Genomic DNA, 72,089 nt, shown 5'->3' on the forward strand with positions numbered 1-72,089 from the left:
AGGGTGGTCAACTGATCATCCTTCGCCGAAATATTATGAAAAATTACACTGTGTATATAAGTAAAATATTAATTTTAGATATATAAAACCTATATTGAACACCCTTTGTGAGAATTGTTTTTCTACTTCTTTCAAGTTTGAACACCCTTGGAAACATTTCTGGCTTCGCCACTGTTCAAAGCCCCATTTAAAGTTTTAAAGACTAAAATGCTCTCAGTCTTTAAAAATAACGTGACTTGCCCCAAAGTTACGCGAAATTTCTGCATTTTTTTTTTGAATTTCTTGCAAAATCGCGAATTCTCGCTTCTAAATCTTCATTAGGTTTCAATTTCGTTTCTCCTCCTCTAAAATTTGGCTTTGTCAAGCTTTAATTTCGAGAAAAAAATGTTGAAGTCTTATGGGTAGAAAATAAATTCTTAAGCGTGCAAGATCTTTCCATCCAATTCCACCTTCACCACAGGTTTCTAATATTGATATGGATGTCTAAAATCAGTCATTTATAATGGCCAAGTCTTATATGAAAGAGGCTCCAACCATCCATGCAAATAGAGAATCATCTTCGACAAATGGATCTCAACCAATTAGTTTGGGAAGAACGTATTCTCAAAGGGCTAAGACACGAGATATTGATGGTTCTCCAAGTTCTAAACAACAACAAATCGATGTTTCTCAAACTGATCTGAAAACCCACTTAAGTGGTCATGCAAATGGAGAATCATCTTCAACAAATGGTTCTTCAGCAAAGTCAAATGGATCTGGAGAAGATAGTTTGAGAAGAATGCGTTCTAAAAGTGCTAAGGAACGTGAAATCGGTGGTTCTCCAAGTTCTAAGCAACGAAAACTCGATGTTTCTCAAACTGATTTGAGGCCTACAAAAAAGAGGAAGGTTTTTGTGGTATTCGTCAGAAAATATGCCAAACCCCCTTCAAAGGTAAATATTTGAAGGTATTCGAAGTTTTATGTATGTTCGCGCTTACTTTTTAAGAGCTAGTTCCTCTAATATGTACCATGTGATATAATATATATGTGCGTCTATTTAAATTCAGCGTAATGCAAGCGATAAGTCGAAACTTGGTATTTATATTTGAGATTGTTAGCGATTTGAGAAGAAAATTATCAACAACACAAGTTAGGCTTTTTAGGTCAACTTGTTTTGGGTATTTGTTGGATTTGCCTAGAATAGAAATACAATAGCAGTTGATATATTCTTTGTTGACGATGGAGGTTGAAAAAGAAAATGAGGCTGAAATGCAGTTTGTTGTAAATGGAGTTAAGCGACGTTTTGATTTGTCCGAGTTTGCTTGTGTAACTTGATTAAAATGTACCTGTGATATAGGGATCCCTACTCGTCCTAAAGGAAAGAAGAACCATTTGATTGAAAAGTACTTTGCGGATTACCCTTCTCTTGCTAAGAAATACCTTTTGGATTATTTTCTTAATAAAACATTTGAGTCTGATGAAGATGTTGTGAAGGTGGCAGTGCTCTATGTGATAAACCCCTTCCTCTTATTTATTTATTTATTAAGAACACCAAATTAGTTGATATGAATTACTTTGACTTGGTTGAGAAAGGTGATTATAACAGTTATCCATGAGGAAGAGCTGTATACAAGGCTACCTTGGAATCAATATCTGGCATTTTGGATAAGCAAGGCACAATATTATCGAATTTCTGGGTTTCCTCTGGCTATTCAGATATGGTTCTATGAACGTTGGAGATATATGCATAATAGTGTCATTGTTTCAGTGTGGGAATAAATCTCCACGAATTCTTAGATGGAAGGTCACAAGGTAGCTAAAGTTTGAGGAATTATATGAGAAAGTGTATGATTTTTCTTCCGACAAGGTAAATTAGTTTCTTGTTTTTAGGTATTTCAGTTAATAGTGATATATCATGTGATGTACTCATTTATATTTATGGTATATCAAGTCACTGGTATAACTATGACTTTTTCCTATGTAAAATAGTATACCATTAGTAGATACTTCTTTTTTACTAATGTATTAAATGTTTGTTTCAGTTAATAGTGGTATACCATGTGATATACTCATTTGTATTTCTGGTATACCAAGTCACTGGTATAACTGTGACTATTTCTTATGTAAAATAGTGTATCATCAGTAAATACTTTTTCTTAAAACTAACTTATTAGATGTTTGTTTATGTAGTTGAATTTAAGGAATATATCTCTGATGACTTGGCGAATGACACGACAGATAATGTTGATCAGAAAAACCCTAGTTCAAATGATGACTTTATTGATAATCCACCTGAGAGCCCAAAAGGCAGGCAAATGGCATGTGAAAGGCAAGGGAAAACTGCAGTTAACTTGGACAATAAGATGACAGATAATGACTTTATCAATCCTCCACCTCAAACATAAAAAATGCAAAGCAAAGTTGTAAATGACTTGGAGAAGGAGGAGGTAGAGAATATTCATGACAAACGTCATAGTTCATGAAATGTCTTTGTCGACCCTCCACTTGAAAAAATAAAAAAAATAGTATTAAGTTAAAAATGTCTTGCCTGTAGGTATAATTGGGATATTCAGTTTAAGATTTTGGTAGATGTCCAAGTGGAATTGAAGAAAGAAGTATTGTCATTAAAGAAGGAATATAAAGATGAACTAGTGGTTTTAAAGAATAATCTTGCCGAAAAATTTATGGAGGTGTTCGATGCCATTGATTCGATTAAGAAGAGCAATTCAGAGGTATACTAGTATTCCTTGTTATATTGTTTTTCTATTTTTGGTAGCTCTAAAGTTAATAAGACTTTTTTGAAATTACTGATGTAGCGCCAATACAATAGAGATGCCGAAAAAGATGAAGATGGTGATACTAATCAGGATGCAGTCGATGAAAACAAAGAGAAAGAAGGTATATATGGCACACCCCAACCTTGGGAGGTGTAACCAGTACGCGACGCTCGAAGGATCATGCAAACCGACATTCATACTTAACCTTTTAAGTCATAAAAATTGGGCCAACGAGGCCTTTAAGCAGCAATACTAGAAATTAAGATGAACACAACTGACTAGGAAAGGAATGTTAATATTTATACAACTTTACAATTGTTATCAACATGGTCATAACCTACCCTTCAACACAACCAAACACTAGTCTGTAAGCCTCTAAGAGTACCAAGAGAATATACATATACACAACTTGTTTGGGCCCCACCGTATCCAAAATGATTAGAACACATGCTTTAGTACCTATCGACTTTTGTACAGCTATTGCATAGAAGTGGAGAGAGATAACCAACAACTGAAACACGACCCTATTGAGGAAGAGCATCCCAGTTGTACCTGAACTCAAGAGATCTTGGTTGTACCCGACCACAAAGAGGCTCAGTGGTGTTTTATAGCATATTATTCTGTGGTCGGCCTTACAGAAAGCTCAGTCGTATCCGGACACACAAGGGCTCAGTAGTTTATCATATTGTGTCTCCTCATACCCAAATGATCAGTGATTGTACAATAGGTGACGTACCCAGTTTCATCTATAACACTGCTCAGTACAGTAAAATAGATATATTTACATATAAGTGCAATGCAAAATCAATTCCAAGAGAACATTAAGTTTAGACTTAGAATGAATTATATGTTCTGATCTCAGAGTACCAACTGGGAACATATTAGACTTTGAGAGAAATGCTATCGACAATAATGTATAAGAACAGGGACAACGTAATTGAGAGGGGCTCAGAACAATCAAATCCTTACAATACATGAATCCTTAGAGGAAGAGAGTGAGAGAGAGATAGAGAGAGAAACTTACACCCGATCATGACAAGAAAAAAAGTTGCCTTACATACCTAGTTGCAGAACTAGCTACGCTTTTATGATGGTTACTCTGCCTCCAACAAATCTCCAGAATCAATACAACAAGATAATAAAACCTGGTTTCTGGTGTTTGACCTTAACTTGTTGGCAATTTGTACACTGAGCAACGTATTCAACAATGCTCCTCTTCATATCGTTCCACCAGTATAGTTGTCGAAGATCGTGGTACATCTTGGTTTATCCTGGATGAACAGTATATCGGGACCGATCAATCTCTTCCATGATCTACTCTCGAAGTCCTCCGACATCGGTCACTCATATTCGTTCTTTATATCTAAGGACCCTATCCTCAGATAAATCAAACACGTGTTTCCTTTAAGAGGAAATTCTTTCTCTTATTTTTACCAAGGCTGGGTCTTCGAATCCTCATGCCTTCACTTTATCTACTAATGGGGATTCAATAACATTTTGAACTATGTCTCCTTTGTTATCGGCATCGATCAATCGTACACTTAAGTTAGCCAACCGTTACAAATCTTTAGCCATTTTCAAATTAGGATTTTCCACGTGTCGTAGAATGCCCATGGATTTCCGACTTAATGCATCAGCCACGACGTTTGCCTTCCCAAGGTGGTACAAAATATCAACATCGTAATCTTTCAACAACTTGAGCCATATCCACTATCTCAGATTTAATTCTTTCTTCTTAAATCTGTACCGCAAGCGCTTGTGATCGGTGAATATGTCATCATGAACTCCATACAAATAGTGGCGCCATATTTTCAAGACAAATATAACAGTTTCTAGCTCCAAGTCATGAGTGGGGTAGTTCTACTCGTGTTTCCTTAAAGCGACAACTTTCCCGTGTTACATTAGAACGCTATCCAATCCCATTTTAGAGGCATCACAATATATAACGTACCTCTCGGGTCATTTAGGGAGAGTTAGAACTAGCGTCGAGGTCAACCTATCCTTTAGATCTTGGAAGATCTTTTCATAAATGTCGGTCCACCGAAATTTAGTTGCCTTGTGCGTCAACTTTGTTAGTGGAGCAACTATGGATGAAATTTTTTCATAAACCTTCGGTAGTAACCGGCTAAGCCCAAGAAGTTGCGTACCTCAGTAGGAGTTATAGGCCTTGTCCAATTCTTAACTACTTCAACCTTTTGATTATCAACTTTGATACCCTCACTCGACACCACATGCCCAAGAAAAACCACCAATTTCAACAAGAAACTCACACTTTGAAAGCTTGGCGTACAACTTGTGATTCCAGAGCATGTGTAGGACCTTTCATAAATGCTCTGTGTGTTTTTCTTCAGATCGAGAATATACCAAAATATCATCTATGAACATGATCACAAAGATATCCAAAAATGGCCTAAATACTCGGTTCATCAAATCCATAAAGGTAGCATGTGCAATGGTTAGGCCAAAGGACTAACAAGAAATTTATAATGGTCGTATCTGCTCTGAAAGACTATCTTCGGAACATATTCTTCCTTGATTCTTAACCGATGATACCCAAATCTGAGATCGATCTTCGAAAAATATTTGGCGTCTTGCAATTGATAGAATAAATCATCGATCCTTGGAAGAGGATACTTGTTCTTAATGGTGACCTTATTCAGCTGTCAATAATGAATGCACATTCTCAATGAACCATCTTTCTTTTGAACAAATAATACTGGGGCTCCCCACGGGGAAGTACTGGGTCAGATAGAACCCTTATCCAAAAGATCCTTTAGTTGAGCTTTCAGTTCCTTCAACTCGATAGGAGCCATCCTATATGAAGGGATAGATATCGATTGGGTATCGGGTGGCACATCAATAGAAAAATCGATTTCTCTCTTGGAGGGATACTCGGGAGCTCGTTAGGGAACACATCGGAAAACTCACTAACAACTGGAATCGACCGAAGGGTTGGAGGCTTCACCTCCGCATCCCGTACCCACACCAGATGATAAAAACATCCCTGCATGATCATCCTTCAAGCCTTAATGTAAGAGATAAACTTCCTTTTTAGCGTTGCAACATCACCCTTCCATTCGATAACGGGCCTACCTAGAAAGTTAAAGCGAACAACTTTCTTCCAACAATCTACTGTTGCATAGCAATAGGCTAGCCACTCCATGCACATCAATTTCTATCATTTCTAATTCACTAAAATTATCTAAGGTATGGTGATCATGAATTATCACATTACAACCTTGATATACCCTCTTAACTACCATGGACTCGACCATGGGCGTGGACACTTCAAATGGTTGTCGTAATAATTCAGGTTCTTTGTCATATTTTCCAGCAATAAATGGAGTAATATATGACAAGGTAGAACCTAGATCTATCAAAGCATACCCGTTAGTAGAGAATACAGATAGTATACATGTGACCATGTCTAGTGATGACTCTAGGTTCTATCACCCTAACAATGCATAAATGTGGTTCTGTTGTCCGCCTGAGCTAGTCACTCCACCTCTACCTCTTCCCATCGGTGGTTGCATACCTTGCTTACGAGGATGTACTGTTGATGAAGAAGCTGTTGTTGATCCTGTTGGCAGTATCACGCCACCCATATTTATCTCTGGGCAAAAGCGCATGATATGATCGGCCTTCTTACAAGAATAACACATATCTGAACACTGTCAGCAATGCCCAAAATGATTCCAACCATATCGGTCACAATGCAGTACTGGGGGCCTCATCTTACTAGGGTCTCTACCTTATTTGTGGGCTCTGTCCTCGAGGATACTGACCCTGATCGAAGTAGGTGATCTGATTACGACACTGAACCTGGAATGATGACGTCGCACTATCCATCAATTGAGATGGATGCCGAGGAAATAGAGGTATAAACTCACCTCGTGACTCTCCCATATCACATGTAGACTGAGCTCTCTTATACTAGCCTCGATCATGCTCTCGAGTATCTCATTGTTGCCTCTTACGATCCTTCAAGTTCTGTGCATAGGCTTATACACGCGCAATATCCATAATCGGATTGAAATAAGCTATGGTACATTCATTTATCAGATGTGGTCCCAAACTGCCCACAAATCGATGCACCTGATCTCTCATCTCAACCACCACCGAGGGAGAATACCTATTCAAGGAGTTAAATAGCATGCTATACTCCTGGACACTCATATTAACTTGCTCCAACAGTAAGATTTTATCTTATCTTGCTCGATGGATCTCAACAGGCAAATACTGCTGCAAGAATGCCTCAAAAAAGTCCCATCATCCTGCTGCTAGGGAAAGAGATCCCCTAGACTGTTCCCAAGTCTCATACCAAATCACGGTTATATCCCGCAATCTGTAAGAGGCAAGCTCTACAGACTCTGTATCAATGACATGCATAACTCGTCGGGTCCACTGCATTTGATCTAGAAAATTCTAGGGATCTTTACTTGGATTTGTTCCTGTGAATATTAGGAATCCAAATTTATGAAATCTCAAACCCTCGTACTGTCTACTCTATCTAAGGTACTGTGGTCCTCTCATTAGGCCTGAGAGGCCACTAATCGAGTCAAAAACTGTACTACAATTCTCATATCCAAATCCTGCTCAGAAAGAACCGAGGGAGGAGTATGAGGAATATTAGTTTCCCTATGCTGTTGCGGGGGTGGTGGTGTTATCCTCGAAACCTGAGTACCAGCCTCATCATGTGGTCCATGTTGATGCATAGGGGTAGGTGGCACATGACTGGTACCTTTTTCTGCTTTTTTCATTCAATCCTTGAACAATTGCATGACGTCTTGTGATAGGAATCAATATAAGCATAAACAAGATAGGATTGGAGGTGAATACTTATGACTTAGCTCTATCGCACGATCCAAATTAGAAAGAAGGGCATTCATCCTAGATATCCTATAGCCTCCTATTTATAAGTATGATGCACAACATACCTATAAAAAAGACTCTACTAGATATGGCTTGTAGACTTCCTAGGACACGACCTGCTTTGATACAAAAATTTTGACACCCCAACTTGGGAGGTGCAACCCTACACTACGCTCGAAGTCTCGTGCGAACTGACGTTCATACTTACTCTTTTTAGTCATAAAACCTGGGCCAGTGGGGCCTCTAAGAAGCAATATTGGAAATTAAGATGCACACAACTGACTGGGAAAGTACCGTTAATATTTATACAACTTTACAACTATTATCAACATGGTCATAACCCACCTTTACATACAATCAAACACTAGTCTGCAAGCCTCTAAGAGTACCGAGAGAATATACATATACACAACTTGGTCCGAACAGGGCCCCACCATACCCAAAATTATTAGAACACATGCGTCAGTACCTATCGATTTTTGAATAGCTACTCCGGAGAAGTGGATAGCGATAACCAACAGCTAATTCATGCACCTACTGGGGAGGGGCGCCACCGGGTCTATCTGTACCTGTGGGCATGAACACATCACCCAAAAGAAAGGGGCGTCAGTATGGAAAATATACTGAGTATGCAAGACTAAGGAGATATGTAATCCAAAACATAACATAAGAAACAAGATTTCATGATTTCAACCTGATTACCGAAGACCAGCCACCGATGGGTGTAAACTGTAGAAACCATCACACTTTAAGTATGCAAGTTTTATAAAGGTTAAACACTCATGGAGACTATGCATTAATTATAATATAATAATACTCCGTCACTCTTTGGGGCACATAATTCATATCATATCCGTCCTCGTAGAGGACTCGTAAAGTTTATTTCTTCTATTACATCGAACTCGGCCTCAAAGGGTACGGGTTGTACTCGAACTCAAGAGATCTTGGTTGTACCCGACCACAAAAGGGCTATGTGGTATTTTATAGCATATTATTCTGTGGCCGGCCTCATAGAGAGCTCGATCGTACCCGGCCACACAAGGGCTTAGTTGTACCCGGCCATTCAATGGCTCAGTAGTATATCATATTGTGTCTCTTCGTACCCAACTGATCAGGGATTGCACACAGGTGCCATATCGACCATCTATAATGCTGCTCGGTAAAGTAAAATAGATACATATACGTATAAGTGCAATGTAGAATCAATTTCAAGCATTAAGTTTAAACTCAGAATGAATTATACGTTCCGATCTCAAAGTACCAACTAGGAACATTTTAGACTTTGAGAGAAATATTATCGACAATAATGCACAAGAACATGGACAACGTCATCGAGAGGGACTCAAAACAACCAAATCCTTAAAATACAAGTGCAACAACCCATATTTTCATTCTACAATGAATATTAAGTGAATTGATGTAAGCTGGAGAGCTTAAGGATCTTTACAATGATGGGCTAAAACAAGTGTTAAGGAAGTACCGTGAGGGTTGGAGGTTAAACGAATTGAAGATGTTATAACCCATAATTTTGGGGTAAACAAGGTATGCTTAATATCCTAAGGAGGTAATGTTTTAATGTAATTGAATCATATAATATTTGTATGTTTAGTTTTTAAGCCAAACAAGTTGTAAAACAAAACACGGCAAAAGTTGTCGCACGTAACATTTATAATTTGACCTAAATTTGGGTCAATTTTCACTGAGCTTTTATCTAAATATACTTTGAGTTACGGGGAGATACACTTATAAAATTTAAGATCTACGAGTCTAATTTATAACTCATTAAACTATTCATCAATACGATATAGGAATAGAGAGATAATCGCATTTTTGCGAGACTACGCAAGCAGCTTCCTTTGGACCCACAAAGTCGGTTGAAGCTTACCTTGTTATATAAAGTGATAACTATCATCTATAAATATCATTTTCGACAAAATCAAACCTTCAAGCAGCTCTAAAGTTTCTCTAAGCATATCCTAAAGATTCATACACAAATCCAAGGCCAAACCACCTAAGTTCTTCATCAAAAGTGTTGTAGAAGCGGTGGAGATCACTTATATGATGTTGTTGATGTGTTGTGAGTTCTTTCAAGTTTAAGGAGAGTTGTTCTTGGAGTTTTTCTTGCTATTTAAAGGTAATCTCTTCTTCTCCTACATAAGTTTGATCATATCTAAGCCTTAGCTAATTTTTTTGAAGCTAGAAGTTATGAGTTGACGGTCAAAAGACGTAAAGAAGTTGTGATACCATGTTAGACTGTTTTGATGTGTTTTTATGATGTTGTTGTGGATGAAGTTTGGGAGATTTTGTCTATATAAATATATATATATATATATATGTGTGTGTGTGTGTGTGTGTATGTGTGTGTGTGTGTGTGTGTGAGAGAGAGAGAGAGAGGGTGTTGTTAATATGTAACTTGATGATAAGAAGAGGTGTAGATTATTGTTTTGTTGCTATTTAAGGACCGAGCTTGTCACTCAATGTATCGTAAGCTAGCTATTTCTAAGCATAATGTTGGCCTTATTGTTGTTGTTATATTATATTGTTGGGTAGTTCTCGTATTGTTAAGTTGTTGGATATATGGATTAAGGTTGGCCTGTTGTTATTAATGTTGTGACCTTGAGGGAGGTGAAAGAAACGAGGGAGATGTTGTCCGATTTGCCGTAGAACAAGCTTGTCGCGTTGTAGCTAGTTGATGTGTTACTATTGTTGATAGTAGTATTATTTTCATTGGTGTAGATTATATTGAAAAGGAGACTTTCCTACCATCTTCGCCGAATGATCGACTTAAAAGTATGTAAGGATTTCCCTTTCTTATTCCAGCATGATTCCATAACGATGTCACCCTTATAGGAAGTTCAAGGGGACGAGTCCTAGCGTATGTTCTATGTTGACGGGTTAAGAGCCTCTAATAGTTCAAAATTAAATATAGATAAGAAATGAGTTACTCGTAGTTGTAATCCATGGATGATTCCTAGAAATAAGTAGAGACCTCAAGGAACTTATGATGAGTCTACGTCGAGAAATATAGCTTTTATTTAATGGTAAATTATAAATGGCTCACAAGTAGAAATCACGTATAGAACCTACGATCTTATGAAATGTCTGAACTAGGTTTCATTGATTAGTGAAGGTAGCTATGGAAAATCCCTAATGCTAATAATAGAGATATGTAGATTAAGAGATGTGATAAGTTGCTTAACAAGAATCTCCCCGTAAATATAAAGGTTGTGAATGAGAAAACTGACGAATGAAGAATAGATCGTATGTAGAAGAACGTAAGGTTGCATAAATTATGAAATACATTGTACTACCTAACTAGAATAATCGTGCACAAAAGGAAATAGTAATGATATTCCATACATTAAAAGAAGTAGAGATTGAGTTAACGAATGCGATGAGTCGCTTGAAACAGTATGAAATACAAGCCTTACAATGTACCGAATGAATTTGTAAAGGTAAGATTATACAATCTCGAAAGCCTTTTACTAGTATGTCACGATGGATGTGTAAATCTAAGAATAGTTATGAGTTTCCTTAAAGCCAATGAGTACGGGTTACAAGTTGCCCGTTACGAAGTGAGAGTTACCGAAAGTAGTAGAAGAAGTTATACGTTATAGATATGAGTACCTAGCTTGTAAGATATTGACTGTTGCATGTTGTTGTTATGTTATTTATGCATAAGTATGTTTCCTATGAATGGTCTATTAACGCATAAGGGGATAATGAAGGTTAATATATGGATGGTCTATGAAACGTATGGGTAAGGTAAAGGTTGGCTATGGATGGTCCCATGTGTACGCATAGTTCGACCCAAATATTTTCAGTCGTACTGACGGTCTGCTTTGCTACACGTACGTACCACCCGATAGTAATGTTATAGTGTGTCTTACGGACGGTCTACCTTGCTACGAGTAAGAACCACATTGTATTCATATAATAAGTGACAACGATGATGCAACAAGAGATCACTGAGCAACTGTTGATAGAAATACTTCAGAATCTTATGATATGTTGAGTTTTTCAATCAGATTGAAGGACCAAGGGGTCCAAGTGATAGCGATCTAGTAAGTCGATCTACAGTACATGGTAAGCTTACTCTTATTCTTATCATTCAGCAAACTATTTTTGTATTCATTCATGCTTTTTAATTTTCAGAATTTATTTGTTTGTATTGCTTTCTGCCTTACATACTTGGTACATCTCATTGTACTAACATCCCATTGTTGGGGCGCTGCACTTCATGCCTACAGCTGTAAGTAATCAGTTTGACGAGCCCTCAAAGTAGACAGGATTGATATTTAGCGAGAAATCGGTAAGACTCCATTTCATCCGGAGTATAGCCGAGTCTAGAGGTCATGATATCGGATTTTGTTATAGACTTACGGGTAGGTCAGGGCCCTATCCCAATGATATTTTAATGTCAGATATTCTTAGAGGCTTTGTAGATACAGGTTCAGTATGTACAGTATGTTAGTGGCCTTGTCGGACCTCATTTATGTTTTCTTTTTGGGTTGTCCGGTATTGATACTCATAGTGGCCTCCTCGGCCCGAACATGTATTTATGTTTTGAGTATGATGGCTAGCTGATATGATGCTTGGCCGCCTACGATATATTACGAGTTGCAGCCATGTTTTCTATGTATGTTCTAGGTTACGTCTAGCATTCAAGAGTTGCAAAGTGGTTCGCTCGGGCCAGTACGACACCGAGTGCCAGCCACACCTCACTTAGGTTGGGGTGTGACAAATTGATATCAGAGCAGGTTTGTCCTAGGGAGTCTACAAAGCCACTTCTAGTAGAGTCTTGTTTATAGATGTGTTGTGCACCATATTTATAAATAGGAAGCTACAAGGCATTTAGGATTGGTTACCCATCTTTCTGATCAAGATCGTATAGTATAGATCCGAGTCACAAGGAGTCAATGTCTAACTCATATTCGATATATTGTACAGAGATACCTGATACAAGAATGGCTACAACTAGTCATAAAGGTAAAGTTGTTGAGAGGGGAGGCATTAGTAGATCGCCGGCGGTTTATGTAGATCCGTTAGAGTTTCGAGTTGATTCACCTTCCTGAGTATCCCCTACTCCACTAGCACCAGAGGAGCTTTATAGAGCACCAGTACCGCCACCAGTCCCTACTGATCAGGATCTTAGGAGTGATGCACATCTTTTGACCTAGTTAGTAGCTACACAACGACACACAAGTATCTCCAAAGTCTCTCTAACCATATCCTAAAGATTCATACACAAATTCAAAGCCAAACCACCTAAGTTCTTCATCAAAAGTGTTACAGAAGTGGCGTAGATCACTTATATGATGTTGTTGATGTGTTGTGAGTTCTTTCAAGTTTAAGGAGAGTTTTTCCTGTTGTTTAAAGGTAATCTATTCTTCTCCTACATAAGTTTGATCATATCTAAGCAGTTGTTTGAAGCTAGAAGTTATGAGTTGACGGTCAAAAGACGTATAGAAGTTGTGATACCATGTTGGACTGTTTTGAGGTGTTTTTATGATGTTGTTGTGGCTAGAGTTTTGGGAGATAATATATATATATATATATATATATATATATATATATATATATATATATATGTGTGTGTGTGTGTGTGTGTGTGTGTGTGTATGTGTGTGTGGATCGGGCTGCACGCCGTAGCGATATCAATATGTATCTTGATGAGAAGAAGAAGTGTAGATTATTATTTTGTTGCTATTTAAGGACCGAGCTTGTCGCTCAATGCATCGTATGCTAGCTATTCCTAAGCTTAATGTTTGCCCTATTGTTGTTGTTATATTGTATTATTGGGCAGCTCTCATTTTGTTAAGCTGCTGAATATATGGATTAAGAGTGGCATGTTGTTGTTAATTTTGTGACCTTGAGGGAGGTGAAAGAAATGGGGGAGATGTTGTCCGATTTGCCGTAGAACAAGCTTGTCCCGTGGTTGCAAGTTGATGTATTACTATTATTGATAGTAGTGTTATTTTCATTGGTGTAGATATATTGAAGAGGAGACTTTTCCACCATTTTCGTGGAAAGATCGACTTAAAGGTATGTAAGGCTTTCCCTTTCTTATTCTAGCATGATTCCATAACAATGTCACCCTTATAAGAGGTTCAAGGAGACGATTCCTAGCTATGTTCTATGTTGACGGGTTAAGAGCCTCTAATAGTTCAAAAGTAAATATAGATAAGAAATGAGTTACTCGTAGTTGTAATCCATGGATGATTCTTAGAAATAAGTAGAACCTCAGGGAACTTATGCTGAGTCTACTTCGAGAAATATAGCTTTTGTTTAATAGTAAATTATAAATGGCTCACGAGTAGAAATCACGTATAGAACCTATGATCTTATGAAATGTCCGAAATAGATTTCAATTGTTAGTGAAGGTAGCTACGGAAGATCCCTAATGTTAATAAGAGAGATATGTAGATTAAGAGATGTGATAGGTTGCTTAACAAGAATCTACCCGTAAATTTAAATGTTGTGAATGAGAAAACTAACAAATGAAGAATAGATCATAGGTAGAAGAACGTACGGTCACATAAATTATGAAATGCATTGTACTACCTAACTAGAATAATCGTGCGCAGGAGGAAATAGTAATGATATTCCATACATTAAAGGAAGTAGAGATTGAGTTAACGAATGCAATAAGTCGCTTGAAACAGTATGAAATATGAGCCTTACGATGTACCAAATAAATTTGTAAAGGTAAGATTATACAAATCTCGAAAGCCTTTTACTAGTATTCACGATGGATGTGTAAATCTGAGAATTGTTATGAGTTTCCTTAAAGCTAATGAGTAGGGATTACGAGTTGCCTGATACGAAGTGAGAGTTACCGAAAGTAGTAGAAGAAGTTATACGTTATAGACACGAGTACCTAGCTTGTAAGATATTGACTGTTGCATGTTGTTTTAATGTTATTTATGCATAACTATATTCCCTATGGAAGGTTTATTAACGCATAGGGGGATAACGAAGGTTAACCTATGGATGTTCTATGAAACGCATAGGTAAGGTAAAGGTTGGCTATGGGCGGTCCCATGTGTACGCATAGTCTGACCCGAATATTTTGAGCCGTACGGACGATCTGCTTTGCTACGTGTACGTGCCACCAGATAGTAATGTTATAGTGTGCCTTACGGAAGGTCTACCTTGCTACGAGTAAGAACCACATTGTATTCTTATAATAAGTGACAACGATGATGCAACAAGAGATCACCGAGCAACTGTTGATAGAAATACTTCAGAATCTTATGATATGTTGAGTTTTTCAATCAGATTGAAGGACCAAGTGATAGCGATCTAGTAAGTCGATCTACAGTACATGGTAAGCTTACTCTTATTCTTATCATTCAGCAAACTATTTTTGTATTCATTCATGCTTTTTAATTTTCAGAATTTATTTGTTTGTATTGCTTTCTGCCTTACATACTTGGTACATCTCATTGTACTAATGTCCCATTGCTGGGGCGCTGCATTTCATGCCTGCAGGTGCAAGTAATTAGTTTGACGATCCCTCAAAGTAGACAGGATTGATATTCAGCGGAAAATCGGTAAGACTCCATCTCTTCCAGAGTATAGCCGAGTCTCGAGTTCATGATATCAAATTTTTGTATAGACTTATGGGTAGGTTGGGGCCCTGTCCCGATGATATTTTGATGTCAGATATTCTTAGAGGCTTTGTAGACACAGGTTCAGTATATACAGTATGTTAGTCGCCTAGTCGGCCTAATTTATGTTTTCTTTTTGGGTTGTCCGATATTAATACTCATAGTGGCCTCCTCGGCCCGAACATGTATTGATGTTTTGAGTATAATGGCTAGCTAACATGATGCTTGGCAGCCTATGATATATTACGAGTTTCGTCCATGTTGGCCTATGTATGTTCTAGGTTGCGTCCAACATTTAAGAGTTGAAAAGTGGTTCGCTCGGTCCAGTACGGCACCAAGTGCCAGCCACGCCTCACCTAGGTTGGGGTGTGACAACAAAAATCCTTTAGAGGAAGAGAGTGAGTGAGAGAAACTTATACCCAATCATACCAATAAAGAAAGTTGTCTTACATACCTTGTTGAAGAACTAGTTACACTTCTATTATGTTTAATCCGCGTCCAACAATCACTAGAATCAATACAACAAGATAATAGAGGTTACAGTGACGATTCCAAGATCCTTCATACGCGATCCTACTAGATTCACTTTCGACTGCCTTAGACTATTTGGGAAATTCTAAAGGGGGTTTGAGAGCATTTTTGGGTGAACTAGTGTTGGTGATATTTTCTAGAATGAGTGAGAAAGAGCTACATTTATATATATATATCACACTAAAAATTAGGAAATTATGTCGTTGCTACATGCAAAATGGGTCGCCCTGCCCCGGTGGAAGCACCCGGTAAGACAGTTGGTGTTCCCTTAAAGAAACATGTAGCTACCTTCTGTTTGATAACGTGCCGCCATCAGGTTGGTTGTGCTTAAAACTCATAAATCTTCCAACTTCCTTTGTGGGGTGTAACAGTATACTAATATACTGTTGTATTATATGTTGCCCTATATTTGTGGTTCAACATATTGATTATTTCATGTTAGTTGCGATTTTTTAACCTGTTCTATATTAAGAATTTTAAAAATGTTTCAGTGTCTGGCTATGGAGAGGATGCCCATGATATCAATAAGAAAATGGCAATAATAATGAAGATGTGAATTTAGAAAGGATCAAGAAAGGGACTTCTAGTATTTAACTATATAGTTCTATAATATTTTTTTATGTTTATCTTTCTGACAACTTGATGTATTTTATGCGGCACCTAGGTTAGTTGATGTTGGAGTTGGTAAAACGACTTTAGGAAATGTGGATGATGATAAGTGGTTTGAAATGTGTGATTCAGAGGCTCATGAATTAACAAGTGAGCTTGGTAAACAAACAACAACTGAAGATCTTCTATCTTGTCAGATGCCTAAACAATTAAGTGATGAAGATGTCCAGTTGTTGAGATTCGTAAACAATCAACAACGGAAATGTTTACAAATTACTAGGTTGAGATGAGCGACTCTCAAATTGAGTCTCAGATTCATAAACTAACTTCTGAGATTGCGAACCAGTCCATAGGTGTAGGTCCTGTAATGTGTTCTATGCCAAATTGTTCTACACGTGAAGGTGCTGCAACGTCTTCTTTGCCGATTCAGTCAACATGTGAAGAGGTTCAAGCTTATGTGATTTCAGATGGCTCAAGTCAAGAAGATGCAAAAAGAATAAGAGAACCTGTTGTACCTCGTGCTGTTGTGAAATGGGATCACACTTTTAAAACCTCAATTACAGAAGAAGTTCCTCTATTATTTAGTCATGAGTTTTTTCAGTTTGTTGAAAGAAAGTTAACTATAACTCGTAGGTAATGTTGCAGTTCTACTGATGGTTGATTGTATTTTTTATAATAGTTTCGACCAATTTATTTATATATTTATTAAAATCCTCAGGAAGAAGGTGTATGGAAAGAAGGATGATATACTTGAGGAAGAGTTTGATCTTGAAGTTGCATACATAGCTCAGAGGACGTGATTTTTTGAACTACACTATGTTGATATAGGTGTCAGTTTGATGGTATGTCAACGTACATTTTTTTTTTCATTTTGTTTAGTTGACATGTGTGTGTATGTATTGGAGTAATGACTTCTTCTTTTGCAGTATATTGATGTGATATTCTACTACCTCCGAAAGAAAGCTAAATATGAAAATATTAGGATGACAATGACTGGCAATTTTTTCAGTTGTAGCATTCAATAGTTGGTTACTAAATCAACTTCAAGGAGCACAAATATAAGAAACAAGATGCTCGACTTGACAGAGAAATTAAAAAAGTATATGCTTGGGTATTATATTCTTTGTAACACCCAATGGGTTGACGTTGATTATGTGCTTATGTCAATTAATGTGAAAACTATATGGGTATTGGGCCTCCTGTCTTTCCATGGTGGGTGCATTTACATATATGACTCTATGAGATATTCAAGTCATGATACAATTCTTCTTGAAGCGTTGTAGTCATTTGATGTCTTAATACCATTGTTGCTGGCCACTACTCTATTTTATGAGCAAAAACATGACATAACAAGGGATCACTCTCATTATTTTGGAAAAGAGAATCTAGTTGATCCATTTTCTCTTTTACCAGTAAGTGAGTTGACTGAATAGGAAGAAATGTATGTGGTTATGTTGTTTTATATAATCTTCTTTAGATTTTACTATTTTATTGTTATCTTATTTATTTTTTATTTATGTTTTAGTATATAGTGATTGCGGTGTATATTTTTGTGCATTTACGGATTATATCGTTGAAGGTGAGAAGATTCCTGCAAATAATGACACCTTTGATTGTGAACGTTTACGAACCAGATTTGGAACATTATTATACCATTATGAAAAGAGAAAGTATGTGAATATCAGATTAATAAAGATGAGATACTGCACAGGGCCGACCCAAGGGTAAAGCTGCTAAAGCAGCTACTTTGGGCCTCATAATTTTTGGGGCCCCAAATTTTCCTAAAATGTTATATATTAATTTAATTTTTAGAAGAATATTTAGTGTTTTAAATGAGAAATTACAGATTTTTATTGTAGAAAAAGTAAGATTAGATTATTTATCATAAATTGAGATTTTTTTATATATATATTGAAATTATTTTCTAGACCATAAATTGAGAAAGAATTCGATTATTATTCGTAATTCAAAAAAAAAGGTTGAAACTTTAATACAATCCCGCAACGTGCCGTTGATAAAATTTTAGCAAATAATAAAAACCTTAATTAGAAGGTATATCTCAAGAGAAACTAAATGGATTAGATAAAATTATTAATAACTTTGCATAAGTAAAGCTAGAAATATAGAATTTAAATGATATTACATATGAACTTTTTTCTTTTATATAAAAGAAAATAAGGCCTCTCACTCAAATTTTGCTTTAGGCCTTCATATTTATTGAGCCGCCCCTGATACTGCAAGATTGGATAAACTTTGTATTTCAAAAAGGCGCGACAGGAGGAGCAAGAAGTAGTTCTTAGGTTGTAGGTGCCAGTGATGGTGTTGATTAATTAGTACTCTCATACTTTGGAAAAGTAATATAATAGTTGTGAGCATTGTAAAATTACTGATGTACCATAGAAAATTTCTGATTTTTTGGTTCTGAGTATGGTATATGCTAACATCTTCTAAACTTCTTTTTAGCAACCTTAAATTTAGTCTTTTGTGTTGTACTTGTGCTCCTTGTGCAACTGTTACCTTATACTAATATCATAATTTTTTCTATGCTTCTATACTTTTTTTGGTCTATTAATGTTAAAAATATACCAAGACCACTGGGAATATCGGTTATTATAGTACACTATGTTATTATACTAAAATACATACTGGAAATACCAGTAATGATCAAGGATACCGGGAATACCAGTTATTGTAGTACACTCTATATCTATACCAAAGACTCACAAGGAAATACCAGTCATCATGACGGTATACTACTGGAAATAGTTGTATACCAACACTATGGGAATGCCAGTGATCATGGTATGATATGTTATACCGGGGGAATATACAGTAAAGTATACTATCATTACTTGGAATAGTAGTATACCAACACTATGGTATCCTAAAGTGTTAGTATCATGGTATACCAGTAACTATAGTATACTCTATAGTATATCAACTATAATGAGAATAACATTAACCACGCTATACGAAGAGTAGTAGTATACCAACATTATGGGGGAATACAACTAACTATGGAATACTATAATGGGAACACCATTGGTATACTTTGTAGTATACCTACGATAATAGTATACCAACATTATAGGGAAATACCACTATGGTATACTTTGAAGCATACTATCATTACTTGAAAAAGTAGTATACCATAACTATGGGATTACCAGTAACCATGGTATACAAAAAATAGTAGTATACCAATATTATGGGAGAATACCAGTAACCATGGTATGCTCTCTAGTATATTAACACTACTAAGAGTACCAGTAATCGTAATATACTATGTAGTATACCTAGATTGGGAATAATGGTATACTCCACAGTATACCAAGACCCCAACAATGCCAATAAACCTGGTATACTACAGAGTATACCAACACCCTGTAATACCAGTAATCATGGTATTACTGGTATACTTTGTAGTATAACAGTTATAGTGGAAATACCAATAACCATGGTATACTAAAAATAGTAGTATACTAATATTTTGGGGAAATACCTGTAACCATGGTATACTCTGTAGTATAGTAACACTACTGAGAATATCAATAATTGTAGTATACTCTATAATACCAAGATTGGAAATAATGGTATACTCTATAGTATACCAAGACCCCTGGCAATGCCACTAAGCCTAGTATACAACATAGTATATAGTATACTCTATAGTATACCAATATTGGGAATAATGGTATACTCTATAGTATACCAAGACCCCGACAATGCCACTAAAACTAGTATACTACAGAGCATACCAACACCCCTGGTAATACCAGTAATCGTGGTATTACTAGTATACTTTGTAGTACACTAACTGTAATGGGAATGCCAGTAACTATGGTATACTTTGTAGCGTAGTATCATTACTTGGATAAGTAGTATACCAACACTATGGGAATACCATAGTGTTGGTATCATGATATACCTGTAACCAGAGTATACTAACAATAATAGGAATACTAGTAACCATAGTATACGAAGAATAGTATTATACCAATATTATGAGGCAATACCAGTAACCATGGTATACTCTGTGCTAACACTACTAAAAATATCAGTAATCATAGTATACTCTGTAGTATACAAAGATTGGGAATAATGTTATACACCATAGTACTCCAGGACCCCTAGCAATGCCAATAAACTTAGTATACAACAGAGTATATCAAGACCCCTGGTAATACTAGTAATCGTGGTATTACTGGTATACTTTGTAGTATACCAAAGACCTCTATGAATACCAATAATCGTGGTATTCTACAAAAAATACGAAGAATAGTGGCACACCAATAGTATGGAGAATAGCAATAATGATGGTATATACTGTAGAATACCAAGACAATTTGGAATAATTAGAATAATGGTATTCTCTATCGGAAAATAGTTGGATATATTAGCACATCATCTCATTAATTGATAAATAAATTGAAAAAAAGAAAATAAGGTGAGATAAATAAAACCAATATATTGCTTGAACATTATTCCAAAAAAGTATATATAAGTAAGAGGCAGTTCAGAGTTTGCCTAGACCATCTTCTACAACTGAGATCTACAGTTTTCTAGGATTGGCTGGGTATTATCGTCGTTTTGTGGAGGGGTTTTCATCTACCACAGCTCCTTTGACTCGATTGACCTAGAAGGGTGCCCCATTCAGGTGGTCTAACGAGTAAGAGGAGAGCTTTCAAAAGCTCAAGATTGCCTTGACCACAATTCCAGTTTTGGTTTTACCTTCAGCATCGGGTTCAAATACAATTTATTGTGATGCTTCATGGATTGGCATTGGTCGTATATTGAAGGAGGGTAGAGTCATTGCTTATGATTCATATCTATTGAAGCCCCATGAGAAGAACTACCCAGTACATGATTTAGAGTTGACAACCATTGTTCACACGTTGAAGATTTTGACGTTCATGAGGTTGGATGTTTCGGAGCCTACCCGGGTTTTTTCTTGTGTGATTTCACGGTCTTCTTTGTTTGAGCGCATTAAGGTACGTCAATATGATGATCCCCACTTACTTGTTCTGAAGGACATGGTCTAGCACGGTGATGCCAATGAGGTGACTATTGGTGATGATGGGGTGTTGAGGATGCAACGCCGAATCTGTATTCTGAATGTAGATGGGTTGCATCAGTTGATTCTTAAGGAGGCCCATAGTTTGCGTTATTCCATTCATTAGGGTGTCGCAAAGATGTACTACAACCTGATACAACACTAATGGTGGAGAAGAACGAAGAAAGATATTATGGAGTATGTGGCTCGATGTTTGAATTGTCAGTAGGTGATTAGAGACCGGGTGGGTTGCTTCAGCAATTTGATATTCCAGAGTGGAAGTGGGAGTGTATCACCATGGATTTCGTAGTTGGACTTCTATAGACCTTGAAGAAATTTGACACATTGTGGGTTAGTGTCGACAGACTGACCAAGTCTGCATAGTTCATTCTAGTCGTGACCACCTATTCTTCAGAGTAGCTTGCTCAGATTTATATTTGGGAGATCGTTCGTATTCACAGTGTTCCGGTGTCTATTATGTCCGATCGAGGCACATAGTTCACATTGCATTTTTGGAGAGTAGTGTAGCGAGAGTTAGGCACACATATTGAATTGAGTACATTATTTCACCCCCAAATGGACGGACAGTTCAAGCACATTATCCAAGGATATGCTACGTGTCTGTGTCATCGACTTTGGAGTTTTAGGGGACCGGTTTCTTCCATTAACAAAATTTGCCTACAATAACAACAACTTTCAGTCGAGTATTAATATGGATCCTTATGAGGCTTTATATGAGGGTAGGTTGTTGGGCACTGACTTGGTATGATGATTTGGAGAAGGTAGAATTGATTCAGAAACAGTTTCGTACAACTCAGTCTAGGTAGAAGAGTTATGCTGATTAGAGAGTTCGTGTTATGAAATTTATGGTGTATGAGAGAGTTCTGCTCAGTGTTTCGCCCATGAAGGGTGTAATGAGGTTCGGGAATAAGGCAAGTTGAGTCCTCGATAATTGGTCCTTTTGAGATTCTTGAGAGAGTGGGTGGGGTGGCCTACAAACTTACATTGCCACCCAGCTTATTAGGAGTTCACTCGGTGTTTCATGTCTTCATACTCCGAAAGTACTATAGTGATCCGTCTTATGTATTAGATTTCAGCTTAGTGCAAGTGGACAAGGATTTGACTTATGTTAAAGAGCCAGTGGCTATCTTGGATTGGTAGATTCGGAAGTTTAGGTCGAAGAACACTGCTTTAGTGAAGGTTCAATGAAGGGGTCAACCAATCGAGGAGGCAACTTAGAAGATCGAGCATGATATGCGCAGCCGTTATTCTCACCTTTTTGGCACTTTACGTATGTCTCTATACTCGTTCGAGGATGAACATTTATTTAAGAGGAGGAGAATGTAATGACCCAGTCAGTCGTTTCAAGTCTCTTAGACTCGATTCCCTTATTCGATGCTTTATATGTGTATTTATTGTTATGCGACTTGCGGGATTAATTGGTGTGATTTCGGGAGAGTTTTGGATCAATTTGGGACACTAGTCCTTTGGTTGAAGACTTTATTAGTAAGAGTTGATCGGAGTTCGACTTTTGGGTAGACAACTATGGAATGATATTTTGATGGATCCAACAGCTCTGTATGATAATTTTGGACTTAGGCGTATGTCAAGATGTGAATTTGGAGGTTCGTAGGTTGTTTCGGCTTGAATTGGCGAAAGTTAGAAAGTTGAAGGCTTGGAAGGTTGATAGGTTTGACCGAGGGTTGACTTTATTGATATCGGGTCAGGATTGTGGTTTCGAGAGTTGGTATAGGTCCGTTATGTCATTTGAGACTTGCATGCAAAATTTGAGGTTATTTCGAGTTGATTTTATATTGTTCAACGTGAGTTGGGTAAGTTGGATGTTCATTAGTTCATTAGGCTCGAATTGAAGTGTGATTCTTAGTTTTGATGTTGTTTGGTATGATTTGAGGCCTCGAATAGGCTCGTGTTATGTTTGCTATTGGTGGGTACATTTAGACGGGGTTCCAAGGGCCTCAGGTGTGTTTCGGGTTGAGTTCGGATTAATTGTGGACTAAGAGGAATTGTTGAAAGTTTGCAGAGATCTGTTCCTTTTGCACCAGCGTTGTTTGGGCCGCAGGTGCGGCTCCGTAGACATGGCTAGTTGGCCGCATATGCAGCAATTGGCTAGGGCAGCTAGGTCCCCAGGTGCGGACATGGAAGTGCAAATGCGCAATCGCAGATACGGAATGTATCTGCAGAAGCGGATTTGAGCTGGTTGAGCAGGGAGAGCAAGTGCGGTGCTTTGTCCGCAGAACCGGAAGTGCATGTGCGTATTTTGGTCCGCAAAAGCAAAATTTCTGGGTCTTAAGCAAAGTCCGCATCTACGATGCATATTTCACAAATACGGGATCACAGATGCGACTGAAGGACCACAGAAGCGGAAAGCCTGGGTAGAATATGACTTGGTCGAGGGTTTTTATTTAATTTATCATGCTTTGAGTTAGAGAGCTCGGTTTTGGATGATTTTGAAGGATATTTTCACGATTTGGATTGGGGTAAGTATTTTTTACTTGGATTTATTATTAATTTATGATTTCAACCTTGGTTTTAGTGTTTGATTAGTGATTGAATTGAAGAAATTGGAGATTTTGGTAAAATCTTTTCTAAAATATAAATTGATGATTTGAAAGCCGATTTGAGGTCGGAATTGGATAATTTTGATATGGTTGGACTTATATTGGAATGAGTGTTCCTAATTTGTGAGTTTGGTCGAGTTCCGAGGCATGGGCGCGGGGTTGATTTTTTGAGTTGATTTTTTGATTTTCATTGAAGATCGAATCTTTATTATCCGGAATTGCTTTCTATAGTTTTTATGTACGATATTAAGTTATTTTGACTAGATTCGAGCCATCCGGAGTTAGATTTGTGCGGGAAGGTCTTGGTAATGGACTGCTTTAGCTTGTTTGAGGTAAGTATTTTGTCTAACCTTGTGGGGGAGGGGGAAGGGGGAGGGGGGAATACCTCTTAAGTGCTAGCCCTAATTATTGATTTCTATGATATGTCAAGTGATGTGTACATGATGTGACGAGCGTGTATACTGACACTATGTGCAGTTTTGACCGGAATAGACCGTAGGCTATTAATATGTCTTAATAAGATAATGAACTTTATATGAAACTTGTACAATTACTTTATGACTATTGGATCATGTTCATTTCATTGACTTAGCCATAGACATGCTTTATCTACTGAACATCCTTCCGCTTCTATGATTATGTACTCGTGCACGGTTGTTGGAAGTTATGAACTTATACTTTAATGACACTTTGGTACTATTGTTGTGATATTGTGGTACTTGACATTTATTGTTTTGCGGTACCGTGGCACTTGTGGACATGTTAAGCGAATTGATTAGGGGTGACATCACGAGGTTTTGTCGTGCGATTTATTTGTCTATGATTGTGCGCGTGGGCCAAAATAAGGGTGGCATTATCTCGGGCTGCCCACGTGGCATAATAAGGGTGGCTATAAGCGCATGTGGTGAAATAAGGGTGTCATATCATTTTATGTGCACATGAGGTATAATAAGGGTGGCATTTAATGATGTTATGTGATATTTCAGGGTGTCTTCTTGTTGTTGTGATTGTGTTGAGACGGGGTTGGTGTTTCATTCTCATAATTGTGTCTGAAAGCTTACGTGTTGCACTTACCTGAGTTAATGACAATATTTGACATTTTATCAAATGTCTTACCTCTATTTTGACGTTTTCGTGATCAAGATGAGTTTTACTACAACGAGTTATTATTACCTTTTCTAAAAGGGATTATGATTATTGTTTTCAGTTATATTCCAATTATCAGTTTTCTTCAATATATTCATTGCACGGGTTATTTATCTAGTGAGTATCACATGATTTCAACCTCGTCTCCACTCCACCGAGGTTAGTCTTGATACTTATTGGGTACCGATTGTGGTGTACATACGCTACACTTCTGCATATCTTTTTGTATAAATCCAGATACCTCGGATCGGACTGATCGACAATAAAGCTTAGCACTCACCAGAGACTTCAAGGTATTCCTGCATGATCCGACCGCATGTCTCGGAGTCATCCTCCTGTTTCACTTCTACTGTTTATGTATTTCAGACAGTACTATATTTTGATATTGATCTTGTATATTCAGTTAGAGCTTGTGACTGTATACTACCTAGTTCTAGGATATTATGTTGAGTATTTGCCATGTTGGCCTGTATTACTCTTTTTTCTGTATTAATCTTAGACTCTTTTAATTTATGTTTTTATTGCATAAAATAATGTTGAGTGACCGGCTTACCTAGTTGGAAGACGAGGGGCCATCACCACTCCCAAGTAAGAATTTTGGGTCGTGACAGAAAACATGAGACTTCTTTAGCCTTGATGCTTTAAAACCCCAAGAACAATTATGATATATGTAATCAATGAAGCAATTGTTATTGTATAGGTATGATGTTAGTTTCTAACATATGCCAATTAAAATATGGTATATTATCACAACTTTGAAAGTTAACAATAAACAGTAAACATAACTTGTTGAAACTAAGACAAAGAATACTACCTCAGGCAAAGCAGATACATCATTAGCTAGTATCTTTGATGACAAAATCAAGTGTTGGTAAACTTATTCAAATCCTAATCTCATACATACCTTCTCGAATATGATTTTTGAACTTTGAATTGGAAACTATTCTTGATTGCATGGTATTTCATCACATTACGTATGCTCTCTTTATCTTTGAATAACTGACCCACTTTAACCTTTTTGTGTAAAGAATTTGTAATTATATTCATATCATTGACTTTCATATTCTTATCACTCTCTAATTTCCCAATTGTTAACATATCAACAACTTCATCTTCATAGTGTGATGCTGCTTTCACGGTCATGCTTTGTATTCTTAGCCTTGGCACTGCAACTGATCTTATAGTCGAACAACTCGCATATGCATTATTCTCCTTGAATGTAAGATACAGGGGAAAAGCTGTTACATTTGAATTTGACTATTTCAACTTGATATACATCTTCAAAGCTATATCATTGTTTACTGTTAATGGTGGATAATCGTCTTTAACAGTATACTTGATATCAACTGTAGTCGTATACTCCTTATGAAGAGAGTTTGCAATCTAGAACTGAAAATCATCAAAATTACAATTCGATTTGATTAACATTCCATCAACTTCAAAATCTATAAATTCGATTATCATCAGACCAATATCCATTATGCTGTAGCAACATAGGTATTCAACCATTGTTATATTTCAGCTTTGAATAAAAAAATTAATCCGAAATTTGTTAAAGCGTCAACTTCCCCAAAAAATTTCTCCCAAATTCTTCTGTTCACCAACAAACGCAAAGACAGTAGGAAAGCAACGTACATATTTCAGCCATTATTATATTTCATCTTTGAATCAAAAAATTTCTCCCAAATTTGTCGGAGCTTCAATTTTCTCCCAATGTCCTCTTCTCACCAACAAACGTGCAGACAGTAGGAAAATTCTTAGGTTTTATTTGGGTTTGCAATTTATATAATCCATACGCATCGAGAAATGCGCAGAAAATCACGTGTATATCGTGTTAGGGGAAAGATGGGTATCGGGTGGAAAGATTTTGGGGGTACCGACGGTAATTAGAGATTTTAGGGGTATGACTTGTTATTAAACGTTAATAGTGGAGTATATCTGTCCTTCCCCTTATATTTATTCTATCGTCCGTAACTAATTTCGGATAATGGGTCAAAAATGAATAAAAAGACCTATTTTCTTATCTATGTTTGAAATCATAATATGATCTCTCATGATTTTCTTTGGAATCTGAGCCACACCTGTATCGAGGAAAATCAATATTACACTTGAAATTAATTATATGGCTGACATGTCAAGACACGTGGATTATTAGAAGAGTGACAGGTTGCAAAGAATACTTAAAGAGACGCGAGTCTTAATAGGTACGAGCGAAGTGTCCAGAGGACAAGAAGGAACGGTCACTCGGTTCTCTTGATAATTTGAAGAGACACCGGTGGAATGAACCAAGACAACAAAAAGTACAGATTCATTAAATCTTCAATTAATGAGCATAAACGATAGGAAACGTCATAGAATCTTCACGAAACAGTTACGATTGCCAATTATAACGTTTTATTAGTGTCATTTAATGCTCATAATGACTCTATTATGAGAGGAAAGAAATATTGTACTTAGAAATAGCTATAAAAGGGAGAGAAATAACACTTGTATGGACACACTGATTATTATTGGAATATACTTATTTACATTGCTTTATATTGCTTACTCGGCTACTTCTCAGTCTAATTTTTCCTTTCTCGTTACACAATTATTTCTTTATTTGATTATCAGTAACCCGAGTTCTTCTAAAAATAAGCTTTGACCGAAATTTCTATTTTCTGGTTAAACAACACCTATGTGCCATATTGCTACTCTTTGCAATATAGAACTAATGCAAATAATCAGAATCAAATGGAGAGATAACCAAATTATACTCTGTTTGTTTGAGTATGTGCGGTATTATTCGTTTTTAGCCAATTTTTAAAAAAGAAAGATACTTTCTTTAGAAATAATTTAAATTTAACTTCATTATCTTTTTACTATTAACATAATTTTGTATGATATATTTAAGACGATAAAATCTATAAGTCTTTCTTTCTATTTTAAATTTCATGCAATTAAATATGTTTACATAAATTATATAAAGGGAATATATGAGAGAGAAAAGACCTATAATTTAGAATTAATTTTGGGAAAGAAGTTTCATATTTTATGTATAGTTTGAGAGTAATATACTTGTCAAACAAACAACCAAAGGATGTGGTGCAACGGCGCGGATGAGGCTGCTCTTCCGTTAATCAGAGTTTTTGAGTTCAAACCCTGGGTATGAAAAAATATTTGGTAGGGAGTGGTACTTCCCGAATGGGGCTATATCTGGCACCAATTCAAATAGTCGGGCTCCAATGCAAATACCGGACACCGATGGGAAACAAAAAAAAATACTTGTCAAACACAAGAGAGCAGAAAAGAGGAGTCTCTTTAAACAACTCAAAGCTCTTATATATAATTAGCCGTCATCGGCCGCTTTGAGAAAATATCTGTATATATCTCCTTTTGTCAACGATCTTTGAAGCGAAAAGAAATACTACTCTCAATGGAAATAGTAATTAGCTTTTCAATTTTTATTACGTTTACTCTAAGTCTTCTCTTCCTTTTCAATTTATTTATAAGGAACAGAACAAAAACGTCAAATCTTCCTCCCGGCAGCTACGGATGGCCAGTGATCGGAGAAACTGTGGAGTTTCTCCGAGACGGGATGAAAGCCCAGAGAAATTCGTGACGGACAGAATAGAGAAGTATCAATCTCAGATTTTCAAAACTTGTCTAGTGGGTGAAAAAGTTGCTGTGTTATGTGGCCCTGCTGGAAACAAGTTCTTGTTTGGAAATGAGAATAAGTTGGTCAACGTTTGGTGGCCAAGTTCTGTGAGGCAGCTGCTTGGATCGTGTTTGTCTACTATTTCTGGGGAAGAAGCTAAGCTCATGAGGAAAATGTTGTTCTATTTTGTTAGCCCAGATGCTTTCTCTAAGCTATATATTAAAACCATGGAGTTGAGCACTCGGCAACATATCAGGAATCATTGGCAAGGTACACTAAATACTTCTCTGTATTACATTCAGGTTAGTTTTAAGGGGTCGTTTGGTTGTTGGTTTGGAATAATTAATCAGAATGAAAGTATCTCATGGAAGATAATACAGTCAAACTTCTCTATAACAGCCTCGTTCGTTCCGGATATTGTTGGATGTTATAGCGAATTGCTGTTATAGATAACACATATTATAACAAAACATGACATTTGATTCTAAAAAAACGTGGCTTTTATAGTGAAGTGCTCGGTAAATACTTAGTCACACCGAATGTTAACACCAAACTATATTAACTCACTATGGTTAATTAATTTAATTCGATAAGAATGTATATAATTTACCATGGTTAAATGATTGAAGTCCATATATAAGATACATATCATTTATCTATTAGTTTGGTGTAAACACCCGTAAATTATTACCGGGGAAAAGTGTTAGAGAAAATTGTACATCGTTAAACTTGCATAATTAAAGAGACGTGCGAAAATTTTCTTAGTTTAATTCCAGGCAGTATATTGACGTCTTGTAATTTATAATGTGCTTTGAAAGACCTCCACTAACACACAAGTAGTGTTAGCACAAGTTGAAATATTTATGTTGTGTGTGATGACCCGCCATGTCATCATGCCACATAGGTGCCATTTGATATATATTAATGCCATGTGGAAGCTTACATAAGAAGAAGGCTAGCATTTGTGAGAAGATTCTAGAGAAGTATGGACATTTCCTTAGGAAGAACCTAGATCCTTATGGATTTGCTAGGAAAGTCCTTGGAATCTTCTAGGCTTGTAGAAAATTCTAGAAAAAGCCCTTATCTTGTAAATATCAGAGACTTGTATAATAATTAATATTTACACACTAGCCCCTAGGAAACTAGTATATAAAGGGGGTCATTCATTTGTAATTCATCAATCAAGCAAACAATTCAAGTTATCTCTAATACAAAGTCTCCTTTAACAATTCTCTTGTGTTCTTTCTTCCATTCTCTTAGCGATCTTGAGTGTAGTAAGGCTGACTTGACATAGCAAGAACGTGAGCAAGTTGTGCAAGATCGTGAGCGAGTTGTCAAGTGACGCACGTGTACTTAGTTAACAACTAAGGACGTGACAACGTGGTATCAGAGCGAAGGTTTCAACTAAGGGAATGGCGAACGACGGAGAAATTAACGCTGCCAACACCCAAGCCAACATCATCCAGGATGCTGCTGGCAAGATTGGTCGTAGCAAAAGGAGGAACGCTACCAACAAGAGCCAGGAGGTGCCACCTGAGGTTGTGTCAAATGAAGGGCTTACATCCCAAGAACCATCTGCCACTGAGGCGAGCGAGGATGAAGTGGAGGTCCTTCTAGAGTACGTCTCGCTCGGTAAAGAGTGGGTGATAAAGATGAACGCGGGGATGGACGCCGTGGAGATCTTTGGCTAACGTTTGGGGAAGGTGGAAGACACCCTTAACGTTCTTGAGGGGCACACTCTTGAAGAGATTGAGAGTATCCGAAATGACTTGGAGGGACGTACACAGACTGAGATGGAACTAAGGCAAACCATCACTGCCTTAGAGTGCAGACTCATGGAGGCTTTGAGTACTATCGATGCTATGAAGGCAAAAGATAGAGTCACTCGAGGAGCATGTCAATGCTGGCGTGACCGAGATAGCCAGCAATGTTATGGTGACGAGGGAGGCCAAGATCGAGGCTCCCAAACCCCCGGTGTTCAAAGGTGTTCGTGATGCACAAGAAGTGGAAAACTTCCTTTGGCACTTGGAGAACTACTTCAGACACGGCAAAGTGAGGGACGACGAGGCCAAGGTAAACACTGCGGTATTGTACCTCTCAGAGACTGCCATGCTTTGGTGGAGAAGGAAGATGGCTGACGTGGATAAAGGTCTATGTACTATTAGCACATGGGATCAGTTCAAAATGGAGTTCAAGCGACAGTTTTTTCCAAACAATGTCTTGTACGAGGCAAGGCGCAAGCTTAGGGAATTGAAGCAAACAGGGAGCATACGTAACTATGTCAAGGAGTTCACTACCCTTATGCTTCAAATCCCCAACCTGACCAATGATGACTTGTTGTTCCACTTCATGGACGGGTTGCAAAATTGGGCTAAGCAGGAGTTGCAACGCCGACAAGTCACTGATATAGACCAGGCCATAGTGTAGGCCGAATCATTGATGGACTTCAGGCATGACAAGCACGACAAAGGCAATGGCAAGGAGTCAAAGGTTAACAATGTCAAAGGTGGGGGAGACCGTGGCAAAGGCAAGGAGATACAACAACAATACTCCAAGACTCAAGATTTCAAAAAGTCGAGTGGCCGTCACGGCTACGCCGAGAAGAAGGCACAGGTCGAGAATAAGGGATGCTATATATGCGGAGGGCCACATGGCTTCAGGAATTGTCCTGACCTCAAGAGCCTCAGTGCCATGGTACGTGAGCGGAAGGAGCAGCCACAAGGAGAGAGTCCGGGAACCGCACAGTTGGGTATGATCAGATTATGTGGTGCTGTCACGAAGCAAGCTATCCAACCTACCGAGAATGGCAATCAGTACGTGGATTTCACCATCAACAACAAGCCCGTTCGTGCAATGGTGGACACTGGAGCAACTCATAATTTCGTGACTGAGGCTGCCGCAAAGAGACTGGAATTGAAGCTTGCTCCAACCAACTCTCGCGTCAAGACCGTGAATGCCGAGATACAGAATGCTCGTGGGGTATCTAATGGAGTTGGTGTCAAATTGGGAACTTGGAAAGGTATGACAAACTTTACCGTAACCGCTATGGATATCTTTGACATCATACTGGGGCAAGAGTTCTTTAGACATTGTCATACTTTAATCGACCCCTACCTCCAACGTCTCTTGGTTATGGAGCGAGAAGGAGTTTTCATGGTACCTACAATGACTATGCCACACGGACAAAGCCAAACACAACTCTCAGCTATGCAGGTTGTTAAGGGGATCAAGAAGGGGGAGCCGACGTTCGTGGTAACCATCACAAGTCTGGAGGAAAACAAGAGTTTTCAAGAAACACTGTCGTCTTGCATAGAGAAGTTGCTTGAAGAGAACAAAGATGTCATGCCCGAGGAGTTGTCTAAGCACTTGCCGCCTAGGCGAGAGGTGGATCACAAGATTGAGTTGGAGCCAGGGGCTAAGCCACCCGCATTTGCCCCATATCGTATGGCACCTCCCGAGCTAGAGGAGCTTAGGAAACAATTGAAGGAGCTGCTAGATGTTGGTCACATTCGCCCATCAAAGGCACCTTTTGGCGCACCAGTATTGTTCTAGAAGAAGAAGGATGGATCGTTGCATTTGTGCATAGACTATCGAGCACTTAATAAGGTCACCGTGAAGAATAAATACCCGATCCCGCTCATTGCTGACTTGTTTGATAGACTTGGGCAAGCCAAGTACTTTACCAAGGTGGATCTTCGAAAGGGCTACTACCAGGTTCGCATTGCGGAAGGGGATGAGCCAAAGACAACATGTGTGACGAGATATGGAGCCTTTGAGTGGTTGGTGATGCCCTTCGGCTTAACCAATGCACCGGCCACATTTTGCACCCTTATGAACAAGATCTTCCATCCCTACCTTGACCAGTTCGTGGTAGTCTACCTAGACGACATAGTCATCTACATCAACACCTTGGAGGAGCACATGAAGCACTTAAGGAAGGTTTTCCAAGTCTTGCGAGAGAACGAGCTATACATCAAGAGGGAGAAATGTGAGTTCGCGCAATCAAAGGTGCACTTCTTGGGCCATGTCATTAGCAATGGCGAGCTATGCATGGACGGTGCTAAGGTACGTGTTATCCAGGAGTGGGAGGCACCCATAAAGGTAACTGAGTTGAGATCCTTCCATGGACTTGTTAACTACTAGCGTCGGTTCATCAGTGGATACTCAACAAAGGCTGCACCATTAACTGAGTTACTAAAGAAGAACAAGCCATGGGTTTGGACGGAGCATTGTCAAAAGGCGTTTGAAGGCCTTAAGATAGCTGTAACAGAGGAGCCAGTCTTGGCGTTACCTGACTTTGCCAAGACATTTGAGGTGCACACAGATGCCTCAGACTTCACAATTGGGGGTGTCCTGATGCAGGATAAGCATCCCATAGCATTTGAGAGTCGCAAGTTAAATGAGACGGAGCGACGTTACACGGTGCAAGAGAAGGAAATGACTACCATTGTGCATTGCCTTCGTACATGGAGACATTACCTGCTCGGGTCGAGGTTCGTGGTCAAGACTGATAATGTGGCTACTAGCTACTTTCTGACACAGAAGAAGCTCACACCAAAGCAGGCTAGGTGGCAGGATTTCTTGGCCGAGTTTGATTATGCGCTGGAGTATAAGCCGGGAAAAGGTAATGTTGTAGCCGATGCCTTGAGCCGCAAAGCCGAGCTTGCTGCAATCACTTCAACGAGATGGGACATTCGGGAGGCTATAAAAGAAGGCATGCAGCATGATCTAGCAGCCAAACAGCTTATCGAGTTAGCCAACAAAGGCAAGACGAGACGGTTTTGGATAGAAGACGGTCTACTACTTACCACAAGTCGGCGGGTCTACGTGCCTAAGTTTGGAGACATTAGACGGCGGATCATAAGGGAGAGTCATGATACAATGTGGGCTGGTCATCCAGGCCAACATCGCACCAGGGCCTTAGTTGAGTCAGTCTACTATTGGCCACGCATGCGAGATGATATAGAATGTTATGTGCAGACTTGTCTAGTATGTCAGCAGGACAAGGTGGAGCAACAATAGCCCGGAGGACTTTTGGAGCCACTACCAGTTGCAGAGCGTCCATGGGAGAGCGTGACTATGGACTTTATTACTTGCCTACCGAAGTCCGATGGTTATGGTACTATTATGGTGGTCGTGGATAGATTTTCCAAATATGCCACCTTCATGCCCGCCTCACCGGGTTGCACAGCTAAGGAAGCCGCCAAGCTATTCTTTAAGAACGTGGTAAAGTATTGGGGCTTACCAAGGCATATCATCAGTGATCGAGACCCCCGCTTCACTGGGAACTTTTGGAGAGAGTTGTTCGACATACTTGGCACGGAACTGCACTTTTCTACTAGTTTTCACGCACAGACGGATGGACAAACGGAACGGGTCAATGCTTTACTAGAATGCTACTTGAGGCATTATGTAAGCGCGCATCAGAAAGATTGGGCAAGGCTCATAGATATTGCCCAATTCTCTTATAACTTGTAGCGGAGTGAGTCCACGTGGCGGATACCATTTGAGCTAGCCACAGGCCAACAACCACAAACTCCACATTCATTACCAGCCGCGTTCGAGGGAAAGAGTTTAGGGGCTTATCATATGGCCAAAGGATGGGAGGAGCAGCTCGACACTACTAAGTCTTACTTGGATAAGGCAGCTAAGAAGATGAAGAAGTTTGCGGACCGTAAGCGACGTCCCACGGACTATAGAGTTGGGGACATGGTCATGGTGAAGTTTAACCCAAGACAGTTCAAAGCATTACGAGGCATGCATCAGAATTTGATTCGCAAGTATGAGGGGCCATTTAAGATCATCGCCAAGGTAGGCGAGATCTCATACAAGCTTCACATGCCATCGTATCTTAAGATCTACCCTGTCTTCCATGCTAGCATGCTTAAGCCATATCATGAAGATAAGGATGATCCGAGTAGGGGCCAATCAAGTCGAGCGCCAATGACTATCACCGCCTCGCATGATCGGGAGATTGAGGCTATCATAGATTACCAAGCCAGGCGAAAACAAGGGCAAAAAGCCACCACTATGTTCCTCGTCCATTGGAAAGTGCAATCACTGGAGGAGGCCATGTGGGAACGATATGAAGACTTGTGGCAATTCAAAGATAAGATCCAAGAGTTTATGCAACAGCATTGCGCCGCGGTCGTCGCAATATTAGATGGGGGAGAGTGTGATGACCCGCCATGTCATCATGCCACATAGGCGCCATTTGGCATATATTAATGCCATGTGGAAGCTTACATAAGAAGAAGACTAGCATTTGTGAGAAGATTCTAGAGAGGTATGGACATTTCCTTAGGAAGAACCTAGATCCTTATGGATTTGCTAGGAAAGTCCTTGGAATCTTCTAGGCTTGTAGAGAATTTTAGAAAAAGCCTTTATCTTGTAAATATCAGGGACTTGTGTAATAATTAATATTTACGCACTAGCCCCTAGGAAACTAGTATATAAAGGGGGCCATTCATTTGTAATTCATCAATCAAGCAAACAATTCAAGTTATCTCTAATACAAAGCCTCCTTTAACAATTCTCTTGTGTTCTTTCTTCCATTCTCTTAGCGATCTTGAGTGTAGTAAGGCTGACTTGACATAGCAAGAACGTGAGCAAGTTGTGCAAGATCGTGAGCGAGTTGTCAAGTGCCACACGTGTACTTAGTTAACAACTAAGGACGTGACATGTGTGTCTCACTTGGACGGTTGGAGGACCTCAACTAACCAAAGCAAAAGATAAGTAAAATATTTCATAGGCAATTATATCATTATTATAGTAGGTGTTTAAAAAGTTTGACAAGGTCATGCTTTCGGAAATATACTTTGAGACTTAATTATCTAAAAAAAAATTCATATATAGATTCATCAAGATTGATTTTTTAGATATTAAATGTTTGAGTATATATATAAGATTCTTATATAGTTTGAAGAGCTTTAGTTTACAAAACTTCAACAACAAAATATTGAATGTGAAATTGTTGTAGTTTGAAAATGCTTTAATAACTCGCTTTACAACATTCCAGTATCCAAAGTTAATGATTAGAGATATTGAAAATCTGTGAGGTTTTTTCGTAGAGTTAATACTTCTGAAATCTCATTTCAATTCTTCATTTGCAATATTGGCCACTAGTATACGTTACTTTGAGGGCATTTGAGCTGATGTTCACTTTTAGTTCTCGTAATATGTTACCTTTAATTAGACTAAATGTCACGTGTTGAATTTCTCGAATTCAATGCTAAGTGGGCGTTTGGACATAAGAATTGTAAAATTTCCCAAAAAAAAAGTAAATTTTTTTTTTTTACGTAAAAATGGTATTTAAAAATTAGAATTGTGTTTGGACATGAATACAATTCGGACCTGTATTTGAATTTTTGTGAGTAAATTTTGAAAAATAGATTTTTGGAGTTTTTCATGAAAAATTCCGAAATTTAACTTCGAGTAAAATTTGAAATTTTCATGAACAAACACTAATTCCGAGAAAACGTGAAAATTTTTCGAAAAAAAAAGTTAAAAATTCCTTATGGCCAAACGGGCCCCAAATGTATATATGGATACAAATGTTGAAGTTTATTTGTCTACATGAAGGTAAAGAGGAGTTGAAAGTCTTCCCAACTATCAAGTTACACACCTTTGACTTGGCATGTCGCCTATTCATGAGCCTAGAAGACACAAATCGCATATCAAATCTCTTCAATCTGTTCAATATTTTCTTGAAAGGAGTTTTATCAGTGGCTCTGAATTTCCCTGGAACGAGATTTTATCATGCAAAGAAAGCAACAAATGCCATACGGAAAGAACTCATCTTGATTGTCAAGCAGAGAAGAGAGGCCTTAGAACAGAAATTATTAGTTTCTCCTCCCCAAGATCTTCTGTCACATTTGCTTCTATTTCCGGACGAGAACGGTAAATTCATGTCTGAACTGGAGTTAGCAAATAACATACTGTTGCTGCTCTTTGCTGGCCATGATACTACCAGTGTTACTTTAACATTGGTGATGAAGTATCTTGGAGAGTTGCCTCATGTTTACGACAAAGTTTTGCAAGGTCAGTATATCATGTGTAATTATCCACCCCAGCCCACCCCTCTCCACCCAAAAAATGTGAATATATATAAGAGTATTGAAGTGTCATCTAAAAGTTCAAAGATGTTAGAATTTTTTTTGGTGGAATGAAAAAATTTATTCATCTCCAAAACAAGTACAACGAAAGGGAATACAATGAAAGAAAACAATGAAGTAGCTCACTCTAACTTCTACCTATATAAAGAACGGTACATGTATATATATTCCTACCCCCTATCTGTCTATCTATATATATCTTCTAGCCATCTTCTATCCTTGCCCTTATTCTCACATCATTCGAACTTTGCATTCTTCTTTGATTTGCTCACATACTCTGTGCGGTCTAGGGATTGAACTCTACCATAAGGCTTCATTCCTCCCTTTCCACACATGATAGGTAGTCGTTGCCAAGGCTGCAAAAGCAAATTCTCTACTTAGCTCGCCTCCCATTTTCCTTGCTACTCTTCTTCATAGGAGCTGTCCTTCAACGTTTGTAATTCTGACCTTTAGTCACTGTAGTATTGTAGTTATGCATCTTCTTGAGAATTGGCAGTCATAGAATAAATGTTCAATAGTCTCTAATGCATTAACACATATGCCTCTACGCACCAACCTGTCCTTTGTAAGTAGCTTTTTCTGCATAGTCAACCAGCATATAAAGCTATGTTTTGGCATGTTTTGTTTGCTCCAGACTCATCTTCCTGATTGGCAATTGTCCAGAGTTCCCTTCAACCGTGCATATCCTTTTTGGATTGTATACTTCCCTGTAGCTGACTGCCATCCCTCATGAACATAGCCTCCTGCCAGTTTATCTCTAACATGACAAATTTTCTTCCAGTTATAGCTACTATCCATTGCTACATTGTATTGCCACCAATCCACATTTTTGAGGTAGATATGGTTAATCCACTTAACCCATAGTGAGTCAGTCTTATGAATTATATCCCAAATATATTTCCCAATAGTTGCCTCATTCCATGCTACACAATCCCTTATACTTATTCCTCCTTCTTGTTTTGGTCGACACACAAAAGATGTTAGAATTAGGTTACATTTTTAATAACTTAAGGCTCGTTCGATACGAGGGATGAAAGATAATTAATCCCGGGATAAAATTTGAGAGATGAGTTTATCTCATAGTTGGTCGGGATAAAATCACGATATAACTAATATCCCGGATTAGTTATCCCGAGATTGTAGTGTTATTTTTATCCCTATAAGAGAATGGGATAACAATCCTTGGGATAATTAATCCTGGGATAAATTGTTTCTCAACCAAACGACTCCTTAATGTCTTAACATGACACCTCACGTGTGGGGCATGTCAGATTTTATGGTTCTAACACGTAGAATTTATTTTTTTGGGTGGTAGTGAACTTCGAAGATAAAACATCTTATCTACTCTAATATCACGTTAAAATAAGGCTTATAATTAACTTGTTTAAAATTTAAAATCGAAGGACTTTACCATCGATACCACTTCATCCACATCGGGCCGATGTGAACACGTGTCCCGATACATTAATGTCATGACCAACATAGAGACGGTAAAGACAGACTGCCAATGGAACGAGGTAGTGAAGGCGGAGATTCCCAGCCCTGATGAAAATATAACGGATCACAAGGCTGGCTTCCTTCATGGGTATACTTACCCGTTCACTTTGGGTCCTATCGATTCCTCTAAATCCTCTCCCCTGGAGATAGATCCGGTTATCCTTGATTTTTGTGACAAATATCAAGTGACGCTCGGTCAAATATATCCTTCTTTATGGAGGATAGTCTTGATGCTTCGCCATTTCACCGAAGGGGTTGCGGGAGAGACCTTTACCCTCAACCATTTGATTAGGTTGTATAGCCCTCGATTTTATCGAGGTTTGATCAGGCTTCACCACCGATCCAAAAAATTATTTTTATCGAGCACTGACGAGGGAAAGGATCGAGGATGGATGAGTAGGTTCATCCGGGTGAGGAACTCGAACATCATTCCGACCGGGAGGATGCCTTTCCCTGAGAAGTGGAACACACAACGTAAGCATTTTTCCCTTAGTCATGTTTTGTGATTTTCTTTCCTTTCTTCCAGAATAATGACCTCTTTCTGTTTCCTGCAGCCACCGCTTGGTACCCCGAAGCGGTTTCGAATTTACTGGGGTGGATCAAACTGTTGGACACTGCGTTCCCGTATCTTGTTCGGTCTTGGTCCGACCTGGCTAAGGAGCGATGGGTGGCCAAGAATCATGGTAGAGCTTCCTTACCACCTATGTCTTAGATTTACATTTCTCCCTGTATCTTTTGTGCTGACAAATTATGGTTACTGCACTCGTGTAGGCCTTGGCGAGAATATGCTAATGAGCTCGCCCCCTGATGGCGAGATGGAGGCTTCGGAGCCCGGCAAAGGCAAGAAGAGGAAAGCTAAGGCGGCTGCCGATCCTTCCATGGCAAAGAAACCCAAGTCACTTGAGCATCGAGCCGTTACTAGGACCTCGACTTCAACTTCCAGAGCAAGTCCCGGTGCTGAGGATGAGGATGATGATGATGATAACGAGTGCCGGTTGGCACAGAGGACAAGGTCGAGAGCGGGAGCCTCGCAGGTTCCTCGACCGGAGGCTGCTGAATCGAGAACGACCGGCTCAGGTTGGTCCCGTAGTTCGAAGATGCTCGAGATGGGTGTCAATGTGGCCTCGGATCCCATGACCGAGCTCGGCACAATTTCCATTGGGGGAACATTGCCGCTGACCCTGAAGGGTCGAGCCCGGAGCTTTTCAGGAGCAGGAGTTTCCCCTCGGAGACATCGGTGACATAGATGATTTCATTTCAGGTTTTCAGTTCTCGTCAGGGGAACTAAGGGATGCTCAAGATGTGAACGCCGCCAAAGTCGGGGGTCCTTTCAAGGGGGAGGCACGCCTGGACATATTCTTGACGATGTTAGCGGGAACGTCGATCTTGACGCTCCTGGCTCTGTCAAGGCAGCGGAGAGGTTCATGTAGCAGGTGATAGTTGCTTTAAGTATATTTCTTTTAGTCTCGAGTATCTTTCTTCATTCTTCTAACTCTTCTGTTTTGCTGTAGTGTAAGGAGATGTATGATCATTCCTTTTCCAGGCCTAACGAGGAGCTTTCATGCCGCGAAAAGGAGCTTGAGAGGCTGTCCCTGAGACTGCGAGAGTCGGAGGCCCGTTCCGCCCGAAAGGAGAAAGAGTCAGGCGAGCTCCGGGCTACTTTGGAGGGAGCACTCCGAGAAAAGGCCGCCCTTGTCGAGCAAGTATTTTGTTATGCATGAGTCTTTCATTTGCTCCCATAATTCGATACTGACTGGTTTACTTTTCCCTTCGTAGATCGATCAAAGGGATTCGCTGATTGGGCAAAAGGATGTGGAGATCCTCAGGCTGAAGGAACAAAACGAGGTGGCTGCCTCGGAGTTGGCATCGACCCACGATCTTCTCCAAAATGCTCGAAAGGAGGTTGTTGCGCTGACTACGGCCAAGTCCGAGATCGAAGGGAAGGTTGCCACTTAACTACAGGACGCAGCCACAACGAATCAAATAGCCCGTAAGATATTGATAGGGGCTGTGCAAAAACTGGCACAGGCTATCGAGCATGCTAGAGCGAAGGCGATGAGGGAAGACTTGGAGGGGGTCGGAACCAGAGGTGTCGATCTTTCGACCGAGATTGAGGAAGCCCGAGAATTAGAGAGAAAGTCGGTGTTTTTTATCATCCCAGACTTTGATCCTGGAGATGGTTCGGAGGATAGTGGCGATGAAGAGTAGGCCTTGTGTCGCTTTTCCCCCTTTTTTCTTTTTCTTTCTGTGCATGTACTCCCAAGGGAGTGAGTCTTGTAAAGACGTCTCTTGTAAATATATTTTGGCAATGAAAAAAGGGTTTTTCTGCCCCAAGTCTTTCCATTCTTTATATATTGCTACTCTGGCGGAGCTAATCTTTGAATTGTAATATTAATCCTTTGGAGCCCATTGTTGGAGTAATCGAGACCCCTGAAATCGGATCCTATATCGAATTTAGGTTGATAGCTTCTTTGGGGCCGATGCTTGTGATGGCAAGAAGCCTCCGAGGTCTCGATACCTCTCGACTCTCGTGGGGTAGTAGTATTCATGTGATTTGATAAAGGGGGCCCCGGGGTGATCCCGGGTGGTCTCGCCAGTATATTTCCTAAGGAAAAAGTGACGTTACCATGGCCAGGATTAATTGGCCTTATGGGTAGGCTAGCAATCGCTGCTTTGCCCCTATATATTCATTCACTTGCTTCCTCAGTAGAGATTCTATTACTCTGAGTAACTATTTCTTCCATAGAGCTTGGTGCTTTGCGCTAGTTCTCCCGTTGTTTCAACTCAAATTCTTTCCCCAAATCTATATTCTCCTCCTCTTATTTTATCGTAGCCATGACTGCTACGTTGATATCCGCCCATCAAGTAGAGGGGAGTTCTACTTCTGTTTCACATCTGGTCGGTGGTACACCGCCGGTACCCGGTGAGCGGGCCTTGAGGTGCTTTGTCTCGAGGAAAGACTTTACGTTGGAGAGACCTTCCAACGTTTAAGGACATTGAGAGCATGCACGAGGTTCATCTCATCAGTAGGGGAGGACACCTCGAAATGATTAGAAAAGATTGCGGATGGGGAGAAGGAGTGGTGCTACAAGTACCTTCCTTTGAGGAGAGCATCATGGCCTACGTCGATGGGTTTCTGAGCATATATACATACACTTTTATGTCGGGTCCCCCCGACCGGGTCGTGCTCGAGTTCTGTCAGAGATATTAGGTTACCTTGGCGCAGGCTCACCCGTCCCTTTGGAAGATAGTGCAGACGATAAGATACTTTGTAGAGAAGGCGGGGCTCGACTTTACCCTCAGTCATCTCATGAGGTTATATCGGTGGCTATGTTATCGGGGTTTGATTACTCTGCAGCATCGATCTACACGGTCTCCTATCGTTGATGGTAAAGAGAACGAAGACCGAGGATGGATGAGCTGATTCATTCGAGCACAAACGATCAATATCATTCCTGGAGAGTTTCTTCGATTTCCTGAGAAATGGAATTTCACACGTAGGTGTCATACCTGTATTTTTATGGTTTTGTCTGGAGGCGGGCTCCATAACGACACTTTTCTGTTTCATTTCTTTGTAGCGGCTCCTTGGTTGCCAAGCGAGGTCCCGGATTTGGCCGAGTGGTCTCGTAAATTGGCCGCTTGCTCGACCTATGATAAGCGTAGGTGGCAAGACCTGTCCAAGGGGAGATGGGAGGCAAAGCATCATGGTAGGAACTTGATGGCTTGTTTCCCCAAAATGGTACTTTTCTTTTTAGCATACTAACTTAGCCGCCGCAGGTATTGGAGATTTCTCTCAGATGAGGCCATGCCCTCTGGGGGAGGAGGAGAGACTGCCGACCTCAGGGTCGAGGGTCGATGATAAACGGAAAGGATCTCCGAGGTGTGAGGAAGCTTGTAGCGGGGTGAGTCCTTCTTAGCAGTTCAAGAGAGGCGATTCGACCGATCATTTGGTTTCGGAGGCTTCCGTTCTCGAAAGAACATTCCCCGTTTCTGCTGATGGCGCTTCAAAGAGTGAGAAGCATGTAGTGCCTTCTTCTTCTCCTAACAAAGGCGCTTCGGGGGACACTAAGCCATCGGACATGGCTCGGTCTTCGGTGAGGCTCAGCGGCTCGGTTTTATGGTAAGTTTGGTAACCAGTATAGGACTATTCCGGTTTCACACTCTACCTTTCTCATTGGATTTTCTTTCGCAGGCCTTTGACAGGCTCAAATCTGAGCTACTTCGCTATGAGGTTCGGTTGCGGAAAGCGTCAGATAGGGAGAAATCCCTTAAGCTTCTTTGTGTGAAAAAAGGAAGCGAGCTGGTATCCCTGCGGTGTGAGGCGGATCGAAGCCGGGGCTTCGAGAGCTACCTCGAGAGACAGGTATCTTGTATTTCGTGTTGACGTATGATCCTTCTTCCATTTTCGAAGGTTAATGTTTCGATATTTCAGTTGGAGAGCAAAACGGAAGAGTTGGAACAACTCTAGGGCGAAGTTGGCAGGGTCAAATGTTAGTTCGATGAGCTGCAGGCCCATGTAAATGCCCAAATTGCGGCCAAGGAGAGTGCTTTGGCCAAAGTTTCCACCCTGGAAATGCAAATCCGGACTGTTCGTGCGAGTGATTCTGCGCGGGCGAACATGATCGCAAGGCTCGAGTCTGAGCTTTTAAGGGCGAAGACCAAGGTGGTGAATGCCCGGGCTGAGGCTGTGATGAGCAGCACTAGGACGGATCAGAAAACGGCGGCCTATTTGAAGAGTGCTACCACTACTAGAGCTGAGCTAAGGTGGATTCTCGTGCGAGCAGCAGTAAAGAGTACGCAAAGTGCAAATCTCGGAAGGAAACTCTCGAGGAAGTTCATGCCAGGGGTTTCGATATTTTGGAGGAGATCGAGCAAGCTAAAGTGGAGGAGTATGATGCCAAGGTCCTTCTGTCCGATGCCGAAGATGGCGGGACGGGGCCGTCGGGCCATAGTCCCCAAGGGGGACATTTATTTTCTTTCTTTGTCTTTGTATATTGTGCTTCCACAGTATGCTGTAAATGGAGTTTGTATTTTATTACATGTATGTACAAGGGGGAAACCTCGCAATTTTTGTATCTTCCGGGTTCCTCTTTGCCGAGATTTCGGCCAGATCAATCGACTTTTAAGTTGGTAGGAATCTTTAGATTCGTGATACGGCCCTGGGTCTCGTTGGGTTGGCTCGTAGGCTCTTACGTGCTTGGTCGATGTGACCTTTTATGTGGGCCGGTGATAATGGCTCTTATTCCTTGGGCCGGTGCGGCCTTTTTTAGTGTGGGTTGGCGACAATGGCTCTTACGCCTTGCTCTTAGGCATATTTAGTCAACTATTTTGGGTTCAGTCTCTGAATCGGGTTACGGTTTGAGCTCATTCGACCCTCAAGTTTTGTATTTGTGTGGGTTGGCGACGATGGCTCTTGCGCCTTGGGTCGAAGCGACCTTTTATGTGTGTGTCCCTGAGGCTCATTAGGCTGGCGACAATGGCTCTTACGCGTTTGGTCGATGCGACCATTTATGTAGGCTTTATTTTTCCCTCGATAAAGATAAATAATGTTTTCCTGACTCTTCGATGGCTTAATAAAAAACCTCGATTATGAGTCATTATATGACGATGATCGAGCACCTCGGGAGGTTTGGCTCGGAGGCTAAGTATCTCAAAGCCGATGTTTAGGAGCTGACATGGTCGAAGCTCTTTTGCCTGTATCGAGGGTAGCCTGTTTAACTGGTTCTTTTCGAAGTAGATTCGAAGTAATTGAAGGAATGTGATTTTGTAGCGATGGTCGAGCATCCCCGAGTCGCGTTAGTTCGGCTGGTACAACCGTGTGACCGGAGTCATTTGTGTTCGGCCAGAGCCTTTGATTCCCGAATGAGATAGTTTCGGCATCTATATCGAGGGTATGCCTTTTTAGGGGTCTTACAAGTTCAATATATAGCCGAAACTTTGAGATCAGGTTTATGCCTTTAGTAAGGTCTTACAAGTTTTACATGTCTTTGAGGTCTTACAGTTTTGGATAGTTAGTACAAGTATTGTTCATGCCTTGCTTTAGGTCTTACAGATATTGTCACTTGGTAAAAGTGTGGTTCATGCCTTGTTTGAGGTCTTATAGATATTGTTGTTGCCTTACGTAGATCTTACGAGATCGAGTCTACCCACTTGGGGTCTTACGACCTCGGTTTTTAATGAATGGTAATTGGCGACAGTCCCCGAGTCATCGAGGGTACCTAGGCTCGGAAGTCGTTACTTGTAAATTTTGTATTGCCTCATTGAGGGCTTATAATTTCGGAGATCCCGACCCTGAGGTCGTGCATTTTTTGAGATTTTGACGCCAGTCCCCAAGTATTCGGGGCACTTTCGGCCTTGGAGACATTTCATGTTTTTCATGTTGCCTCATTGAGGGCTTATGAGCTTGGAGTCTCGACCCGAAGGTCATTCAGGTGTTGAATTATTGACGCCAGTCCCCGAGTATTTGGGACGTTTTTGGCGGAGAAGTCATATTTGCGGAGGTGCCGAGCTTCTTTTGGAGTGCGAGATGCTTTGATAAAAGATATTCTTCAATTGTTTGGTACAAGTGTACGTATTTTTGGTATCGGGGGCCTGGCTATACGGACACGGTTCGTTCGAGTGTTTGGCTCAGTACATCATTTTCCTATTGGGACCCTATTTGGCGTTTTGGCTTTTTCGAGCGGATGGCCTTCCGAGGGGGATTCCCCCTAGTGTTCGAGGTTGATTTCAAAAGAAGCCTTGAATACTTGTTGGATTTTCCTAAGGTAGCATATAGATGTTGCCTCGTTAAAAATCTTGCCGGTAAAACCCTTCTCGGGATGAAACTCGGTCGAAGGAAAAGAGTGCAACAGATGCTTTAAAATCTTAAGGTCTTTGAGTTGGGTCAATGTTTTGACTGCTTTGGTCGGGCGCCTTGGAATTCGTTTGGAGGATGTGGTATGGTCCCTTATTCGGATACAACCGAGGGTGTGTCTCGCGGCTGCTATTTTTTCGTCGATTTATCTCTTAGTCCCTCTACTGGAGGCGAATTTGGTGTTTCGGCTAGTGGCGGTCGTCTCAAAAGATCGTGTGGATGACATGTTGCGACTTGTCTGCTTTGTTCTTTTTGGTTGTTTCCCTTTCTCGAAACTGGTTTTTGGCTCGGTCGTTAAGGAATTCCCGAAGATGGCCATTGTCGAGTAACCGGGCCATTTCCTCCCAGAGTTGCCGGCAATCTTCGGTCTTGTGTCCGTGCGTGTTGTGAAACTCGCATACTAGATTATAGTTCCTTTGTGAAAGATCCGATTGTACAGGTCTGGGCCATCTGGCGTCTCTGATTTTGCTGATGGCGAACACGATGTCTGACATATCGACGTTGAAGTTGTACTTTGTTAAGCGAGGCGCCTCTGTTGGCCCCGCATTCCTATCGAATCCAGCTCTGTTGATGAGCCCCCAAGGATTTTGCCCTCGGACTATCCTTCGATCGTTGCGAGGTGGGTTGCGCCTTGGGGTGTTCCTTCTATCTTCGGTGTATGGTTGATATCTTTCTTTGCTTGGCTTTGGCTCATTTGCCAAGAGCCTACTTGGGTATACTGAGCCCGAGGGGGCTCCCAACTGTTCGTCCTCGACCCTAATTTTTGATTGGTATCGGTTGTGGATGTCCGACCAAGTCACGGCGGGATATTCGACCAGATTCTCTTTCAGCTGCTTCGAAGCCACCGAGCTTCATTCATTCAGACCTTGAGTGAAGACCTGCACCGCCCAGTCGTCAGAGACTGGTGGTGGTTCCATTCGTTCCGTTTGGAAGCGAGATACGAACTCTCGCGGCATTTCGTTCTCCCTCTGCTTGATCTTGAACACGTCAGACTTCCTCGTTGCTACTTTGATGGCATCAGCATGTGCCTTTATGAAGGAGTCTGCCAGCATGGCAAATGAGTCTATGGAGTTGGGAGCTAGGTTGTGATACCACATCATGGCCCCCTTCGAGAGTGTTTTTCGGAACTTTTTCAGTAAGACGGACTCGATCTCGTCGTGCTTTATGTCGTTGCCCTTCACTGCGCAAGTGTAAGCAGTAACCTGCTCATTGGGGTTTGAGGTCCCGTTGTATTTTGGGAGTTCTGGCATTCTGAACTTCTTTGGAATGGGTTTTGGAGCCGCTTCCTCTGGGAACGGCCTTTGCACGAACTTCTTCGAATCCATACCTTCCAGGACTAGGGGTGCGCCCGGGGTTTGGTCGACCCTGGAGTTGTAGGTCTCGACCTTCTTGTCGTTGGCTTCTATAATTTTCTCACCTGATTCGATTCTCCTGGTGAGGTCCTCGAGCATTTTTATGATGACAGGGTCGGCTATAGACCCGTTATTGCTTGATCTCTCCGGTACCTGTTTGGCTGGGGGAGCTGTCCCTGGTGCTACTATGCTAGGAGTTTTCTGGTGACTTTGCAGCTGAGCAATAGCTAGCTGTTGTGCATGCAACATTTCAAAAATAACATGAAGGCTAACCTCACGTTCTTCCCTAGTTGGGGTTTTCTGAGCTTCTTGTGGATCTCTTTGACGCACACTCCTATCGGTATGCAAGCTTATATCGACCCATTGGGTGTCACGTGAGACCGCGTCCACGGGGATCGGTTTCGGCGCATTCCCAGGGTTTTGTGGTGGCACACCAATACCTGGAACATCCACACCGTTTTCTCCGTGGTCCTCAAGATTGTTGCTTTCACCTCCATTCACCAAGTTAGACATTTTGACCTGCAATCGAGGATCTTGGACAAGAAAAAGCGTGAAAGATAACTTGCGTTGTATAGCTAAACCAGCAAGAAAATAATCAGTATTATTTTTAGCCCCACGGTGGGTGCCAAACTATTTACCGTGAAAATGGTAATAACAATTAAATTTGATTATGGGACTCTAAAAATACGTGATCTATTTTTATGCTGGTTGTTAAATAGTTTATGCTATGTACATGAGACTTAGAAACGAAATGAGGGTTAAGGATAGGCTGATAACCGAACCGTTAGGTCAGTTATCGGGGCCTCGAGCTTGTCGATTTAGGGCCTCGAGATCGATTCCGGAGCTCGACTGAGAGCTATCGAAGACAGTCAAAATGTGGCTAACAGTTATAATAAAATCAACGAAGGCTCTTTATGGCTAATGATAAGCGATAAATGATGAATGAATATGAAGATAATAAATAGAAGCAATAATATCAAGAGAATATGTTAGAGAGCAAATAGAGAGTTCTTGTTTATTTCGTGTGATGCAACCGAAGCAACAGGCCTTTATAAAATGATAGGGATTCCCTTTATATAGGAGGGGAATCCCAACATAGTACAAAATACATTAATGATAAAAAAAACGGAGATGAGACAGCTAGAAGACATACTGATTAAGGGTTAGGGTAGTCCTGTCAGTCCTAGCCACGTGCCTTGGGAACTCCCCATTTCTACCGTGGCCGAGGTCAACGTTGTCCCAAGATCGGGCTTCGACGAACCTCGAGGGAGGAGACTCGATCATAACCTTGTAGCCTCGAGACTTCGAGATGATTTTCTGAGGTGCCTCGATGTCGAGAAATTGGGCTCTCCGATTTCACCGTATACAACTTTTTTCTTTTTGGGTGGTAGTGAAATTCGAAGATAAAACTTCTTATCTACTCTAATATCACGTTAAAATAAGGCTTATAATTAACTTGTTTAATTATATTATGATGGCCTGGGACAGCTCTCCCGATGAAAGTAGTTGTATTATTATTTTGTCTTGATAATGAGAACAGAACAAAAGGAGATTGCAACATCAAAAGAGGTAAGGGAATACTTGAATTGGGATGATATACAGAAGATGAAGCATACATGGGATGTAGTGTCTGAAGTTCTCAGGCTAACATCACCAATCACTGGAAGTTTCAGAGAAGCACTAGTAGATTTGAACTATCAAGGTTACATCATTCCCAAAGGATGGAAGGTACTTCATTACTTTTACACTTTTACTTGATCAAAAGATTATATGGTTTAAATTGGAAGTGTAAAATTTTTAAGTCTAAAACTCAATGGCATAGATGATATTCACTTGCTCTTGAACTCTATTCCCTTCAATTATACATCTTCAACATGCTTTGGAACCGTTTGATCAAGGTTAATTTCTAAGTTTTCTTAAACCGCCTGACGGGTAAAATTACCAAGAACAAACAATGTAGTAATACATTCCCCCCTCCCCCCCCCCTCCCCAAGTTATACCAAGGAAAATTCTAATCATTTTTGCACGTTTACTTTAGGTTAGGGGTGTACATGGACTGGGTTGGTTCGGTTTTTATCAAAACCAAACCAAACCAATTATATCGGTTTGGATTTGTTTGATTTTGACGAGTTTTTCGGATTTTCGGATTTTTTATTACTTAAATATTATTTCAATCATCTTTTTTAATTGATAAATAAATATATGTTTAGTAAAAATTTAAAAAATTGACAAATATATTATCTATTAAATATACTTTTGGGAGAATTTACTTAGTAATACATGATAGTTATTTTTTTAGTCGTCTGATAATAAGTTTTCGTTGATATACACTTTCAAGGTTAACCGAATTTAGTAATTAAACATAAAAATCAATATGATACCTAAATAATAACAAGCACTTCAAATTCGACAAAGATGTAAGAATTTAATAGATCTTGACATATAAATATGGAAGAACAAAGAGGTTGACGCATTTCAGTAATACTTGATAAGAAAGTGATCATACAACCCATTATTTAAAGTTAATAAATATGGATCATTTCATATTTTATTAAATATTATATCCCATAAGAGAATCCCAAATATTTTTAGATTTTTTTAAAAGAAAATGCTATATAAAATCTTAAAAGTATATATAAAAATTATATATTTATACGTCGGTTTGGTTTGGATTTTTTTACTCAATACCAAATCAAATCAAACCAAACCTAGTGAATTTTTTAATCGGTTTGGTTTGGCTTTTCGGTTTGGTGACTTCTAGTGCGAGAAAAACTTCCTTTTTTTCATATAATATTGGATTGACACGGAAAGTAACATGGACAGTGATAATTTATATAATTGATTTCAACTTATTTGGTATTGAGGCGCATTTGATGGCCGGACCAAAGTGCATGTTCACTCTTTTAGCTTAGATTATGATTTGCAATGTATTCTCGTTATAATTGAAAAGCATAATTCACTTGCTATGCAAATCTTAAATGATGGCTTGATATGATGCAACAGCTATATTGGAACGGCGCTGTAACACACATGGATCCTAAGTTCTTTCCAAACACCAAAAAGTTTGATCCTTCAAGATTTGAAGGAGCAGGGCCGACGCCATTTTCATATGTTCCATTTGGGGGAGGGCCTAGAATGTGCTTGGGAAAAGAGTTTGCGCGGCTGGAGATTCTTGTTTTTATCCACAATGTAGTCAAAGATTTCAGATGGAAACTATTGATTCCGAATGAGAAAATAGAATATGATCCCATGCCCACCCCAATTGAAGGACTTCCAGTCCTTCTTCAACCTCACAGCTCTTAGATTCTTCTTTAGTTTCCTTCTCATTCTGATTGATGTTAAGAGAAAAGAAGGTACTATCAGAAACAAATGTTCAGTTCTGTATGAGATACTTAAAAGGTAAAATTAAGAAACCTTCTGATGAGTGTGGATGGATCTTCATCTCATATTTAACTCTTTTTTTTCTCTCTCTCTAGTTTATCATTTTGGTAAAACTCAAGCAGTCATGATATGTTCAAGCAAAAGATAGCAGTAAATTCGAATGATTTTGTCACAGTTCATGTCACGGCTATAGTTGAATTATAAACAAGGAGGAAGTTAAACTAAACTAATCGATTGATTAGGTCTATTAATATTTGAAAATTAAAATCCTTGATCCACGAAGATTCGTGAAGTAATGTTATCTTGAAAAATCATATGGAGTTCAGACGACTTAGATCCTATTGAGAAAATCTGTCAAATAGGCTTGGATATAGATTTCCAGAAATTTTTGTCAATTACACATAACACAAATACAAAAGAGGTTTGAGATCCATTACTTCCTGTAGTAGCTTTTATAAAATCTACACAACATAAATGCAAAAAGGAGGTGTGTGATTCATGTGGCTCAATATATATGTTTTCCTCCAAAATTTAAAAATGTATGAGTTCCTATGCCAAACTCAAAGTTAATATACAATAACAATTGGTTTCACAGAAAAATAATTATAGATATTTAATGATTTTCTTAAAAAATATACAAGGATAGAGATAAAGCTACAGGATTCACGTGAACCAATAACTTATAAGCTAGGTCTCGCCCTATGCTTTTATGTATCTCCATTAAAAGTAAGGATCAACCTCAAGGCTTGTGAGTTTGAAGCTTAATAGGAAGTCCTTCAACAGGGGTAGCCATTGGATCATATATAATTCTCTCATCAGGAACAACTAATTTCCATCTAAATTTCCTGACAATGATGTGCAGAAACACCATCATCTCCAACCGAGCGAACTCTTTCCCTATGCACATTCGGGGTCCTCCCCCGAATGTAATGTATGAAAATGGAGCAGGTCCAGCTCCTTCAAATCTTGATGGATCAAAGCTTGTTGCATTAGGGTAATACTCTGGATCCAGACTGGTTAAAGTAGTGTTCCAGTAGAACTGTTTCAACATCATATAAGTTGTTACTGTGTTTAAATTCTATGTGCTGATGGGTGCATAAAATTATTCACAATAATTCACTTTAAAACTATTAAGGTAAATTTTTATAGTTCAGTGACACAATAATGAATTTTTTACACTATCATATATATTACATGTAGTATTTTTATGTTTGTCGTTGTATATAAGCTAAACTCATGTCAAAATTCTCGTAAATATTCGTGTTTAATTATTGAACACTATCAACATAAAACAAAATTTTATAGGGGTCCGGTGAAGGATCAGACCACAAAGGTCTATCGTGCACAACCTTACCTTACATTTTTGCAAGAGGCTGTTTCCACGGCTTGAACCTGTGACCTCCTGGTCAGATGGCAGCAACTTTACCAGTTACGCCAAGACTCCCCTTCATATGTGAAATTATTAATTTGAAAAATAAGGTAGGTAAGCTCGTACAATTGATTAAATTACTCCGATACTATATAAAGCAAATTATATTGTCTGTTATATAAATAAAATCCAAAAAACTCAATGGATTATCAGATAATGTGATAAAAATGATGAAGAACCTACTAGATAAACTATACTGATGATATAAGAATTTTTTTTTACACTATCTGTGTTAAATTAATGGTTTGTGAATTTAGTTGGATAAGTGTGTGCATGAAAACATTATCGAAGACGGGGTAGAAGAAGTTTGTACCTTCCATCCCTTAGGGATGTGATAACCTTCATAATTTATATCCATAATAGCTTCTCGATAAGCTCCTATTATAGGTTGTTTCAGCCTCATAGCTTCACAAAGTACGTTCCACGAATACTTCATCTTCTGTATATCATCCCAGTTCAAAGACTCCCCTTCTTTTTTCGCTGAAGCTATCTTAATATGCTCTGCTTGTCAGACTCCCATAAATACAAAAAATCAGCAAATAAATTAATAAATAAATAGATAAAACGGTTAAAAATATTCCTCCACTGTAGGAGTAATGAAATATCTTAACTTCATTATTCATTACTTTTTGGGACTATTTATACTCTTGTCGTTAGCAAATCGTCTTGTACTTACCCTTGATCATAACGAAGTTCCAGTGTAGACCCTAACCAAAGTATAATTGAAGGTAATTTTAAACCATAGTGACCAGGGACGGATGTATGTCTAACAAAGTGGTGTCGCGCGACACCGCTCCGTCGGAAAATTATATTAAATATATGTATTAATGCTGTGAGGAAACGGATAAGTAAGAAAAAATGACACCAGTTGACATAAATTGTCTTTTGTTGTGTTGGTTATATGCTTGATTTTGCTTTGGAAGGTCAACAGTTCAAACCTAAATTTTTTGCAAATAATTGAGAGAGCTACTAAAAAAACCAATAGACTAAGACTATTTCTTGTCTAGGAGTATAATAATCAAAGTTATTATTCCCGCTCTTTTATAAATTTCGACATTGGTTACAAAAATTCCTGCGTACGTCCCGATTGTGACCTTTTTCTGAAGTATTTTGACATGTGGAATTCGGACATTCTACACTAGAATTTCGTTAAGTTCAAGGACAAATACGAGATAGTAATTTGTTTGCTGTGAATTTATAAATGACCACAAAGTATAACAGATAATAAAATGAAAATATTTCGTATACAAAAAACATAAATTAAAATATTTCATATAACGAGATAAAGAACTGACCTTGTAGAATGTTTTCATAAACTTGAGGGTGCTCTCCCAGTCTCTTAATGAGTAAAGTAAGAGCAACAGTAGAAGTGTCATGGCCAGCAAAGAGCAGCAACAATATGTTATTAACAATAAGAATTTCAGACATGAACTTTCCATTTTCATCTGGGGTGGAAAGCAAATGAGACAAAATATCTTGTGAAGGTGAAGCTATCTTCTGTTCCAATTCTTCTCTTCTTTTTCTGACTATTTGCAATAGTTCTTTCCTGATGGTAGCTACAGCTCTATTTGCCTTGTGAAAAGTTGTACCAGGTAAATTTACAGGGATTGTTATTAATCCTTTCAAGAAAATGTTGAAAAGTGCAGAAAGCTTTTCAATTTCATTGTGGTCTTCAATGCTCATGAATAGCTGACATGCCACTTTGAAAGTGTATAGTTTGAGAAGATGGTACACCTTCACCTGCTCTTTACCTTCATAAATAAAAGGCACAAAAAAAAAAAGATTAAATACAATAGTTATTGCTATATCGGATAGGTTGTTAGAGGAGTTCTTACGTTGGTAATATCGACTGATTCCCAATATTAGACCCTCCTTTAATTTGGGTATACTGGATATGACAAAAGTTAATTTTCAGAAAAATATTTTTCATAAAAAGTTAAACTTCAGGTGTTTGTGTAACAGTCAAAAGGGAAAAGACCTCCCTCACTTTTGAAAAAGTTATTTTCCTTACAAGTATCTAAGTTTTAATTTAACAATATATTCTGATTTGTTAATATTATATTATATTTAACTTTTCATATAGTATATGTTTTTCTGAAAATATTCTCCAGTAGCTAATCAAACACCGGAATATACAAACTTAAGCTATTCTAGGAAAAAATAAAGCAATGAACCAACAACTTAACTACGTAGTCTGAACACCATAGACTATAGAAGTTAGAATCCAAGAATTGTTAAGCTAATTTGTTCAAGAATGCCATATTGTAGTCTTAGTTTCAGATGTGTTTCGGAATCTCATAAGTTTGGCTTGTGGCTGTGCGATGGAGTGTTGCAACAATAGCAAGAAATAAGCCTCAATCTCAAGTAGTAAACTAGAATCAGCCAGTTATAAGAATTTTTAATTTGTTCTATTCAAACCAATTCAATATTATAATTTCTCTTTCCCGATAACACTTTTTCAGATATTCCCTCTGTAAAGAATGCTTTCTTGAGCTTTTTCCCCCATTCCTTTTGGTTTGGGGATGACAAGTACTACGTCTCTAGTAGGATATCGGTGACCTCTATTCACCTATATAATTTTAAAATCTGCTTTCAAGCAACTTCGTTTTCTATGCGAGAGTGGACCAAAAAAAAGGAATAGTATCATGCGTCATTAGTATACATTAAAGAAAATGGCTTCCTCACTTAAACAAACTTCCTCATCTTCCCTTTACTTTCTCTATTCTTAACTTTCTCTAATCTTAACCGTTCCTACATTTTTACTAACTTTAAATTTTCTATTTTATCCTTAATGTGATGATTTATATTCATAGAGCTTTTTATGAGCTGTTTTATATCACATGTTTCAAAAGTGTTTCATTCATTCTTAAACTCTTGCTCATCAAATAAACTGTAAGGGAGAGAATAGTATATAAGTCTCAAACAAGACTAAGTGGGCGTTTGGATATAAGAATTATAAAATTTCGAAAAAAGTGAAATATTTTTTAAGTTTAAAATGACATTTGAAAATTAGAGTTGTGTTTTGACACAAATACAATTTGGAGCTGCTTTTGAATTTTGTAAGTGATTTAAAGCGAAAATTTTGATAACAACTTTTTAGAGTTTTTCAAATGTCTGAAAAATTCCGAAATTAAAATTCAAGTGAAAATTGAAATGGCCAAATACTAATTTTGAAAAAAAAAAGTGATTTTTTTTTAAAAGAGAATCTTTTTTTATGGCCAAAGGGGCCCTAAAATATTGTGTGACGGAGGTGTTACCTTCCCAATACTTGTCGACATGGTCCAAGGCGACAACTTCCATGGTTTTGGTGTAGAGTCTCGAAAAAGCATCAGGACTAATAAAATAAGAAAGCATCTTCCTCATGAGTTTGGCTTCATCTCCAACACTAGTAACCAAACAACGTCCTAACAATTTTCTAATAGTTACAGGCCACCAAACATTGACTTTCTTATTTTCATTGCTAAATAAGAACTTATTTCCCCCAGCACCCCCAATTACAACCACATTCTCCCCCATTATCGAAGTCTTGAAGATTTTAGACTTGTATTTCTCTATTCTCTCTTTAACGAATTTCTCTGGCTTGCCTTCTTTGTTTGCTCTTAGAAAATCCAGTGTTTCTCCAACAATTGGCCATCCGCTGCTTCCAGGTGGAAAATTCAGTGTCTTTTTCTTCCTTCTGAGAAAGAAAATTATCAAAATTGTGATTTGTAAAAGCAATATGAAAACAGATGAGAAGTTAATTGTAGCCATGTTTGAGAATGAATGCGGTCTGAATTTTTTTTTATCGATTATAAATAGCTTTTACTATAGTTTCTACTATGTTAGAGAACATTCCATGGCTTACATAAATAATAAATAATGCTTATTCTGAACCAGAAGTAAGAGCAGATATTTTAACATGGAATCTTTCTTATCTCCATAACCTTATTCCGTGCAAATAGATACAAATTCAAAATTTTAACTGAATTCTACCACTGATTGTTTGATTTAAGCTAGTTCAAAATTTATTATTTATATTTATTTAATAAATATTTTAATATTTATACAATATTTGAGCTCAAGCTAATGGGTTCGTATGAACGTATAAGAGAGAGACAAAAAAATTATAGGCCCTTTTCATCCAATTTATATGACATTCGTTGCTTTTTAATATTCAAACTTCTTAATTTTGATTATGTATTTGGCCATAAAATCTGTAAGTTTTTCAAAATAAAATATATACATTTGAAAACTACGTTAAAAAATACTATTAATCATAATAATTAAAAATTCAAAATAGTTAAAAGTCATATGAAAATATTATTGTCAAAGAATAATTTGTTTGGCAATCAAAATTCAAACAGCATCACATAAAATGAGAGGAAGAGAGTATAACCTAATCACTTTTTTCAAAGCCCGGAGAGCAAAAAAAAAGGCTAAAAATAATTTAATATCCTTCTGTCATTTTACAATTGGAGATAATATTACTAATTACATTTAATATTAAAAGTCTCCTTTTTTATTTTTTTCTTACGTTTTCTGTTTTTCCTTTTTTTCTTTCTTTCTTTCCTCTTTTTCACCACACATTCTTTCGAGATAACTTTAGTGTGCTAGTATAAATTAGGTATCTATCTCTCTCTCTCTATATATATACTAGATTTAGTGTACGTGTGTTGCACGTGTATTATACGTTATGCAAAAAAGAGCGTATTTTAATTAGGTAGAATAAGAATGAATTGCGTATAAAAGTAACTGATGATGCAACAAATATTTAAATGGTAAACTGTCTAAAATAGTACATATTTAATTGAATAAGAATGAATTAAGTATAATAGCAATTGACGATGCAAAAAAATTATTACATTAAAGAAATAGTTGTATTCAGCGTGTAGACACTAAATTGAGTGGTACAACGAAGCTTGGATGTGGTAATGTATATTATCAAAAAATTAATAAGGCGAACAGAAATAAAATATTATTTACATATTTAGTGAAAGATTACTGGATGAAATCTAAATAACTTACCAAAATTTGTTCGATTGGTGCACTTTGATGCCTCATCGAATGAAATAAAATTATTTGAAAAACCAATGGCCGACAAGTGAGTATTGCTTTTTTCAACTAAAGTTTTCACCTTAAATCTAATCTCAAGCTCCTTGTGCGATGATTGGAAATTAGGATTGGCACTATTGATGTATCCGCTTATGATGTAACAAATCTTATTTTGTTGTAAATAATTTTTCCACTTCTCAATATAACCATTGAAAAGTATAGCGTGAATTTTTGTTCCCGGTAAAAAGTTTCACTTTAAGCTAGTCTAATGGTTAAAACTATAATATGAAAAGACATGAAATAAAATATTGATACAAAATAAAAATTACCTATTCATTAACTAATGTCACAATTTTTCGGGTACCTTGATTTGTTTTATTGTTGAACTCTTTTACTATTCAAACACTAACACTTGTATTATCCAACACGAATCAGATACTCTTAGACTATTAATTGGGACATACTAGTCTGATAATTCGTTTTCACTGGCCATTCAGGTGAGCCGAAAATAAAGCATGCATAAGAGTTTTATAAGTTATCAAAGTTACTAATTCAATAATTGATTATTTTTATGATATAAGGAAGATTGTTTACCTGAACAGATGTAATTGTTGAAATCTAAGTGATTCAAGCATGTCAATTGCAAATAATGCAAATCATGTAGTATTAATATTACACAGAATTAAAGGAGATAGTCTAATTTTAATTTTTTTTAAAACAAGCAACTTGAGCTGGCATAGCAATAAGTATTATTTATCATATAGCAAAGAAAAAAAAATACTAATTTAAGTAATAAGACTTAGATCGAATGTCTTATCAATTTTTGTGATGAATTGCAATTGTTCGATAATATGTATTAAATTTGTAAATTACGTGAGATGTGAAATTAGCCACGTCCAAAACATGAAACAAAAACTATATAATAACAATTTGTTGATGCAACAATAAAGATAAATTGTTGATGCAACAATAAAGATAAATTGTTGATGCAACAATAAAATCTGGTACATGCAAACGTGCTTGCAAAATATGAAGTAATAAAATATGTTGATATTAGTAAAAGATACAAAACCTGAAATTATGGTGTTGGAATAGGGCGAAGCTTGACAATTAAATTGTGACATTGTAGCTTTTTTTATAGAAATATTTTGGTACACAAATTGATACATAAAAGGAATTATATGCTCGTGGAGAATCTAACTACAAAATTTCCTAGTTTAGATAATTTAATGACAAATAAAGTCATTTATTGAAAGTTGAACAAAGTAGTAAAAGTTTAAGAAAAAAACGTTATTAACTATTCTAGTGTATGAAAAAATTACCAAATATTTACTACTCCAAAGAATAAAGGAAATTTAACCAAAGTCCAATAGACATACGGTCATTTAATGAGAGTGAACCAAGTAGCGAAAGTGCAAGAAATTCTTTTTATTTACTTTCCTTGTGTAAGAAACATGAAGACAAGTTTTACCAAATAATTAAGGCAAACAAATGAAGTCATAGGGAAGCGAAAGTTTATGGAAACTTTTTTATTAACTTTCCTATGAAACATTATACTAAATAATTAAAGCAAAATTAATAACAAATAATTGTGGCAAAAATTTACCAAATAATCTCGTTAACATTCCAAGATTGTTAAATTTTATTAAATATTAATGAAATACTTAAATTACTATATTGTCCAATGTGAACGCTATGTTTTAAAGAGTAAAAAAGGCGAACGACATTTCACTAAAGACCTTCGTGCTTTTAATATAATATAGATTAAAGCAAGAAAGTTACCATATATAATTGACATTGTGGTTAAGCCAAGTGGCATACGGAAAAAAAAAAGCCACTTGGCATTTTAGGATAAATAATTTGGAAAAATTTAATGACAATCTATATAAAGTATTCGAATTGATAATCCAATTCTAATCAATGAAATTTCCAAATGGCAACTTTGTACCATAATAAGAAAGGAGCTTATTTTTGGAATCTGTTCGCAAGTACATTTATTAATTGGATTTTCATCCAATTAAAATTAAGTACTTAACAAATTAAATTAATAGCATTGCTTTAGTATAATCAAATTAATTGAATTTTACATGTATACAAATTGAAAGCCAAACCTCTTAGCATCGATTTATATTTTTGAAGAAAAAAATAAAAATATTTTAGTAGTGTAAAGTTATTCCCAAACTACATTTTATATTTATACCGGTTTCAAATTACACAAAGATCAAAATTACACAAATGAATTTGAGCTAAATTAAATAAATGGAGGTGACCATCTAATCTAAGATAGGTGATTTTATAGATGATTTTGAGTTGAATTTTATTTCTGTATGTTTAGGAACTAGAAATCATGGAAGGACCTTTTGAGTTATGTATATTTTGAAAAAAAAAATTATAATTTAGTTTTCAATGTGATAGTTAGTGATAATTTGAAGATAAAAATATTTGAATAAAGGAAGGAGAGATTCTTCTCTAATGGCACTATATTTTAAGAGGCTGAAGGTTCACTCGAATATTATATATATATATATATATATAGTGTGTGTCAATTAGAATGAAAATAGATTGGGATAGGGTAAACACATAGATGAATATAATTACACTATTTGGGATTGCTATTTACACAAAATAAAGTGAATCATAACATCATAAGATAAGATTCATTTAATTAAGATTTACATATAAGAACTCATCTTTTTTTAGCACATGTGCATCCTAGAAGAAAAATATTTAAAGTAGGTTAATATTTATTTAATTATAATATATTAATCTTAACTATATCCCAAAGTTATCATTTAAATTGTTAAAAATAATGTGACTTTAATTGTGTGGTTGAAATTGAGGTAACTAGCAAAATTATTGAGCAAATTACGATCCAACAGTTTTATAAGTTGGTAATTTTCAAAAGTTAGAATATATTGGTTGTTAATAAATTATCATGTATGTATATATTAATTTGTCACCGTGTAATTTTAGGTTGGTAGAAGTTGATGCTGATGTGAGAATTTATTATGTTGAAATAATAATATAATATATTTTTATAATTTAAATTAAGATATTACTGAATGTATTTTTATTTGTTAGTACTCGATATAGTATGACTTCACTCAGTTTCAATATAGATGATATAGTTTGACTTGACACAAAATTCAAGAATGAAAAAGAAAACTTTTGAAACTTATGATCTTAATAGTTTTGTGGGACCATGATATTTGCATGGGTGTAAAAACTTCTCATTATATATAAAATTGGTAAAATAAAAAATTTAAAGTTAAATTATTTCCAAATACAAAAATGTGTCATTCTTTTGGAACAGACTAATAAGAAAAATATTTTATGTAAATTGAAAGGGAAGGAGTATTTATTTTTGAATCATATTGTATTTTTATTTGTTTGTATCACCGGCTATATATGAGGTTATAATATTTACGTTTATGACAATAGTTACTCATATAATTTGTTCTTTTTAATTTATAGAATTTAACAGGATCATAATATTATCCGCACGTCGTGCGGGTACTAATACTAGTTTTTCCTAAAAGCTAGCAGCGGAGGCAAGATTTTCACTAAGCGGGTTTAAAAAAGAAAAAATTAAAAAGAAATTGTGCTAATATGAATTGAACCAATAACCTCACAAAATTTTTGAATACCCTTGACCACAAAGTTATATTTTTGAGCTATATCAAAGGGATTTAAAATATAACATATAAGGGCACAAAACGAAAATTTTATATATATTGTATAATTTTTCGACAACGAAATTCGAGTAAACCTTCGGCATCTTAAATCTGCCCCTAATGACATCTGCTTTGGATGACTTGTAAATTTCCCATTGGTCATTAGTAATGATGGTATCTCCAAGACGTGGTCCATTGCATGATATGAACCCAAGTTGATGCCGATGTTCTCAAATTTGTCAAGTTACCAAGATAATTAATTAGGAAAAAATAAAAATAGTCTGATTTATAACTACTAATTAAAAATTAGTTATAATTTTAAAAGTAATATAAATTTAGCCACTTTTCATGCAAAAATAAAATCTGAACAAAAACATTCTTAAAATTAAAAAAAATCAACATAATGTACTGGAGTTTGAATTTTTTACAAATGAATTCCAGCATAATGTGCTGGATTTTATAATCTTATGAAGTTCCAACATAATATGCTGGAAGTTTATATGCAGGAGCTCCTTATTATATTGAAACTTTCTCTGTTTCAGCAAAGATATTTTTGTCCAAATTTTATCTACGCATAAAATAGTGGTTTGTATACGGTTAAAACCGGACTTACCCAATTTGGCTATTTGATCGAGATCACGGAACCGGTCGAGGGTCAGTCTCGTAATAGATCAGGTCAGAACACGAAGGTAAAGTATCAAGCTCGAGAATCGAGGTGCTCGTCGAGATCGAGGCCATCAGCGATCGAGACCATATATGACAGACTTCAGGCGAAGCGCAATAACGGGAAGGCGAGATATTCGTAACATGTCGAGGATCACTGCGGGAATCCCGGAACAGATCAGATCAAGAGCAGTTGTTTAGGATAATCATGGGATTTACTTCTATAATTAGAGTTATACCATAATTAGAATTCATCTACTATATAAGAGGAGTCCCCATCATTTGTAGACACCTTACATTCACGAATATCAAAACAATATAATATTTCTCAGCTTACTTTCTTGGTCATCAGCTTATTGCGCCTTTAACTATTCTTGCATAACTAGTTCGAGGGTGTCCGAGCTCGAGGGCTCTGTCCAAACGCTGATTTGCTTTATATTATTGTCAATTTGCATCACTTATCTTTACGCTTATCAATTGGTATTAGGTGAAATCACATATCCTTAAAACCACATTATAAGTTTAATTGTTATCCAAATTTTAGGGTAAACAGTTTGGCGCCCATCGTGGGGCTAAGGGTAATAGTGATTACCTAGTATTAATCCTCATAACATACACTCTTTTTACACTTGTTCTCGTAAGTGTCATTGATTTCAGGAATCAATATGTCGAACTCTCAAGAAGTACCCACTTACACAGATATAGCCTTGGTCTTTATGGCAAAAACGAACACGTAGTCGCCTCGGGAAACAAAGTGCCTCCAATCAATCCCGACGTACCACAGGCCGTAGATCCGATTGATGTCAGTTCACGTGTCTCCATTCGTGGAGATATAGGCGTCGACCCTAAAAATAGCATCTCACGCAAAATGGTGAAGAAGGCAGAAATAGCCTTCGAGTGATATTTGACATGCAACAAACTCAGCAAGCCGCAATAGTGCAACTCCAAAATCAGAATCGAGCACCAAGCATAATTGAACTCGATACATCACAGGAAGTTGTTCATAGGGTCGAACCCGTATAGGAAAAATTGAATGATAATGGATCGAGAACTGATCTCGCCATCATGAAGATGCTCGAGGAGCTCACTAAATGGATTGAATCGGGAGAAAAAAAGATCGAGGCTAATGATAAAAAGGTAGAAATGTACAATTCACTGGTTGATCAAATACCGGGGGCACCCCCGATTCTGAAGGGTTTGGATTCAAAGAAGTTCGTACAGAATCTTTTTCCACCAAGTGCGGCTTCGAAACCCATTCCGAAGAAATTCCGCATGCCAGAAATTCCCAAGTACAATGGAACCACTCATCCCAATGAGCATGTCACTTCTTATACATGCACAATAAAAGGAAATGACTTAGAAGACGATGAGATTGAATATATTCTGTTGAATAAATTTGGAGAGACTTTATCGAAGGGGGCAATAATATGGTACCACAATTTGCCGCCCAATTCCATCGATTCTTTCGCCATACTTGTCGATTCGTTTGTAAAGGAGCACGCCAGAGCAATAGAGGTCGCGGCTAGGAAGTCAGACCTTTTCAAAGTGAGGCAAAAGGATAATGAAATTCTAAGGGAATTCGAATCTCAATTTCAGATGGAACGCATGGACCTACCCCCGGTTACCGATAACTGGGTTGTCCAAGCTTTTACTCAGGGTTTGAACGATCGAAGTTCAGTAACATTACGTCAACTAAAGCAGAATTTGATTGTGTATCCAGCGGTGACCTGGGCCGACGTGCATAATCGATATCACTCAAAGATCAGAGTCAAGGATGATCAGTTGGGAGCCCCTTTCATTTCTGTTTACCCAAATAGATCTGAAGGCAGGATTCAAAGAAACATCAACAGAGAGCCCCGATCGAACAGAGATCAGTACCAACCATATAGCGCAGATCGTAGAAACAACGGACCGGGATGTAATCCCATTCGAAATGATCAAAGGAATCTCGAGGGCTCATGAGTAAGAGTGGCTTCGATAAACATGTCGAGCCTAAAAAAGCACCATGATTATCGGAATACAACTTCAGCATCAATGCTTCAAGTATTGTGTCAGCCATTGGACAAATCAAGGACAGTAGGTGGCCTAGACCCCTACAGACTGATCCAGCTCAAAAGAATCCAAATCAAATGTGCAAGTACCATGAAACCCATGGTCACAGAACCGAAGACTGCAGACCGTTAAGGGAGGAGGTAGCTCGTTTATTTAATGAGGGTCATCTTTGAGAATTCTTGAGTGACCAAGCTAAAAATCACTTCTAAGACCAGGACGCAAATAGGAAAAACAAACAGGAAGAACTGTAGCACATGATTCATATGATCGTTGGTGGGGTCGATGTTCCTCAACACCCAATATTCAAACGCACCAAAGTGACAATCACAAGGGAGAAACGTACTCGGGACTACTTACTAGAGGATACCTTATCTTTCAACGATGAGGATGCAGAACGGATCGAACAACCTCACAACGACGCATTGGTAATATATATCCTTATGAATAAAATTCAAGCTAAACGTATGTTGGTTGATCCAGGTAGCTCGGCAAATATAATCCAATCGAGGGTCGTGGAGCAGCTAGGTCTCCAGGATCAAATCGTTCTTGCAGCTCGTGTGCTCAACGGTTTCAACATGGCGAGTGAAACCACCAAAAGGGAAATCATTTTGCTGGTAAACGTAGCGGGGACTATCCAGGAAACAAAGTTCCATGTAATCGATGGTGATATGAGATACAACGCGCTGCTCGGAAGACTTTGGATTCATAATATGACCTTCAACGCTTCATCAGGTCTTGAAATTCCCAAAATCGGAAGGAATCAAGACGGTGTACGGCGAACAACCCACATCCAAAGAGATGTTTGTGATTGATGAAGTAATATCAGTATTGGCACTATCATTAAAAAGGGACCGGAATCGAAGGGAAAACAGGAAGTCAAATAGCAACCATAGTCGGTAGCCTCGACCAGATCGGAGAAGCAGGAAAATTTTGAGGATGATGATTATATGATACCTCAAACCTTTGTAATTCCCGATGATTCGGATGCCACAAGGTCAACGATTGAAGAGCTAGAACAAGTCATACTAATCGAGCACCTGCCCGATCGAAAGGTATACCTGGGCACGGGGTTAACTCTCGAGCTCAGGGAAAAACTCATTAAATTCCTTATTAAAAATATAGATCATTTTGCTTGGTCCCACCTTGACATGACATGGATCCCACCAGAGATTACAACTTATCGACTGAGCTTGGACCCGAAGTTCAGACCGGTAAAGCAAAAAAGAAGGCCACAGTTCGAGGTTAAGCATACATTCATCCAGGATGAGGTAACCAAACTTCTCAAAATAGGGTCCATTCGGGAAGTAAAATATCCCGAATGACTAGCAAACGTAGTCGTAGTCCCTAAGAAAGGGAATAAACTCATAATGTGCGTAGACTATAAAGACTTAAATAAATCATGCCCTAAAGATTCTTTTCATTTGTCGAATATCGATCGCATGATCGATGCCACGGCTGGCCACGAAACCCTCAGCTTTCTCGATGTCTACTCTGGGTACAACCAAATACAAATGAACCTAGAGGATCAGGAAAAGACTTCATTTATCACTAAGTACGGTAGTTATTGCTATAATGTAATGCTGTTTGGGCTAAAAAAATGTTGGTGCTACTTATCAACGCCTAGTAAGCCGAATATTTGAAGAACAAATAGATAAATCAATGGAGGTTTATATTGATGAAATGCTAGTTAAGTCTATGCGCACAGAGGACCATTTGACACATTTGCAGGAAACCTTCGACATATTGAGAAAATATAACATGAAGCTCACCCCAAGAAATGTTCATTCGGTGTCGGTTCAGGCAAGTTCCTCGGCTTTATGGTATCAAATCAGGGAATCGAGATCAACCCCGATAAAATCAAGGCAATCGAAGACATCACAGTCATGGACAGCGTTAATGTCGTACAAAGGTTAACAGGACGAATAGCCGCTTTAGGCCGGTTCATCTCGAGGTATTGGAATCGAAGTCACGGGGTTTTTCTCACTGCTAAAAAAGAAGAAGAATTTCACTTAGACCCCGCAATGCCAATAAGCATTAAAAGAATTAAAGCGGTATCTTTCGAGCCCACCATTGCTTCATACTCTGAAAGCGGACAAGCAACTCTACTTATATTTGGCAGTCTTAGAGGTCGCGGTAAATGGTGTCCTAGTTTGAGAAGAGCAAGGTATGTAATTTCTTGTTTACTACGTTAGCCGAACTTTAGATGAAGCAGATACCTGGTACCAACACTTAAAAAAATTAGTGCTTGCTCTAATAAGCGTCTGCTCTAATAAGCGCCTCTAGGAAATTAAAATCATATTTTCAATGTCACCCAATTTGTGTTGTAACCACTTATCCCCTTCACAATATTTTGCACAAGCCCGAACTCTCGGGCCGACTGGCCAAATGGGTCGTCGAAATCAGTGGGTACGATATCGAGTATCAACCCCGAAGGCCATCAAGTCTCAAATCTTAGCAGACTTCATGGCCGACTTTACACCAGCCGTCGTACCCAAGGTCGAAAAGGAACTATTGCTAAAATTGGGTACATCCTCGGGGGTGTGGACCTTTTTCACAGATGGTGTTTCGAATATGAAGGAGTCTGGGCTAGGCATCATTTTGAAGCCACCCACAGGCAATACAATTAGACAATCTATCAAAACCCCTAAGTTGACTAACAATGAGACCGAATATGAGGCCATGATTGCAGGTCTCGAGCTGGCTAAAAATTTTGGAGCAGAGGTCATCGAGGCCAAGTGTGATTCCCAACTCGTGGCTAACCAAGTCAACAAAACCTTCGAGGTTCGAGATGATCGAATGTAGAGGTACTTGGACAAATTGTAGGTAACCTTACACCGATTCAAAGAATGGACCCTACAACATGTACCTCGAGAGCAGAACAGTGAGGCCAATGCCCTTGCAAATTTAGGGTCATCAGTCGAAGATGACGAAATTATCTCGGGGACTGTCGTACAACTTTCAAAGTTGGTAGTCGAAGAAGGCCACGCCGCAATAAACTCCACAAACCTAACTTGGGATTGGAGGAATAAATATATCGATTATTTGAAGAATGGGAAACTTTCGTCGGACACTAAGGAATCGAGGACTCTGCGATCGAAAGCTGCACGATTCACATTGGCCGAAGATGGAACATTGTACAGAAGTATGTTCAATGGGTCGTTGGCAATATGCTTAGGTTCGGGAGACACCAATTACGTCCTACGAGAATTCACGATGGTACTTGCGGGAACCATTCTGGTGCTGAATCACTTGTAATTCACAAAGTCATCAGAGTAGGGTATTATTGGGACAGTAAGGAAAAAGATACTAAGGAGTCTCGATCCTTGATAAGAGCATAATCAGGATGAAACTCAAAGAAAGTATTACTATCACGAGCAAACTTTTGAACATAGAGAAGGTGCGTAGTTATAGAGGGAACACGAAGAATGTTATTTAAGGAAAAAGTACGATTAAAGAGATTTAAGAAAGAGGCAGGATCAGTAATTTGGATTGGCAAACCTTGTATGTTACCAATATGTAGTTGATCCGGACCTTTGTATTCCTCAACATGAGCAAATCATGATAGGTCAGATGCAATATGATAAGTTACACCTGTATCGGGGAACCAGTTTTGAGTCAACGAAATCAGTGCCTGATGAGTGATATGAGCCAAATGATTCACAATATGGTTGTAGTGTTGAAAACAGGTCGCGGCTTGATGATTAGTACCATTACAAATTTGAACCTTACTCCTCCATCATTATTTGAATTTCAAGGTTGACCCATGAGAGAGTAGTTATTACTATATTTGTTATGGTAATAACGAGTAAATCCATAGAGTTGGCGAAAATCCTGCATAAGAGGAAGATTAATATAGCATGTGTCCAGGAGACTAGGAGGGTAGTAGGGTCGAGGGCGAAAAACGTGGATGGGTATAAGTTGTGGTACTCTGGTATCCTGAGGGATAAGAATGGAGTGGGTATCCTGGTAGATAGCCATCTTAGAGAGTCCGTGGTAGAGGTCAGGCGGGTGAATGATAGACTAATGACTATTAAGTTGGTGGTGGGTGAGGGTACTTTAAATGTCGTTAGCGCGTACGCACCGCAAGCAGGCTTGGATGAGGATATTAAGAGGCGCTTTTGGGAGGGGTTGGATGAGATTGTTCGTAGTATACCGCCTTCTGAGAGGTTATTCATAGGAGGAGATTTCAATGGTCATATTGGGTCATCTGCAGGTGGGTACACTGAGGTGCATGGCGGCTTTGGTTTTCGGGGAGCGGAACGGAGGGGGCATTTCGCTGTTGGACTTTGCCAAGGCTTTCGATCTAGTCATTGCGAACTCGAGTTTTACGAAGCGGGATGAACATTTGGTTACTTACCAAAGTTCGGTGGCGAAGACTCAGATTGACTATCTCCTCCTCAGGAGATGCGACAGAAGGTTGTGCGAGGACTGCAAGGTTATCCCAGGTGAGACCCTCTCAACGCAGCATAGGCTTTTGGTGATGGACATTTGTATTAGGATAAGGAGGAAGAAGAGGTCAGTACAAGGACGCCCCAGGATTAGGTGGGGCGCCTTAACTAAGGATAAAGCTAAGGAGTTGGAAGGAAGGTTATCGACAATGGGAGCTTGGAGAAGTAGTGGGGACGCAAACACAATGTGGTCGACGATGGCGGACTGTATAAGAAAGGCGGCGAGAGAGGTGTTAGGGGTATCTACGCGCCATAATGGTGGCCACAAAGGAGATTGGTGGTGGAATGCAGTTGTCCGAGGTAAAGTAGAAGCAAAGAAGGCGGCTTACCTAAGGTTAGTAGGGAGCACTGACGAGGAGGAGAAGAGAGAGAACAGTCAAAGGTATAAGGTAGCTAGGAAGGAGGCGAAGATGGCAGTGACGGAGGCTAAGACGACAGCTTTTGCTCGTCTGTATGAGGAACTAAGGAACAAAGGTGGGGAGAAGAAGTTATTCCGACTCGCTAAGGCGAGAGAGAGGACAACTCGGGATCTGGACCAAGTGAGGTGCATAAAAGATGATGACGGCAAAGTTTTGATGGGAGATGACCAGATTAAGAGGAGGTGGCAGACCTACTTTCATAAACTTCAAAGTGAAGAAGGGGATCAGGATATTATACTTGGTGTAAGCACGTGATTTTTGCCCTATATGAGAATTACTCCCAAAAAATTCAAAAATAAAATAATTTTTCTTGGTGTGCCATTTTTGTGATATTTTGTGACATTTTGAATAATTATTTGTATTTGTTTGTGCATGTTTATTTGCTAAATTAATAAAAAATACAAAAAATATGTCGCATTTTGCATATAGGATTTAATTCTACAATTGTTAGTAATTAAAATTGTTTTACAAAAATTAAAAATTACAAAAATAGGCATCGTTTGCATTTTTAGCATTTAATGACCAAATATACAATTTTATGCTTAATTAATACTTAATTGTGCGTTAATTGTTATTGGGAGTTAATTTGCGCTTAATTTAGTTCTTAATAATAGTTTAAGTATTTTTATAATTTAGTTTTAGAAAAATAAAAGAAGAAAAGAGAGCGAAAATATAAAGAAAGTCGGAATTAGGCCTCTTCTTCAACTTCAAGCTACAGGCCCAAAAAATGGCCCAATCTTCCCTACGACCCAGTCCATTTCGAACTGGGTCAACCCGGTCCATAACCCAACACCCTATTATCTTGCATTTCAAAAAATAAAACAAAGAAAAACAAAAAAAATAGTAAGAAAACCCTAAAAACCTAAACTAGCCTACCCGCCCCCTCCATCTTCATCTTCCCCAACACTCTCAAAAAACCCAACATCCATGGCTGCTTCCCTCACCAAGCTTCATCATCCTCCACCTCCAAGCTCCTCATCGACGCACACACAGCTGCGTCAACACCTTCACACGAGCACATCCTCCCTCACCAAGCTTCATCGTCCCCGTTCGAGCTTTCGCCATACCCAACCATGGCTGAGCTTCGATGTTCTCACATGGTAGCTGCCGCTGTTTCGACACCACCCAAACTAGTCCGGCAGTCCACACGCACGTACAGTTTTCTGCGTCATTTCCGAGTTATTGCTGTCCGCCATGGCAGCTCCCCGTCGTCTTCCCGTCATCCTCTTCGATGGACTGCCGCTGCCAAGATCGACCAGCTGTTGCTACTTCTGTCTCAACCAAACGAACACAGCCATGGACGAGCTTCGACGTCGACCATGTCGTCGTCCATGGCTGTCCGCGATGTGCTGCTGCCTGTCACCGCCGGACTGCTACTGCCTGTCGCCGTGACCGCTGTCTTGACGTTGTGTTGCTGCTCGCCGCTTCGTACTGTTGTTGACGACACAAGACAGTCCGGTTAAAGTCCGGCAAAGGTCGAGGGTTTTTCGTCAAATGAAGATACTATACGTCGTAAGTTCATCGTCAAGTTCGTTGTTTGTTTGGTCGTTGTTCGTCTTTCGATCCGGTTAGTAGTTTTTGAGTTTTATTTTGTCCATATTTTGTTTTGATATTTTCGAATCTAAAATCAACAAATGTTTGTTTTGTTTATCGTTTGAATTAATTTTTAGTTCATGTTCATGTGTTATTTGTTAAATCAATTTTCAGATTTTAAAATGGAAGTTTAATTAGTTGTTTTCATGTTTATTTCATGTTTGTTGTATTGTTTAAGTAAGAATTTGTTAGTTTAATGTTTGTTAGATTCAAATTGAAATTTAATTAATTGTTTCTTCAATTTGTTTCATGTATTTGATGTATTTTCCGGAAATTGTTAGTATTGTTAAAGTTCAAGTTTAAATTCATAATTGTTTCTTCTTAGTTTTGTTTTGTCATTTGCCTAAAAGAATTTAGTTGCAATAAGGGAAGTATGTTGGTTTTAGTCATTTGAATCCGTCGTTTTTATTTTTAGATTTAATTCATGTTCATATTATGTTTGTTTGATTTTGAATCCGAAATGTGTATAGTTTGATTTCTTGTTTACCATTTGTGATTATTTCTTGAATTAGTCTCATAATCTTGTTTAAAGTTTAATATAAGAATTGTTTGTTATAATGTTGTTAGAGTTGATTTTAAGTTCAATATGATTGAATTTAGAAATCTTCATACTTTGTTTGTTGTTGGTTTGAATCCGAAAATAGGATTGTTTGTTGCTAAAATATTGTTCAATCAAATTTTAGTTGTTCTTGGTTGTTCAATTTGTGTTCATGTGATTTGTTGTTGAAATGTTGTTAAAATCATGTTCATATGATATTGTTGTTATGATGTTCATCCGTGTTCATATTGTTGTTTGAACATTGTTAGAAATTGATCATATTGTCTATATTTTGGTTAAGTTTGATTAATTGATGTGTTATAGCTGATGGGTAGTTTGGTAAATTTGTAATACGTTCAGGGGTAGTTTGGTAATTTCAGTAAGGTCGGAAGGGGTAGTTTAGGAATTGTACATTTTGTAATTGTTTATTTGAAGCATGGGGGACAAAATGAAATGGGGTGGGTTGTGATATGATTATTTAATATAAAGGGGGGACAAGATTTAATTTAAAGGGGAATCTTGCATTATTTTAAATGAAGCATGGGGGACAAAATGAAATGGGGTGGTGTGATATGTTTATTTAATGTAATGGGGATGAGTGGAAAGATAATGGGTTTGGTAGAGAAAGGGATTGATTTTAATTGATTAAAGGGTGGGGATTATATATAGAGGTCTGAAAAATGATAGAAGGAAAAAAAATACGGACAGAAAAAAAAAGAGAGATTGAAAAAAAAAGCTGAACATTTATTCCGAAAAAAAAAATTGAAACTCTCAAGAAAAGAAAAACATACAAAGAAAAAAAAATTGAAAATTAGAAGAGAAAGTAGTACACACCTGATAAATATTCTGGTATACAGGTGTAGAAATTAAGGGTTGAAGATTAACTAGCCTTTCAAAAATCTGAAAATTTCCCTTGGTTTCTGTCCGTTATTTTCGGCATTCCTGGATTTTATTTTGAATTTTTCAAAGCTGTCACTGGGATTTTCGTTGACTGGTTATTGCTGGTTATTGTTGCTGTTGCTGTGTTACGTATTACGTTGCTGACTTTCTTCTTCTTATATTGACAATATCAGGTACACAACTGTAATTTTGGCATTTTGTAAGCTGAAATGAAGAATGGAGTGTTAAATTTTTAATTTAGTTTAATTTAATTTTTTGTATTGTATTTAGGTTATTCATGTATTATTATTCCGTAAATCACTGTCATCGGCATAACTAGGCATATTATAGCGACATATTAAATAACGTCTTTACCAGATTATTAGGAAATATATTTAAACCTGATTATTAATTAAAATTGTTTAAATAAAAAAAAATAGAAGAAATAACGTAAAAATGGCGTTATTGAATCAGTTTGGCAAAAATTAACTAAGTTCCTTATTCATAAGGTTTTTCGTCAACGATAAGTTAATCCGAATCATGTAGTCAATTTCAGTTATAACATGAATTAGTTTGCAAACAAGTATTAGGACATGATGAATTAAAACAAAGTTAGTTAATGTTAAATTGTTTAAATTTTTAGAAATATGATTTAGTACTCAAGTTTTTATTTTTATTTCTTTCAATTTTCAGTATTTGTAAATAATTAGTTTCAATAAGCTTAAGTCTTACTAACAATTTGAATTTTAATCCAACTATGGGATAATTAGTTTTTTTTTATTTTTATTTTTTACTTTTCGATAATTCCATGTTGTATCTATGATTATAATTTTATTATTTTCTGCTAATATTTGTTTTTCTCTTCTATTTAATATGTCATTTTCAAGAATGTAGATATTGATTTTATATTTATAAAAAACTTAGTAATAATAAAAAGGTAGTCATTAAAGGATATTATTAAAGGATTTCGCTAAAAATAAATAGATGTAAATAATACAAATGTATAGGATTCTCCAATCTCATTTATTTATTTAATTATTTAAAAAAAATTACTTAGAATTTGGGATGGATTGTTTAGTGAATTTCACTTCCTTCCCCAAAGATAATGACGCGTTAGACTCTTTAGGCGCGATTTAATTAATTTTACCTTCTTAAACTCGGATGCGCATTTCATGCGACCCAAATCTAAATCCTAAAACATCAAATAAAATATGTTTCGTATTGTGGGTGCATTTCATGTGACACAATCCAAAGATATGTTTTAAGCGATGTTCACATTCCTAAAAAATAATAATTATAATAATAAAGCGGTAAAAGATAAAATTTGCACATGGTTCATAATTGTATTAAAAATCAGATAAATAAGCCGA

The 72,089-nt window shown here is 38.0% G+C and overlaps 4 protein-coding genes across 4 annotated transcripts; 3 read left to right on the plus strand and 1 right to left on the minus strand.

Moving 5' to 3' along the window:
• The first annotated feature begins 416 nt into the window (after positions 1 to 416).
• Positions 417 to 1,925, plus strand: LOC104212445 (uncharacterized). The gene is made up of 2 exons (XM_009761708.2): positions 417 to 931; positions 1,573 to 1,925. The coding sequence occupies exons 1-2, from the start codon at positions 503 to 505 to the stop codon at positions 1,756 to 1,758; spliced, it is 615 nt and encodes a 204-aa protein (XP_009760010.1). The 5' UTR covers positions 417 to 502; the 3' UTR covers positions 1,759 to 1,925.
• A 26,687-nt stretch (positions 1,926 to 28,612) lies between these two features.
• Positions 28,613 to 48,008, plus strand: LOC104212443 (beta-amyrin 28-monooxygenase-like). The gene is made up of 6 exons (XM_070156270.1): positions 28,613 to 29,066; positions 36,378 to 36,836; positions 38,962 to 39,090; positions 39,179 to 39,484; positions 39,669 to 39,840; positions 39,919 to 48,008. Exons 1-6 carry the CDS (start codon positions 28,694 to 28,696, stop codon positions 40,001 to 40,003), a joined length of 1,524 nt encoding a protein of 507 aa, XP_070012371.1. The 5' UTR covers positions 28,613 to 28,693; the 3' UTR covers positions 40,004 to 48,008.
• Positions 41,079 to 50,104, plus strand: LOC104212444 (beta-amyrin 28-monooxygenase-like). The gene is made up of 2 exons (XM_070156271.1): positions 41,079 to 48,340; positions 49,616 to 50,104. Exons 1-2 carry the CDS (start codon positions 48,143 to 48,145, stop codon positions 49,913 to 49,915), a joined length of 498 nt encoding a protein of 165 aa, XP_070012372.1. The 5' UTR covers positions 41,079 to 48,142; the 3' UTR covers positions 49,916 to 50,104.
• A 476-nt stretch (positions 50,105 to 50,580) lies between these two features.
• Positions 50,581 to 55,286, minus strand: LOC104212446 (beta-amyrin 28-monooxygenase-like). Its single transcript, XM_009761709.2, has 4 exons — positions 54,680 to 55,286; positions 52,718 to 53,173; positions 51,736 to 51,923; positions 50,581 to 51,032 (listed from the first exon to the last, which is right to left on the minus strand). The coding sequence occupies exons 1-4, from the start codon at positions 55,170 to 55,172 to the stop codon at positions 50,733 to 50,735; spliced, it is 1,437 nt and encodes a 478-aa protein (XP_009760011.2). The 5' UTR covers positions 55,173 to 55,286; the 3' UTR covers positions 50,581 to 50,732.
• Between the last annotated feature and the right edge of the window lie 16,803 nt (positions 55,287 to 72,089).

The sequence above is a fragment of the Nicotiana sylvestris genome, chromosome 9 (assembly GCF_000393655.2).
Source record: "Nicotiana sylvestris chromosome 9, ASM39365v2, whole genome shotgun sequence".
In the NCBI taxonomy this organism is placed as follows: domain Eukaryota; kingdom Viridiplantae; phylum Streptophyta; class Magnoliopsida; order Solanales; family Solanaceae; genus Nicotiana; species Nicotiana sylvestris.

Bases quoted from the DNA above. Each gene is read 5' to 3' on its own strand.
- LOC104212444 (XM_070156271.1), top strand. From the start codon at position 48,143: ATGAGAACAGAACAAAAGGAGATTGCAACATCAAAAGAGGTAAGGGAA. The intron at 48,341-49,615 runs GTACTTCATTAC...ATGATGCAACAG, and splicing joins TCATTCCCAAAGGATGGAAG to CTATATTGGAACGGCGCTGT.
- LOC104212446 (XM_009761709.2), bottom strand. From the start codon at position 55,172: ATGGCTACAATTAACTTCTCATCTGTTTTCATATTGCTTTTACAAATC. The intron at 53,174-54,679 runs GTAACACCTCCG...TTATTTATGAAG, and splicing joins TGTCGACAAGTATTGGGAAG to GTAAAGAGCAGGTGAAGGTG. The intron at 51,924-52,717 runs GTCAGTTCTTTA...TCTGACAAGCAG, and splicing joins TTATGAAAACATTCTACAAG to AGCATATTAAGATAGCTTCA.
- LOC104212443 (XM_070156270.1), top strand. From the start codon at position 28,694: ATGGCCAGTGATCGGAGAAACTGTGGAGTTTCTCCGAGACGGGATGAA. The intron at 29,067-36,377 runs GTACACTAAATA...GTCTACATGAAG, and splicing joins TATCAGGAATCATTGGCAAG to GTAAAGAGGAGTTGAAAGTC. The intron at 36,837-38,961 runs GTCAGTATATCA...TGTTTCCTGCAG, and splicing joins TTACGACAAAGTTTTGCAAG to CCACCGCTTGGTACCCCGAA.
- LOC104212445 (XM_009761708.2), top strand. From the start codon at position 503: ATGGCCAAGTCTTATATGAAAGAGGCTCCAACCATCCATGCAAATAGA. The intron at 932-1,572 runs GTAAATATTTGA...TGGTTGAGAAAG, and splicing joins ATGCCAAACCCCCTTCAAAG to GTGATTATAACAGTTATCCA.